General features: G+C 37.4%; 3 protein-coding genes and 1 long non-coding RNA gene across 5 annotated transcripts; 1 reads left to right on the top strand and 3 right to left on the bottom strand.

The window, feature by feature from the left end:
- Nucleotides 1-25372: 25372 nt before the first annotated feature.
- Nucleotides 25373-27842, bottom strand: LOC133788902 (uncharacterized). Of its 2 annotated transcripts, none has more exons than XR_009873407.1 (4): nucleotides 27533-27842; nucleotides 26417-26504; nucleotides 26135-26319; nucleotides 25373-26040 (listed from the first exon to the last, which is right to left on the bottom strand). It is a non-coding gene; the product is annotated as an uncharacterized LOC133788902 (long non-coding RNA). The 2 variants fall into 2 exon arrangements; XR_009873406.1 differs by having other exon boundaries at nucleotides 26149-26319; nucleotides 27533-27836.
- Nucleotides 27843-29864: 2022 nt separating this feature from the next.
- LOC133788901 (small RNA-binding protein 11, chloroplastic) lies at nucleotides 29865-49403 on the top strand. Its single transcript, XM_062226547.1, has 4 exons — nucleotides 29865-30220; nucleotides 48832-48900; nucleotides 48984-49090; nucleotides 49173-49403. The coding sequence occupies exons 1-4, from the start codon at nucleotides 30100-30102 to the stop codon at nucleotides 49293-49295; spliced, it is 420 nt and encodes a 139-aa protein (XP_062082531.1). The 5' UTR covers nucleotides 29865-30099; the 3' UTR covers nucleotides 49296-49403.
- Nucleotides 49404-57104: 7701 nt separating this feature from the next.
- Nucleotides 57105-58966, bottom strand: LOC133788900 (casparian strip membrane protein 3-like). The gene is made up of 3 exons (XM_062226546.1): nucleotides 58399-58966; nucleotides 58116-58239; nucleotides 57105-57457 (listed from the first exon to the last, which is right to left on the bottom strand). Exons 1-3 carry the CDS (start codon nucleotides 58701-58703, stop codon nucleotides 57224-57226), a joined length of 663 nt encoding a protein of 220 aa, XP_062082530.1. The 5' UTR covers nucleotides 58704-58966; the 3' UTR covers nucleotides 57105-57223.
- A 324-nt stretch (nucleotides 58967-59290) lies between these two features.
- LOC133788899 (mitochondrial fission protein ELM1) lies at nucleotides 59291-67796 on the bottom strand. Its single transcript, XM_062226545.1, has 10 exons — nucleotides 67380-67796; nucleotides 65568-65806; nucleotides 65183-65279; nucleotides 63982-64131; nucleotides 63712-63838; nucleotides 62340-62452; nucleotides 62188-62251; nucleotides 62003-62096; nucleotides 61754-61862; nucleotides 59291-59810 (listed from the first exon to the last, which is right to left on the bottom strand). Exons 1-10 carry the CDS (start codon nucleotides 67566-67568, stop codon nucleotides 59709-59711), a joined length of 1284 nt encoding a protein of 427 aa, XP_062082529.1. The 5' UTR covers nucleotides 67569-67796; the 3' UTR covers nucleotides 59291-59708.
- Between the last annotated feature and the right edge of the window lie 4293 nt (nucleotides 67797-72089).

Raw genomic sequence — 72089 nt, 5'->3', positions numbered from 1 at the left:
AGGGAGCGGATCCCCAAAGATAGACTCATTAATCATCTATTCAAGGAGCGGATCCTCAGAGATAGACACATTAGTCATTTATTCAGGGAGCGAATCCCCAGAGATAGACTCATTAGTCATCTATTCAAGGAGCGGATCCCCAGAGAAAGACTCATTAGTCATCTATTCAGGTAGCAGATCCCTAGATTTACTTGACAGTCATTTATACAGGGCGCAGGGCCCCATAATCATTTATTTGTAATTTGCATGCATGCATGAATAGGGTTATTACTGCTAGGCATGCTTATTATGATTTAGTGACATGTTATTATCTGTTTATGAGCATGTTGAGTTTTCTTGTTGAGCCTCGGCTCACGGGTGCTATGTGGTGTAGGTAAAGGCAAAAGACAGCTAAACCATCCTTGAGTTGGAGAGCTTAGGTGACGATGTGTACATATGCGGCTGCTCGACCACCACGGTCGAGGGTTTAAAGAGGAACTAGGGTTAAACCCTATTTTGCCGCTTAGGTCGGCTGGTTGTAAATCTTTTATTGTAATTAACCTTTAAAATATATTTTGGGATCCCAATGTATACAGTAAACGTTTTAGTGAAACCTTGTATCTTTAACCAAAATGTTTAACCCTAAACCGTTAATCACATTTAGTTACACAATTATGGCCAAATGACTCGATTAGCGAGTTTAGCACTGTTTAAAATGCACAACGTAATGGTCCCTAGGTAGTAGGGCGTTACAACTTGGTATCAGAGCTAGCCAAGGTTAAAGGTTCCTGTAGACAAGCTGGGCATGTACACTCATCACTAAAGACAAGCTTCACTCAGGGTATGGTAATTATTTATGTGGTTATGTGCTTAACTGCTTAAATAGAACGTAAATGCTTTATCTATATATTGTATTAGAGAGCATGAGATTCTGATAGAGCCTGACTCTTGATTATTATTATGATTATATGATTACCTGCTTAGTGAATATATAAATGTGTTATTTGCATGTTGGAGTTAGAGGCATGGTATGTATGTTGGAAGAGCATGGATTATGAATTGATGTATGAATGTTATGGGCTTGTGTTTTAGCACTGCAGTGGTTGTGAATGTAGTGTGGTATGATTGTTCCCCTGGGAAAGGCTTTTGAATATGTTCATCATGTCTAATGGGTCAAGATATTGACTGCGGATTCAATCAACAGGTTTGTATCCAAGGAAGATAATGAGACCTGGTGGTGGTTATACAGAGGCTGGGAATTACAGCCAGGGTTTGAGTTCTTCACCTGCCCCTAAGAATTTCCAGCAGGTGTTTACAAATGTGCAATTAAGATTGCAGAAATAAGAAGAAGAGATTAGGTGTTTGAAACAACAGCAGAATTTTTCAGGGAACACCTCTTCCTTTGCTATGCCAGGAGTGGCATCAATATTGGCTTAGCCTAGGGTTGAGAACAGGTGGGAATTTCTTTATGGGAGAACCCTCTAGTCTTTGAGGGAGGCCTAGATCTATTCAAAGCTGAGCAATGGATGGGCATGATCAGTTCTATTCTCGACAGTATGGAGGTGGTAGGTCACGATAGGGTGATATGTGCTACATTTGTATTGCGGGATGCTGCCCAGACATGGTGGGAAGTAGTATCCCAGACACGAGATACAGTTGTGATGGACTGGAAAGAATTTAGACAACTGTTTAATGAAAGATATTTCTGTGATGCAGTCAAGACTGCTAAAATGAATGAGTTTCTTAATTTGGTTCAAGGAAATACAACAGTAACCGAGTATGTTAACATATTCGATGGGTTGGCCAAGTTTTCTTTTGATATGGTACCCACGGATATAGCTCAAAAGGAAAGGTTTATCCAAGGATTGAATCCTGGAGTAGCTCAGGCCGTTAGAGTCGCCCCAGTGCATGAAATCTCTACCTATGCTCAGGTGGTAGGGAAGGCTCTTGTGGTTGAGAGCACAGGAAATGAGATTGAGAAGGAGAGTGACGAAGAGCGCGGAGCTCAGAGAATAATACCTCCATTTATTGGATCGAGCAAGGACAAGGATTGGAAAGTCTACCTAGAATGCACTCGGTGTAAGAGGCATCATCTGCGAAAATGTCGAGCAAGGGCATGTTTCTTTTGTGGAATGGTTGGGCACCATAAGAGGAATTGCCCACGGCGAAGGAAGGATGAGCCAAAGGGAGTGGAAAAATTGACTCCAACTCAAGTGTTCACTCTGATGCAATCAGAGTCGAAGGCTGAGACTTAGACTGAGGCTGGTTCCTTAGGGGTGGCAAGTCAGCTTTCTAGCTTTGATTTTTGTATTACTCTAACTGATTTTGGTGTTGTGTTGTTCTTTTCTTGTTGCATCTAGAGAGGCATAGACTTGGTATACAAGTTACATGGTTATGTTTTGATGAGAATGTGATACTCTATTGGTAATTTTAAAAGATGAGATGGATTATTGTGGAGAGAGGACTCATCAATTGATTTGATAGGGCCGGTTATGACTGACTTCGATATGATCCTGGATATGGATTTGTTAACCAAGTGTGGGGCAATGTTAGATTGCAAGGAAATGATAGTAACTCTTGGGTTTGAGAGTGGGAAACCCTTGTGGTAGTTGACACTATGCTGATGACATTTGTATTTAGAGCTGGAGACTTATTGCAAGAGGATGCATAGGACTTTTAGCTAGTGTGGTGGAAACCACTTAGGTCATTCCATTGTGACTAGGATAGACTTGATTAGTCTGTGAGTTTCTGAATGGGTTTCCACGGGATTTGTCAGGATTATCTTTAACTAAAGAAATAGAATGGTAATTGGATTGGTGCCAGAGACGGAACCAGGTTTAGGGCATTGTATTGAACGGCTTCAGCAGAGCTGTAAGAACTAAAGGCTCAGTTATTGAGGAAGATGGTATTCTCCAAGGTGGATCTTTGATCTGGTTAGTACCAGCTGAAGATCAGGGAGAAGGATATGCAGAAGACTGCTTTTTATACCTGATAAGGGCACTAGGAGTGCTGAGTTATGTTTTTGGATTTGATTAATGTCGAGTTGTTTTAATGGATTAGATGAACAGAGTATTCAAAGATTATTTGAATTGGATTTGTGGTCCTCTTGATCGACGGTATTGTGGTACACTCTCAGTCGGAGATTTGCCAAGGTCAAGGAATGCCTCAGAGGTCAGGAGTTTCCTTGGACGGGCATGATATTACATGTGCTTTGTTGAAGAGTTCTAAGTCTTCTTACATATCAGAACCAGTTTGTAGGTTATTATGACACCTCATTGTCAGGAAAAGGTGATTGCCCAAGCAACATGTTAGTTGAAGGGTGTGACCAGAACTAGAGTAAAGAACTGGTGGGCCAGGTGGCCAACATTATGTTTGAGTTACTCTTTTAGAGAGGATTAAAGGAAAACAGTTAAGTGAACCCATAGATGGGAAGAATTGAGGGTAATATCTTAGCTAGATTAGCTAAGGGTTATGCAGTGTCAGGTATAAATTTATTGTGGTATAGGGATCGGACTTGGGATCCGATGGACACTGGATTAAACGAGGGATTCTGGATGAATCTCATATTACCTCTTATTCTCTTCATCCAGGCATCATGAAAGATGTATTAGGATCTGAAAGTTTTATAGTGGTGGCCTGGGATGGAGAGGGATGTAACGAAATACATGACAAAGTTCTTAACCTGTTAACAGGTCAAAACAGAGTATCAGAAACCAGTAAGGCCATTACAGCCTTTGAGTATTCCATAGTGGAAGTAAGGAAACATTGCGATAGGTTTCGCAGTGGGGCTGCCTAGGATAGTGGGTTAGCATGATTTGGTTCGGGTCATTATGGACCAGTATACAAAGTCAGCTCACTTCTATCAGTAAGGACAAGTAACATAGTTGATCAGTATGCAGATCTCTATGTGAGAGAGATAGTACGCCTTCATGGAATTCGAGGTCTATCCTATTAGATGAGGATTATGTTATTACTTCCAAGTCTTGGGGAAGGTTACGGAAGGCGATGAGTATACAGTTGGATTTTAGTACTGTAACGCCCTGGTTACTCCAAGACCGTTACTGTGAGTTTTGAATCGTGCTTAACTCGCTATTCGAGTCATTTGGTTATAAACGTGCATCTAGGTGTCATTAATAGGCTAAGGTGAAAAACTTGATCAATAGGAAATGATATATTTTGTTTAAAACATAAAACTGTACATGGGCCCATAAAAGCATTTACAAGCTGTTTACAATACAAAATGGTCATTACAGTGTAAAAATTACAACTCGCCGACCTAAGCGGCAAAAATAGGGTTAACCCCTAGTTCCTCTGAGAAACACCTTGGCCGTGGTGGTCAAGCGGCCGCAAATGTACACATCGCCACCTAATCTCTCCACTCAAGGCTGGATGAGCTTTTCTTTCCCTTTACCTGCACCACATAGCACCCGTGAGCCAATGCTCAACAAGAAAACTTATTACTGCATGTATATAATATCAAATGATGATTATGATAATCATATTGAGCTTATAGCCCTAAACAGATGAGTGAATATCACTTCAAGATTCTAGTAACCATGTTGGGGCTTGTAGCCCTAATTAGATAATATCGAGATTCTGATAATCATGCTAGGGAGTGTAGCCCTAATCAGATGAGTAAGTCACTAACTTGAACCAGAGGAGTGACTGATGAGTAAGTCACTAACTTAAACCAAGTCACTAACTTAAACCAGATGAGTGACTGATGAGTGAGTCACTAACTTAAACCAGATGAGTGACTGATGAGTGAGTCACTAACTTGGGCTCCACACCCTTAGCCATGTAACGATGCAGCCACTTGGGCCTTCTGGCCCTGGCTCTAAGTAACTAACCATTAGACTAGACAAGCACTTTTGTTTTTCATCGAACTTAAGGTCGTTCAAGCATTTCATGCTCAGGACAATAATGCTTATGTCGATTAGATCTAATCTTTTTGGCTTGCTTTAAACACGCTAATACCGTTCTTGACTCATAAGCCAATACCATACGACCAGTGCTCAGTACTACCGCTGAACTTGACTAATGAGTCACAGCTTCACAGTTAATACCGACACCATTGCCGATTTTGACTAATGAGTCAGTGCCATTCACAAGTAAGCAAGTTTTGCTAAGCATTTGATATGCAATCAATGTCCATATGGGGTGCAGTTTTCTTAACTCTGGTTCGAGCGAGAAATAAGTTAAAAGAGCAACCCTCGAGAACAATCAAAGCTTTGATTCCTTAGCGGTCACCTAGTCATAACCAATATAACTCCCATCAATGAAAATCAACAATAAAAGGTTCTAAACCTCACTCCCGGGACCTCGAATCGTACCCAAACGGCTAGGAGATTCGATCCCGAGCCTTAGGAATTGAAACCCCGAGCCAAAAACCCTCAAAAGTGCTCAAAATAGGAATCAAGAAGAACAGGGTAGCGTTGCCCTCCTAGCACCATAGCGCTACAAGCAGGGAATTTTTCCCCTAGCTAGCGCTGTAGCACCCTCCTTTGGGCACCGTAGCGCTAGGACCAAGCTGAACTGCCCTGGTTTTTCCCTCCTTCGATTTCTCCACTTCCAACCTTAAAACAATGATTCCAAACTTCATTCAAACCCTCAAATGAACCCAAATATACACTCTACAAGTCCTAAGAATCATAACCCAAGCAACCTTTGCCAAAAACTCCCATCAATTCTCACTATCCAAATTAAAATCCCAATTGAAAACCAAAAGGAAAACAGAGCATAAACCTGAGTTTCAATTGTTAGAAACTTACTTCAAGCTCAGTATGGAACCCTCTTCAATGGTGGAACACAACCCTAGACCCTTAAGGTTCACTTCCCTAGCTTGATTCCTCAAATGAAGCTCAACAAATCCAAAGAGAAAAGATGAACGGGAGAAGAAGATGAAGACACTCTGTTTTTGCAAGTTTCTACAGCCTTCAAATGGTTAAATCTATCCTTAGGTCAAAAGACAATATTGCCCCTAGACTTAAATAAAACCCTTAACAACCACCAAGGGCAAAATCGTCATTTCCCACCTATCTCGTTAATCTTAATTAACACTCTCCAATTCCCGTTATTTCCAATATTCTCAAATGCTAATAAATCATATCCCATTACCCTTTAATTTCCAATAATGCACTAATCACCAAATTACCCCGAGACTCACTCCGAGCCCCGAAATTAACTCCGTTATGACCAAACCACTATCTTGCACTCACAGATTGTCTCATGCCGAATAGCTCGAACAAATCCACATTATAATGTGGTCTCATCAATAATTCACCAACATGCATGAAAATGCACAATTATGCCCTCAACGGGCCAAATTACCAAAATGCCCCTATCATGAAATGTGGACCCACATGCATGCATTTAACATCATATAATAATATAATTCACATAAACATGCATATAATCATTTAATGACATAATAAATCAATTACGACCCTCCCAACCTACTAATCCAACCATTAAACCTCATTAGGAATTTTGGGGCATTACAAGTACAGTTTATTATCCTCAGACTGATGGTAAATCAGAGAGAGAGAAAGTTATCCAGTTATTGGAGGGGCACCTTATAAGACGTTGTATGCTAGGAAATATTTATCGCCCATTAACTGGGATGAGATGTTATATCTAGATCTTGAGGTAGTTCAGGGGATCATTGAGGCTATTGAAAATGTAAGAGCTCGGATTCTTGCTTCTTAGAGTAAATGGAAAAGTTATGTTAATCTGAATTGCAAGAACATGGAATTCCAAGTGGAAGACTATATCTTCCTTGAATTATCACCATGGAAAGGGGTGAGGAAATAAGGGCAGGTTGAGCCCTAGATTAGTAGGATCGTTTGAAATCCTGGATAGGATCGGTCAGGTTGGCTATGGATTGGCTTTATCTTTGTCACTGTCAGCAATGTACAGTGTATTTCATATTTCCATGTTAAGGAAACATGTGTTAGATGAGACTTATGTGTTGAGTTATGAGAATCTGGAATTAGAGTTTAAGTTATCCTGTAAAGGGTAGCCTACTCAGATATGAGACAGAAAGAACAAGGTTCTGAGAGACAAAGTTATACCTTGGGTTAAGGTATTATAAAAAAAAAATAGTAGAGTCGAGGGAGCGACCTGGAAACTGGAATCAAATATGCGGAATTGATATTCCAAGCTACTCAAATAAAATTTCGAGGACAAAATTTCTGTAAGGAGGGGATAATTGTAACGATCCAAATTTCCTAATAAAGCTTAGGGCTTTGATTAGGGGGCCAGGTGGAATATTATGGAATTATGTGTATTATTATGTGAATATGTGAATAAAATCATAATATGACTTGATATGCATGTTTAGGTGTATTAAATATGCATGTGGACCCATTTCTATTTAATTGGGTAATTTTCATAATTTGGCCCGTTATTGGTATATTTGGCATATATCTGGTATGTGTGTGGTACTTCATTATTATTTGGTTATGCATGGGTTACTCAACACGAGATGATCCTAGGAGGCAAGCCAGTGGGAAAGTCACAATGGGATCCATACTTGACTTGGAGTGAGTCAAGGGGTATTTAGCACATTACCCATTACCAGGAGATCAGGTAATGAGAATAAATATTTGATGATAAATTGGGAGTTAGTGAGATCAGGGGGAAATTCTGGGAATTTTGACTATTTTACCCCGGGGGTGTTTTTTGGACCCCGAGCATTATGATTTGCTTGAGGTTACTTAAGCTTGAAGTAACCTATCATAATTATAAAAGAACGTTCAGAACGTTCTCTCCCCCTCTCGTTCCTTTTTCGACACCCGTTCGCATTTTCGAAGGAAACTCGAGTTTTAGGACTCAGATTCAAGCAAGGATTGAGGCATAGCGATTCTAGGAAAGATTAGAAGCTTATTAGCATGAGGATTTAGTTGGGAAACGACTTAATCAGAGATAATCCAAGTTTTAAGTTCTAAGTTTTTAAAGTTTTTAAGCTTTGATTGGATTTTATGTTTTGATGAGTTTTTGGATGGTTTGAGGCTTGGGTTTTATTGGTTTTTGGATAATTAGGATGTTTGGGAACTTTGATTTTGGGATTTGGATATGTTTTTGGAGGATTTTAAATGGGAAAAACCATAGAAACTGGTTGGTTTGGTGGTCAAGTTGCGACCTTGTTCTAGCAAGTCGCGACCGGGATGAACCAGGAGCCAAGGAGGCTCTGCCTGGGGGGGGGGGGGGAGCCGCGACCCAAAAGGGGCAAAGTTGTGGCCCACACCCTGAAGCCCAGGAAAATTCTCTCTAACTTGGGGCAAGTCGCGACTGGCTTGTGCATTTTTGCTCAGATTTGGTTTTTAACCATGGGAACTTAATTTTAAGGGCTTGGAATCGATCCTACTACCCAGTTGAGTAGGATTCGACGTCCCGGAGGCTAGGTTTGGGTCTGGAAGTATTTATTTACTCATTTTTTATGAGGTTTTATATTATGGTTGTGACTAGGTTATCGCTAGCGGCTTGGAAATAGGATCGTGCTTGAGGATCGTTTATTGGTAACCTGTGCTTGGACCAAAGGTAAGAAAACTACACCCAGTATGTGATGCATGCGATACATGTGATTATGGCATGACATGAATGTTGAATATGGAATTGATCAGAGCTTGAGTCTCTGTAATTATGCATGCTCATAATTATGCTAGTGATTGTTGAGTAAGCATGATGAATGCCCTATATTTGGATATTTGACATATGATATATGCCTGGTTGCATTGCTTACTTGTGAGTGGCACTGACAAATTCGTCAGAAACAACAATGGTGTTAGTATTGGTCGTGAAGTCTTGACTTATCAGTCATGAATGACAATAGTACTAAGCGTTGGTCGTATGGAATTGACCTATGAGTCAAGAGCGGCATTAGCGTATTGAACGCAGAGCCATATAATCAACATAAGCATTAAATGCTTGACCGACCCCAAGGTCGAAGGAAACTAAAGCGCTTGTCTGGTCTAAAGGCTAGTTACGTAGAGACAGGGCCAAAAGGCTCAGGTGACTGAAACGTCACATGGCTTAGGGTGCCGAGCCCCAGAGATAGACTTTGTTGACGGTAAGAACTTGTCAACGATTAAAGGTTTGAAAACTTAGATTTCGATACTTTAGAAAGCTTCGAATCAGATAGAAAGAACTTGAATCAACAGAAGAAAACTCAAGCAACAATGAAAACCAGGATCATATACTCCTTAAGTCTCTTTCATACACTCAGTTTTCCAACCCCTTAGCCTGAGGGGTTGGGGCCTATTTATAGGGGGGCTCTATTGGCCCTGGATACAAACAAGTCCCAGACGACAGGGACGTACACAGGTATTCTGATAGTGTAGTGGCTCAGGGCGTAGTGGTGTCTACCCTGATGGTGCCAGAGTCGTGGCCTAGGACATAGTACTGTCGGCTCTGGCGTATGGTCGGGGGTGTCCAAGTGGTACCACTACTCTTCGTACAGGTCCGTACCACCACTACTCCTCAGACGCAGATCACAGGGTCGTGCTTCTATTCTCTCCACAACCGTACGCCCCGTGTCAGTACGCGTGTCTTGTACCCGGTTGTCCTCATCAATCCCCATTTGGTACCCAATGTTGACTTGGCATTCTCATTAAGTGTCTCTAAGTACTCCTCATGCCAACGCCAAGGAGGCTTCAACCTATTGGTACCATGTGAAGCCAAGGCGCTAGGAGTCGAGGCTGGCCCATGCAGGTCACATGAAAGCGAGGCTGAAGACACGGGGTGGCGCAACACGGCAGCACCCTCGCATAGCGAGGCTGCCCCTCTTCCCCCCAGGTGCAGGCGTCGCAAGGCTCAGGGCACGGACGCCACAACAAAGCCTCACCCTCGCATAACGAGGGTACCTCGCGTAGCGAGGCTGACCTTCTTCTCCCGAGTGTAAGCGAGGCTCGATGCCTGATGGAACGGGGCGCACGCGGACGGCCAACCAGGAACCCTCGCATAGCGAGGGTGATGTTCGGATTGGCAAGCGGCCGAGGGCCCTCGCATAGCGAGGGTGGCCCTCTTAGCCCAACTCCCTCACCATCTTGCGACGTCCTTATCCCCTTGTGCGGACAATGAGTAGCTTTTAGGATGTCTCGTAGTATAGAGCTTCACTCGTGAATATAATTCACAAGGAAAAATTTCCACATTTACACTTCCCCCCGAGTCTATAAGTGCACTTTTAAGTGTGTTTGTAGACTCTCTCCATCTCTCTTGCTTGACATGCACGGCCAACCTTGGGGGACTTAACCTTGGAAATTTTCCCAACGTCGCTCGAAGAAGTACGAGGTGAGGCTTGGAGTTGTGTTTCTTTTTAGTGTCCAAAGAAACACAACAGCCACCTAACACTTGGAGGATCCATGAAAGTTCCTAAGATTGCATAAGGACCAATCATCCTCAATCGCGGATCCCAAGGTTACTCATACTCTTGATCTCCACCATTCATAGGGAGATAGATCCAATGGCTAGGGAGTGTTGATTTTTCCTATAAATACCCCAAGGCTTGAAACCACTTCTCCACACCAAGACTTGCCTAGCCTAGTGGCATGCTCTCCAACTTATTTTCAAGAGTTCAAGGGTTCTATCCTCCTCCAAAGCATTCTTGAGGTACCCTTTCTTTTATTTTCGTTATACATTTTCTTTTTTCTTCTTTTTTTTTTTATATATAAATTTTTTTTTGTTTCTTTTTCTTCTTTTTTTTAGCTTCGCGGTGACGCTGGCCATTCCCTTGCTCCTACGGTCTTGCCCCTACTCCTTCAGCTTCGTACTCCCACAGGTATGCCTCCTTAGTCATCTATTCAGGGAGCGGATCCCCAGAGATAAACTCATTAGTCATCTATTCAGGGAGTGGATCCCCAGAGATAGACTCATTAGTCATCTATTCAGGGAGCAAATCCCCAGAGATAGACTCATCAGTCATCTATTCAGGGAGCAGATCCCCAGATTGACTTGACACTCATTTATACATGGCGCGAGGCCTCATAATCATTTATTTGCAATTTTCCTGCATGCATGAATAGGGCTATTACTGCTAGGCATGCTTTTTATGATTTAGTGACATGTTATTATCTTTTTATGAGCATGTTGAGTTATCTTGCTAAGCCTCGACTCATGGGTGCTTTGTGGTGCAGGTAAAGGCAAAAGAAAGCTAGACCATCCTTTAGTTGGAGAGCTTAGGTGACGATGTGTACATATGCGGCTACTCGACCACCACGGCCGAGTGTTTAAAGAGGAACTAGGGTTAAACCTTATTTTGCAGCTTAGGTCGGCTGGTTGTAAATCTTTTATTGTAATTAACCTTTAAAATATATTTTGGGATCCCAATGTATATAGTAAATGTTTTAGTGAAACATTGTATCTTTAACCAAAAATTTTAACCCTAAACTGTTATTCACATTTAGTAACACGATTATGGCCAAATGACTTGATTAGCAAGTTTAGTACTTTTTAAAATGCACTACGTAACGGTCCCTGGGTAGTAGGGCATTACACTCAGATGGGTTGCGACTTCCGATAGTGAACATGCTGCTCCGTGGCTACGAAGATATTCTCTCAAGAGTCTACCAAGTTAGTATACTCAGAATACTGCGAGACATACTTCTCACCAGAGGCGGTTCCTTACTCGGCCAGTGCGTTTCCATTTCCCTTGGGCTTTTGGCCCTTGCCCCTGCATCTAATATCGTCAGGGGTTCGACTGAGTGCAGCTGACTAGGACAGGGCAACAACTCCAGCACTAAATGTAGGCTGGAAAGCACTGTATCCAGTGGGTGTCGCTCCATATCGTGTCGGGGCCACGATGAAACCAGGAGTTGGCACGACACTGAATCCTGTGAGCGGGATGCTCAAGCTGGGTTAGACTCCTCCCAAGCCTGGTTGGACAGGAGTGTAAGGTGACGAGTCCTTCGAAAGCTCCAATCTAGGCATCTTCGAAGCTGATATACTCTTGTGCCCGATGAATGAAGTCGTCGAGCCATCGGCGTCCCCTCCGCTGGAGGTCATCCCAAAGCGGGCACCCCGCGCAAATGCCGGCCTACAAGGCCATCAACTGCTGTCCATCATCAACCCTATTGGTTCTCGCCACCTCCTCCTTGAAGTGTTTGATGTATGCCTTGAGGGTCTCGAAGGGCCCTTGTTTAATGTTGGCCAACACATTGACCTCGAAGCTCACCTTCCGAGCTTCTATGAATTGCCTTCGGAAGGCAGATGACAGCTGATACCACAAGTGAATGGATCCTGGTCGGTGCTTCTTGAACCACTAATCTGCTGGTCCCGTTAGAGTGATCGGGAACACGTGACATTTAGCGTCATCGGAGACGCAGTGCACCAACACCAATTTGTTGAACTTAGAAAGGTGGTCGGTGGGATCCCAGCCGCCATCATAGGGCGAGATGGCTGACATCTTGAAGCCCTGCAGCAAGGGGGCTTCCACAATGTGGGGAGCACATGGCTCCACTTCTTCGTCTTCTAAGTCTGATTTGTGGCCTTGCCGTCTGGCCATTCTTATCATGATCTTCTTCAGACTCTCTAATTCCGCACGAAGAAGGTCTCGGTTGCTGCTCTGCACTGGGTTATCTCTACTTCGGGCATTAAGGTTGTCCTGCAGGTCAGATAGACCTTTGTTGGCGGGCTCACACCCATTGGCCTTATTGCACCTTCAGGCATTAAGGTTGTCTCATAGGTCAGCTTGACCTCGGAACGCGCTACTATCCTTGGGACGAGCCATCCCGGTTTCTCCGTCGGACTCAATATTCTCATCATTTACTGAGATACTGATGCCACGTTCTCGATTCTGAGAGAAGTTCCTTGGGCAGATCCCTGGACGGCTGTTCATACGGGGGAGCGAGGCCCCAAAGGGACACCACCTCCAAGCCTCACGTGGTCCGTATGAGCGCATCAGGGTGGAATGCCCCGAGCTCCACGGGCGCTAACACCTTGGCGGTGCCCTCGGGCCCTCGGGCCCCTGGGCCATTATCTTTGCCAGACTTCTTGGGAATCTGGTGTGCCTCGAGATCTTGACGAGCCTTCTTCTGCTTTGGAGCAGGATTATCATCAACTTTTCCTTTGCCACGATCCTGTGGTGGCACTGGGGTTCCAACTCCAGCTGGATGCTTGGTGGGCACTCCAACTGGCAGATTTTGCGCCTCTTCAACTGGGTGCTCGAAGCGCACACTGATTGTATTGACAGGTGGCACTCCAATAGGGTGCACAGGTGGCACACCAGTTGGGTGCCAAGCTGGTACATTACCATTGGGGTCCACTACTAGCCCTTGGGCTACAAGAGTGGCCTTCATGGCAAGTACCATCTCCTGTAGGGCGGCGATGTTACCCTCTTGGGCATCAATCTTTTGTTGCTGGGTGGCCACCTGTTCATGGAGCATCACCACCTCCGGTGTTTCCTCTGCATCCATGGGTTGAGGGTATTCTTCCTCATAATACTCCTAGTTGCCACCGTCATCGTCGCCATTGTACTCGGCGTCTTCGTCATTATCCTCCACCATTTCAGGCATGTCCTGAGGTGGTTGTCGAGTGGTTACCATGGCTGTGAATGTTCTGAATGCTTTCTTCAAGCTCTCAATGAAAGTACCAAAATGTTGGCTACCTTTTTCGCTATCAACCTACAGATGAGAGATTAAAGAAATGAACAACAAGAACACAACAATTTTTACGTGGTTCAGGCTTTAAAAGAACCCTAGTCCACGAGTTTCTGGTATTAAGGAGATTGAAAGCTTGCTAAGGCAATCTCCAATGTGGTTTTCTCAGGCAGCGTTTATATTGCTCTGAGTACAAGGTTCTCTTTCTCTAAAAATTCTAAACCATTTACAAAAAGACTCCTAGCCCTATTTATAGAGGCTGGGGTCATTAATGCTAATTATCTATAATTAATACATATTCTCCCCGTTATTGGGGGATTAATACAACTTTAATGCATTGGGCTGCATTAATTGGAGACCACTGCCCAAGCGATAAATGCGGGTTCCACTGCAGAAAGTTACCTACTTTATGGGGAACATGCCCCTGGCACTGTCAGGGCATGTCGCACGCATTTCCTTGTCAGGCGGCATAGTGGGAGTGCAACTTATCGAGTCGTACAATTGACAACACTGTGGACGAATTGCCAAAAAGGTTGTCAGATGATCTTCTGATGTTGCAAACTTGCACGGGCTGACACCTGTCCAATCTTCTAGGTCCCGAGGACAAGATCCTTGACCTGAAAGGCAACTGCTTGTAAAGAGTTCAAGGACTATTAACAAGTCCTCGGGGCATAGCCTCAAAGAGACCCCCATTGTAATGCCCTACCCTTAGGGTTCCGACGTCCTCGTCAGCCACACTTCTGGCTGGGTCAAGGCTCTGATACCAAGTTGTAACGCCCTAAACTCCAGAGACCGTTACGGTGTGCATTTTAAACAGTGCTAAATTCACTAATCGAGTCATTTGGCCATAATCGTGTAACTAAGTATGATTAGCGATTTAGGGTTAAAATTTTTGGTTAAGATATAACGTTTCACTAAAACGTTTACTGTATACATTAGGATCCCAAAAATATAATTTAAAGGATAATTACAACAAAATATTTACAACCAGCCGACCTAAGCGGCAAAATAAGGTTTAACCCTAGTTCCTCTTTCAACCCTTGGTCGTGGCGGTCGAGCAGCCGCATATGTACACATCGTCACCTATGCTCTCCAACTCAAGGATGATCTAGCTTTCTTTTGCCTTTACCTGCACCACATAGCACTCGTGAGTCGAAGCCCAGCAAGAAAACCCAATATGCTCATGAATAGTAATAACATGTCATCAAATCATAATGTGCATGCCTAACAATAATAGTCTTAATCACGAATGCAAATAAGTTCAAATAATGATGGTTGTGGGCCCTGCCCTCCTGTATGGATGATTAACAAGTCAATCCTAAACAGATGAGTGATTAACACTGGAGATTTTGATAACCATGCTGGAGCTTATAGCCCTGATCAAATGAGTGACTGAGGAGTAAGTCACTAACATGGGATCTGCACCCTTAGATGAGTGACTGATGAGAAAATCACTAACATGGGATCTGCACCCTTAGATGAGTGACTGGTGAGCAAGTCACTAACTTAAACCAAATGAGTGACTAAGGAGTCACTAGTGTGGGTTCCATACCCTTAGCCATGTGACGATGCAGTCACATGGGCCTTTTGGCCCTGGGTCTGAGTGACTAGCCATAGACTAGACAAGCGCTTATAGTTTTCATCGAACTTGAGGTCGGTTCGGCATTAATGCTCATGATGAGTCATTCAATGCAGATGTCGATTAGATCTAATCTTTTCGGCTCTGCGTTCATGATGCTTATGCCGCTCTTGACTCATATGTCAATAACATACGATCAGTGCTCAGTACTGCTGTCGAACTTGACTAGTAAGTCACAGCTTCACAATCAATTCTGACACCATTGCCGATTCTGACTAGTAAGTCAGTACCACGCACAAGTAAGCAATGCTACCAGGTACATATCATATGTCAAATATCCAAATGTAGGGCATTCAACATGCTTACCTAACAATTGCTAGCATAATTAGGATCATGCACAAACACAGAGACTCAAGCTCTAATATAATCTCATATTCAACATTCATGGCATGCCCTAATCACATGTTTCTCATGCATTAAATGCATCACATACTGGGTGCAGTTTTCTTACCTCTGGTTCGAGCGAGAAATACGTTAAGAATGACCCTTGAGAAAGATCGATCATTTAATTCCTTAGCAATCACCTAGTCATAACCAAATACAATCTCCAATTAATGAAATTAAAAATAAAAGGGTCTTAACCTAAACCTCACTCCCGGGACCCCAAATTGTACCCAAACGGTGAGTAGATTCAATCCCGAGCCTTAGGAATTGAAACCCTAAGCCAAAAACCCTTAAAAACACCCAAAACAGGAATCTGAAGAAATAGGGTAGTGCTGTAGCGCTACCCCCCTAGCGCCCCAGCGCTCTAGGCAGATTGGCAAACCCTCAGCTAGCGTTGTAGCGCCCCTTTGTGGGCGCTGTAGCGCTACAACCAGGCAGAAATGCCCTGGTTCTTCTCCCCTTTGACTCCACCATTTCCAACCTGAACCAAAAGCTCCCAAACTCCATTTCAACCCAAAAACCATCTACACATGACCTAGGCATCATAACCTAAGCAACCATTGCCAAAAACTCCCATTGAAACTCAACTTTCAAACCAAAAACCCAACTGAAACTCAATGAGAAAACAGAGCAAGAACTAAGGTTTTAATGGTCAGAAACTCACCTCAATCTCAGCTTAGCACCCTCTTTAATGGTGGAACACAACCCTAGATTAGCAAAGCTTGGTTCCTTGGCTTGGTTCCTCAAAAGAAGCTTCAAAATCCAAAGAGAAATGGAGAGGAAATGATGATCGGGAAAAGGCGAATAAGGAGACTATGTTTTCTATAGCCTTCTAAGCTTAATGGCTGGAATATATCATTTAGGGTCAAAAGACTAAAATGCCCCTAGGTCATTTAAAATCCTTTAAAGGCTTCCAAGGGTAAAATCATCATTTCCCGCCTATCTCGTTAATCATAATTAACACCCTCCAATTCCTGATATTCTCAACATTCTCAAATGCTAACAAATCATATCCCATTACTCTTTAATTCTCGAAAATGTTCTAATCACCAAATTACCCCGAGACTCACCGTGAGCCCCGAAACTAATCCCGTTATGATCAGACCGATAACTTGCATTCAAGGATCGTCTCATGCCGAATGGCTCGAACAAATCCACATATAACGTGGTATTATTCATAATTCACCCACATGCATGAAAATACACAATCATGCCCTCAACGGGCCAAATTACCAAAATGCTCTTATAATTAAAAATAGACTCATATGCATGCATTTATCATCATATTATAATATAATTCACATAAACATGCATATAATTATTTAATGGCATAATAAATTAATTATGGCCCTCCCGGCCTCCTAATCAAGGTCCTAAACCTTATTAGGGATTTTGGGGCATTACACTTTCCTTGCAATTTAGCATTGCCTCACACTTGGTTAACCAATCCATATCGAGGATCATACTGAGGTCAGTCATAACCAACCTTATCAAAACCACTGATGAGTCATTTTCATCATAACCTAACTCATCTCTTAAATCGCCAATATAGTATTGCATTCCCTTCATAACATAACCATGTGATCTGCATATCATCTTTATGCTTCTCTATATGCAACAAACAAAGAAACAACATGGCACCAAAACCAGTTAGCATAATACAAAAATCAAAACTAGAAAGTTGACCTGCCACCCCTAAGGAACTAGTCTCAGTCTCAGTCTCAGTCTCTGACTGCATCGGAATGAACACTCGAGCTGGAGTCGAGTTGTCCATCCCCTTTTGCTCATCCTTTCTTAACCTTGGGCAATCCTTCTTGAAATGCCTAACCATGTCACATAAGAAACATGTCTTTGCTCGGCATTCTCCCAGATGACGCCTCGTGCACCAAGCACATACTGGACAGGTCCTCCACTCCTTCTTCTTGCTTGGTCCAATAAATGGAGGCATCACTGCTTGAGCTCCATGCTCTCCAGCACTCTCCTACCTAATCTGATTTCATGTGCTCTCAACAGCAAGAGCCTTCCCTACCACCTGAGCGTAGGTAGATATTTCATGCCCTGGGGCAACTCTAATGCCCTAAGCTATTCCGAGATTCAATCTCTGAATAAACTTTTTCTTTCGAGCTGCATCTGTGGATACCATATCAAACGCGAACTCGACCAACCCATCAAATCTCTTAATATACTCGGTTGCTGTTGCATTGCCCTGAACCAGGTTCATAAACTCATTCATCTTAACAGTCTGGGCCGCATCACATTAATATCTTTCATTGAACAGCTGCCTAAATTCTTTTCAATCCATCATAGTTGTATCTCGCGTCTGGGATACTACTTCCCACCACGTTCGGGCATCATCCCGCAATACATATGTCGCACAGATCACCCTATTGTGACCTACAAGCCCCATGCTGTCAAGAATAGAACTGATCATGCCCATCCATTATTCAGCTCTGAATGGATCAAGGTCTCCCTTGAAGACTGGAGGGTAATACTCCTGGAATCTTCCACAGAGAAATTCCCATCTGTTCTCAACCCTAGGCTGAGCCAAAACTGGTGCCACTCCTGGCATGGCAAAGGAAGAGGTGCTCCCCGACAGGTTCCGCTGTTGCTTCAAACACCTGATCTCTTCCTCCTACCTCTACAATCTTAATTGCACATATGTAAGCACCTGCTGGAAATTATGAGGGGCAGATAAAGAACTCAACCCCTGGCTGAAACTCCCAGCCTTAGTATAACCACCATTAGGCCTCATTATCTGCCTTGGATACATACCTGCTAACCAAATCCGCAGTCAATAACTTGACCCATTAAACATGATGAGCATAAGAAGAGCATTCCCCACGGGATCAATCTTACCACACTACATTCACAAACCACTGTAGTGCTAAAAACTTGCCCATAACATTCATACATCAATCATAATCCATTCTCTTCCAACATACCTACCATGCCTCCAACTCCAACATGAAAATATCACATTTATATATATTCATGGAGCAGGTAATCATATAGTCAAGAGACTGGCTCTAACAAAATCTCATGCTCCCTAATACAATGTGCAGGTAAAGCATTTACATTCTATTTAAGCAGTTAAACACATAACTACAGAAATAGTTACCATTTCCTGAGTGAAGCTATCTTTAGTGACGAGTGTACATGCCCAGCTTGTCTTTAGGAATCCTTAACATTGGCTTGCTCTGATACCAAGTTGTAACGCCCCACGTCACTATTGTTGCTTCTTGGAATGACGACTGGCCCTACAAACCAACACGAGTCTTCCCAACGTGCTTTGAACTCACTCACACGCTTCCTGGGAAAACTTCACAGGAGGTCACCCATCATAAGATTGCTCCAGGTCAAGCACACTTAACTTTGGAGTTCTCAAGTGATGGGCTACCGAAAAGAAGATGCATCTTGTTGGCATAGGTAGTACCATCAATCCATTTAAGCTATCTTCAACTATGTAGTCCCATACCTACACAGTCTTAGAATCATCACACTTAACCTTCCCCAAGCAGTGTGGGATTGCACAGCTTTACCTGGTCTTTCCCCCTACAGATCACGGGACACTGACTGTCACACCCATGCCCTACCTTTATCCGAGGGATGTGGTCTCTAGTCGAGATATCTGTTATATTATTTCATATAATATAATATTAGATTAAATAATGTGACAAAATGTGATTTGTTACACAAATGTGATTTGTCACACCCTGTAACATATTATTGAGAGTCACAAAATTGGACACATGTGTGTGCCCAAATGTGACATATTTTGGAGTTACAAAATCAGTTACAAATTTGTAACTCCCAAATATTACCCAATAATGTGTATATTATATGTTACACATTTGAGATTAGATTTCATAAAGCTATAATGAAATATGGTTGTTGGAGACATGTTTTTAACTCCCAATAGGTGTTTGGAGGTTACAAAATTATGTGGGAAATGATTTGGTACGTTTTGGAACGATTTGGAAAATGACAATTTTTGTGTTGAAACTAGGCTGTGGCCGCGACCACTGTCTTTCCCTGGCTGCGGCTTGGGGGACAAAGGCCAGTGGCTGCGGCCACTGATGATCTTGGCCGCGGCCAGTGAGGCTGACAGCCTATGTGAATTTTCAATTTTTTCCAAATTGAACGGTTCTAACATCCCAAATAACTCCTAAATCTCAATTTTAATTCCATAAACATCTAATTAAACATTGGTAACAGCCATGTGGGTTGGTGGAATTTGAAATTCAAAGGGGTATCTCAAACTCTATAAATAGAAGCCTAATGCTCACTTGTAAGACACACCATTTTTCCATCCACAAATTCCATCCACAAAGCACTTGGTTGGAAAATACACCTTGAGGCTTGATTATTCCAAAAAACATTTCCAAAAATCTGTGAGAGATCCCTACGTGCTTGAGTTAGGGGGAAATAAGCTTTTGGACAAATGTTTTAAACCTTGTTCAAGTTGGTGATCCCCAACCCTCTTCACTTAGGTTGTGTAAGTGAGAGTTTACTTTTGTTTTGTTCTTGCATTTTTCTCTATTTCTATTCTTCTTATTTTCATTTTCTATTTACTTGTAACTTTTGTTTCAAACACCTTTCCTTTACTTGTAATCTTTTGTTTAGAGTTGTATCTTTCACCATTCTCTTCTTCTCTTTCTTCTTCTTCCTTTTCTTTGTTTGTTTGTATTTTCAATTATAGAGTTGTAACACTCTTTTTAATCAATCATCTTGTCCATTGTATTTTTTGCATAGAGTTGTAATATTATCTTACATTTTCCATTGAGGCAATCTATTTTACCTAACAATTAAAAGCTTATCCCTTTTTTGTTTCAATGGAAGGGGAGACTATCAAGATCATGAACCAAGACTTAGTGAGGTTGGATAAGTTTGATGGATCCAATTTCACTAGGTGGAAAGACAAGGTGAAATTCCTTTTGACAACACTCAAGACAGCCTACATCCTTGAGTCATCATTGGCACCTCTAGCCGAGCCATCAGACAAAGACACTCCTGATGAGATGGAGAAAAGAAGAAAGAGAGAAGAAGACAACCTTCTTTGTAGGGGTCATATCCTTAATGCCCTATCCGATAGGCTATATGACCTCTATACCAATACCAAATCCGCGAAGGAGATTTTGGATGCCTTGGAGAGTAAGTACAAGGCTGAGGAAGAAGGTACAAGAAAGTTCTTAATTTCTCAATATTTTGAATTTTCTTTCATTTATGGGAAAACTCTTTTACCTCAAATTCATGAGTTACAAGTGATTGTAAACAAGTTGAAAGTTTTCAAGATTGAGCTTCCTGAGGCCTTCCAAGTTGGTGCAATAGTGGCAAAATTACCACCAACTTGGAGGAGCTATAGGAAAAGAATCCTCCATAAGAATGAGGATTACACTTTGGAAGAGATCCAAAAACACATTAGAATTGAAGAGGAATCAAGAATAAGAGACAAGAGTGTAAATGAGTCTAAAGACGAGACTTCCAAGGCCAATGCGGTTTCACACAAACATCCAAAGGGCAACAACAACAACAACAAAAAGGGTAGTGGGAACCCTTTAGGTCCAAAGAAAGATCATGGACAATTCAAAGACGTGAGAGGTCATTGTTTTGTTTGTGGAAAACCCGGGCACTATGCTAGAGTATGTAGGTACCGAAAGGACCCACATGAGAATGAGGTAAATGCTATAGAAAAGGAAGAGAGATCCTAGCATGATTACCATGTTTATGTGCCTAGTTGGCAAAATTGTTATTTTGTAATAAAGCTTGTACTCTTGAAAGCTATCAATAAAATTAAAGTATTATTCTATGATAATTCTTTATTTTGCTATGAGACATTTGTGTGAGACATTAACAAAGTTTCAAAATGAACTTGTTAAAATAATAGGTAAGTGTGTAGACCTATTATTTCATAATGTGATTATTTGTTTGAGAAATTCTCACATTACACTTGTGTTCACATTTTATTTTGTGAAATATATAAAAGAAAGCAACCAAGTGAAAGTTACTTTCAAATAAGTGTGCCTTGCTTTAGTAAGTAAATGAATCAAGATAAACATTGAAGTTTTTTATCCTGATCTATTGAGTGTTTATCATGAAGCTTAAGGACTCATGATGAACTTTGAGAATCATAGGTCTAGATTTATCTTGGAGGAGAAATGACTTAATAGAAATGAAGAGATTTCTATTTTAAAGTGATATTTTATTGTCACTATGTGAGAAATGTGGGGGTGATGCTCCAAAGTTAATCAATTTATTGTTAATTAATTGATTAATTTGGTCATTCTATCAAATAGGTGATTTGGAATTCCACATTCTAAATCGCATTGGCTATATATGTATATAATGAACAAATCTAGACATGTTTGGTGTCTAAAGTCATTGTTTGTAATATTTTGATTCAAGAAGGCATCAATTTAAAACATAAAGGAGAATTTTAGAAACAAAGAGGTTTCTGGAATTAATATTCAAGGAAAATTTTTATCTTGGATATAAAACTATAAAATAATGGGGGTGTTGACTATGGTCAAAATCACTATTTTAAAGGGGTAACTATTTTAATCAAACTATGGCTAGCAACAAAGTTTGAATAAAGTAAAGAGAGTGTTTAAAGTATGCATACATGAGAAAATAAATGATTCAAATGGAATCATTTCTACATCTCAAGGGGTGGGACTTAGACTCCCTAAAGAGATTCACGGTTGATGGTAACCTACCTTAATACTAGTTTGACTAGTATTAGGTTCAATAGGTAATAACAAGTCAATCAAGTGAATAGTAGTAGTACTCAAATTTTGTCCCATCTGAGATATGAGTACTAGTGTGTTACCAAAATGAGGGTTAAAACCGAAATGTTTTTTAATAAAACTTAGTCTTGAGAAGACAAGTATTTTAGGGTAACAAAATATTGTAAGAGTTCTACCTATATAGAGCTAGGGGTGGTGCCGCCCCTCATGAGAATTGGGAGTCATTCTCAAGAAAAGTCTATGGATGGAATGTGCACATGGCCATTAACGGTGCAAAAGCGAGACATTGAGGTCTCAAGTGAACATAGCAAAGGTGTGTGGGTTAGCACCAGTTTGTTATCAAGGGATAGTGGTTCAATGCTTCGGCAACCAAAATTTCAACAAACTTTGTGATAATTACACTAAGGTAAAATTCAAGTCGAAAAACATTTTACTTTATGCACCAATGCAAATGTTTCTATAGAGAGTGATTATTTAATCAAGTGGGAGAATATTATATTTTAATATAATGTTTGATTGATTAAATAAGTGTTACAAAAAATGATTATTTAATCTAGTGGGAGAATGTAATATTATTTCATATAATATGATACACACAAATTTGATTTGTCACACTTTGTAACATATTATTGAGAGTCACAAAATTGGACACATGTGTGTGCCCAAATGTGACACATTTTGGAGTTACAAATTTGTAACTCCCAAATATTACCCAATAATGTGTTATTATATGTTACACATTTGAGATTGGATTTCATAAAGCTATAATGAAATATGGTTGTTGGAGACATGTTTTTAACTCCCAATAGGTGTTTGAAGGTTACAAAATTATGTGGGAAATGATTTGGGACGTTTTGGAACAATTTGGAAAATGACAATATTTGTGCTGAAACTAAGTATGGCTGCGGCCATTGTCTTTCCCTCGCCGCGGCCACTGTCTTTCCCTCGCCGCGGCCTGGGGGACAGAGGCCAGTGGCCGCGGCCACTAATGATCCTGGCTGTGGCTAGTGAGGCTGACAGCCTATGTGAATTTTCAGTTTTTTTAAAATTGAACGGTTCTAACATTCCAAATAACTCTCAAATCACCATTTTAATTCCATAAACATCCAATTAAACATTGGTAACAGCCATGGGGTTGGTGGAATTTGAAATTCAAAGGGGTATCTCAAACTCTATAAATAGAAGCCTAATGCTCACTTGTAAGACACACCATTTTTCCATCCACAAAGCACTTGGCTGGAAAATACACCTTGAGGCTTGATTATTCCAGAAAGCATTTCCAAAAATCTATGAGAAATCCCTTAGTGCTTGAGTTAGGGGGAAATAAGTTTTTGGACAAATGTTTCAAACCTTGTTCAAGTTGATGATCCCCAACCCTCTTCACTTAGGTTGTGTAAGTGAGAGTTTACTTTTGTTTTGTTCTTGCATTTTTCTCTATTTCTATTCTTCTTATTTTCATTTTCTATTTACTTATAACTTTTGTTTAGAGTTGTAATCTTCTTTTCTTTTGTTTCAAACACATTTCATTTACTTGTAATCTTTTGTTTAGATTTGTATCTTTCACCAGTTTCTTCTTCTCTTTCTTCTTATTCATTTTCTTTGTTTGTTTGTATTTTCAGTTATAGAGTTGTAACACTCTTTTTAATCAATCATCTTGTTCATTGTATTTTTTGCATAGAGTTGTAATATTATCTTACCTTTTCCATTGAGACAATCTATTTTACCTAACAATATCCATCCCCTGAGGACTAATCCTCGGGGCGTGGCCTCACTTGAAAAGGCACGCCTCTTCGACACATACCTTACCCGCACCAATTTGTCTATGAGGCAATCTATGTTGTTAATGCATATTATGGTATGGGTGTTGTCCGTGTTTTCACCAAAGGACACACGTCAATCTGAAACTCTATAAACTACTAAGCAACCCATAAAGCAACATGGTAATAAACTTACATAGAAACCAATTAAGCAACCATCGAAACAATATAGCAACACTATGTAGCAATATATAAAGCAACCCTATAAACTCCTAAGCAACCCATAAACAACATTGTAAGAAACACACACAACAATCTCTTAAGCAACACTTGAAACAATACAACAACTTTCTACAGCAACATAGAAAGCAACTCACACAACAACCAGTTAAGCAACCCTTGAAATAATACAACAACCTTCTATAGCAACCATTTCTAGAGACAAATAAAGCAACGATGTAAACTTCGAAGCAACCCATAAACAAAATAGTAAGAAAGCACACATCAACCTCTTAAGAAGTCATTCAAACAATACAACAACCCTCTATAGCAACATAGAAAACAACCTACACACTAACCAATTAAGCAACCCACACAACAACCAGTTAAGCAACCTTCGAAAGTCCTAAGCAACCCATAATTCTCATCAGAAATATATAAAGCAAACTATTAAGCATTCCTATAAACTCCTAAGAAACTCATAGACAACATGAAAACCATAAACCCACACAACAACCTATTAAGAAACCCTTGAAACTATATAGCAACATAAAAAGCAACCCTTAAGAAAATATAACAACCCATAAAGCAACCTGAAAACAACAAAACACCAAAATAGATAATAAATAACCAACCTAAGCAGCCTAATAATATATACCAAACAATAAACTCAAAACAATAAAACATAGGTACCTCAAGAACCATTTCTAAAGTGAAAGCAATTGAAAATGTACCTCAGGAGGAGATTTGCAAGGTTCTTCAATAGTTAATTGGCTCTTTTTGGTTCTTTTTGCTTTCCTAGCTTCATGTTTGCTATTATAAAGCCTTTTCTTCCCTCTTGCTTCACTAGACGAAGCAACTGGAGTTTTCATATTAGATTTAGAAGTTGGAATATTTGTTTGGGATGGAGGAAATGCAGACGAAAATCGTGTATGAACCATGAGTCCTGAAAGTTGCTACAACTTGATTTTAACCAATGTTTAAAATAGAATAATAAAACTCACTTGTGATAACTATTGACTACAAATTTTCTAACAAAGTAGTTTTTTAATAAAAAAAAAGAAGAATCAGAGGTCAGAAAGACCTCCTCTTAAAATCAATAAAAACCCTCACTTTTGGCGGAGGAATACCGTGGAAACAAAAATAAGACATATACAAAGCCTTAGAATAAGCCAGAATAAGAAAGATTGGGACCACAAATACATCCATTCCCTACAAAGATCCAAAAAGAAAACATCCTCAAATCCTTTCGACCTATATACCCAGGTAGCCACCCAGAATCTAATTTTATCCCAAAGGGAATCAACAGAGCAAGAGGACTCATCAAAGATCTTGCTATTTCTTTCCAACCAAATAACCTAGAAAGTTGCCAGCACAGTACTTTGCCAAAGACGAGCCATTCTCTTCTCTCCCTCTAGTTGACACAAGAACAGTTGCGAACATGAAGAAGGCATACACCAAGATATCCCGAACTCTTTTAATACTTTACTCCACAAAGCCGTGGAGAAAGAGCATTCTAGGAAAAGATGGGTAATTGATTCACCATTGTTTTTACAGCAAACACACCAATTTGGTGACAAATATTGAAAAAGAAAAAAGAGAATTGGTATAATAAGAAAAAGAGAATTCAAAGATGCAAAAGACCCAAGGAAGTTTAAAATACTTACTTCAATGATTGAGATATGAAGATTAATGACTGAGTAGTTTGGAGATTTTTCACCCTTTTTCTGGTTGGCAAATCCCATTGTTAAATTTCAATTGAAAGACAATTCACAAGAATAGAAATTAATGAGGAAAACAAGAGAGAATAGATGCATTTACCAAAAATGGCTTACAAGATCATAAGATGTGGGAAATAAGTTTCTGAGTAAAAACAACTTGGGACTAGCAGTGTTTTTCACTTGAAAGTGGAGAGTCCAGGAAGTCTGTCCCTCGAATAGTATAGTCTTGCTCTCCTAACCTGCCTATGACTCATTACTCTGATCTCTTTTATGTTTGGTGAGTACCTACAATTAAAGATACAAGCCAAATAAAAAGAAATTATGACAACTACTCGAAATTGTTATTTCCAATTGAGCAACAATGAATTTGAGACAAATTTACCACAGAAAGCAATGGTCCCTGTTTAAACTTGTCGTGAAATGTCATTGATATCGACTTCGGATTGTCCCCAGGTTCTCTGATAAACCCACTGCACCAAATTATAGTATTTAAGGTAAAACATCTATAAGGTTCCATTTTATAAGCAAAAGAAAATCAATTCAATCAATGCAGTAACCATTTTAACCAAAAGAAGATAAATAATATTAATAATAAAGCTTCTTGCAAAATACCACTCACCCATGCCTTCGAGTTAAACACGACCTTTATAAAAGGTTGACTAAATATTTATTTATATATATGGTGTGATATAGTAACAGAAACCTTTTCCACGATATAGTTTATGAATCATATCATATGCTTTAAAAATTGGTGTAAATTAACATTTCATTTTATTAGAATATTATCCTTGTACACAATATTATATGGTATATATGGTTTAGTCTTAGCTTTAGTCAATCAAGTCTTTTGTCAAATAAGCTTTTATTAACACCCAAAAACAAACCATACAGGAACATGACATTCGTATTTTTGGCTGCTAAAACATGCCTAATAAAAATGAATTTATGAAAAGTCATGAAATGTGTATAGATAATAAATCAAAAACAAGCTCTATGCCTATGCTTAACACAAAAATAAGTAGAAAACAGATACAACAAAGGTCAGTTACCTATCACTTACCTATTCCAAGTAAGAATTTCCCAAACCCACTCTCAATCACTGAGAATTAACCAAATGCAATGACAGGTAGAGATGAAAAGGGAGAGAGTGATATGAACCAGAGATTTAACATACCAAAACAAGCAGGTTTCTATTATAGAAGAAACATTCAGACCCAAACACCAATTTCGAGAGCTTGGTTCTCTCCCACTGAATACTCAAGGGATGAATTGGCTTTGAGAGGGTATAAGTTATGAAAAAAAATTAAAATACAAACAAAAGCAATAAAAATGAATGAAGGCAATAATCTCAGGCACAAAATGAAGCTCCAAATCCCTAAATTTCTTTTAAAAAATCAAGCTCAAAATCACACACACTATTTTCAATTTGCTCCTAATTTAAGACAATTAGATGAAAATTAAATAGACAAAAAAGATACATCAAGCTCAGAAAAATCACCTGAGGAGGAGACGAAGAACAGTGCAGCGTGTAGAACGGCCAGGGAAGAGCGAGCGACTGAAATGGCGACAGAACTCCAGCGGTGTTTTGACGGTGGTGAGTAACGAGTCGGGGAAGCACAAGAGAGAGGTGATTTTTGTCTCTGGTTTTCGTCTTTACATAGGGAGCTGGTTCTTTTCGTTTTTGGTGGTTGGAAAAGACATACAAACATGGCCAATAGAGGGAAGTCGTAAAGTTTGAAATAAATTTTAGAGTTAACAGTGAAATAAATAAATAATTGTGATAAAGATATCAAAATACAAATTGTGTTTTTTTTTGGTAAAAGTGTAAATGTTTTTATGTAATCAATCTCATATTTTTTGTAGAGTACCTCTTTTACCAATATATAAAGTAGATGTTTTTGCAAAATATTATTTGTGTACCATCTGTTTTCAATAATACTTATATAGTACTCTATATTTTAAAATCGTACATATTTGGTACCCTAAACTCAAATTTGATGGATAAAATTTTGTCAATATGATCAAACTGTCATCAGTTATATGTAATTATGTAATTAAATTTAAATTTATAACTTATATAATTGATAGCAGTTTGATTAAATTGACAAAATTTTATCTATTAAATATGAGTTTAGGGTACCAAATATGTACGATTTTAAAATACAGGGTACCATATGAGTATTATTGAAAACAGAGGGTATTAAAATGATACTTTACAAAAATATAGGGTACCAAATGAGTATATTCCCTATAAAGTATATAATTTTTCTACACAAATGACTCGTGTTTGATTAATATTTAAAATAAGAAAAATACCCATAATAAATATTGGGATTATAATAGTTTTTACTATTATAAAATATGGAATTTATTTTATATTATGTATGAATATAATGAAAAATATGAAAGTGTAAGTTAATTTGAGAGATTTATGAATTATAACAAATATTTAAAAATATTTTTTTTTACTAGTGTTTGATAGTTTTCTTAGAAATAAAATATGAGGACATTAACACTTTTTTACTGATCTTATACACAAATTAAGTTATTTTATTATTGGTTACTCTAAAAATCTTTCAAATAGATGGTCATAGTTTCTAGAAATAAAACTAAATGATAGTTCTAAAAAAAACTAAATGATAGTTTTGTAATCTTTTTTTTGTTACAAAAAATTTAGTGATTGTTCATTTCAAACAAACATTGAAGTTATAAATATTTTACTATTTTATTTTTTATTATAATAAAAACTATCATAAAAAAAAATTAATAAAAATATATTGATTCTTTTTTAATTAAAATGTAAAATAACATCAACGCTTTTAAATGAATAATTCATCCGTGTGTATATGAAAACTGTAGCATACCAAAAATTACCTTAGCGCAGAATTCTCCTATAACTTACGATTGTGTCTAGAATACTGAGGAGTAGAGCTGTAAATGTGGGCCGCCCGGCCTGGCCCGGCCCACATTTTTCGTGCCTCCGATAAATTCGGGCCGGGCCGGGCCAGCCCGTGTAAGAAAGTGGGCCGGGCCCGACCGGGCCAACCCGCATAAAAATATATAGGCCCAGCACGGCCCACACGGGCCACGTGCCGGGCCGAACCGGGCCCAGATCGTGCCAGCCCATATTTCTAAAGTGGGCCAGCCCATTTTTTAAAATGGGCTTTTTTTCGTGCCCAAAAATGGGGCTCAAGTCAGCCAAAATCTTGGCCTAATTTGAGCCTACTTTTTTTTACATGTTTTACTTTTTACATATATATATATATTTATATATATATATATGTATATTTACTTAATTAACACAATAAAAATTTCAAATTTAAAAATAAAAATAAAATAAACATTGCATCATTAAAAACTTTACCAAGAAAAAGCTTAAGAAATAAAATCTATAAAAATAGTATGATATTTTTACATACTATAAAAAAATGATGATATAATAATAATTTTTTTATTTATTTGAGTTTAATTCGGGCTTTTTGTGTGCCGTGCTTTCGGGCTTTTTATATTCGTGCTTACGTGTCGTGCTTTCGTGTCGTGCCTTCGGGCTTGTCGTGCCGTGCCGTGCCGTGCTAAGCCCGTGTCGTGCCCGTGCCTGGCCCGAGCCCATATTTTTTCGTGTCGTGCCTGACCCAAGCCCATATTTTTTCGTGCCGTGTCGTGCTCGTGTCTTCCGGGCTCGTGCCGATTTCGTGCCGTGCTCAAAAGCCCGGCCCGTATTTACAGCTCTACTGAGGAGTCTCATATCTTATAATTTCCCATTTATTTAAAAATTTATATTTAATAAGTTATTATATTTATTTTTATTGTTTTCATTTCTGTCATTTCTTTCCCGTTTTCATCCACAGTCAATGTGTTTGTGTAAGAGAGAGACCTCACCTAAGTGAGAGAGTGACTCTCTCTCATTTACAAAGGAAAATCTCTATCTCTCTCTCTCTCTCTCCTAAACACCGGGCAACTAGAGCTTCATCTCACCCTTTCCCTCTCCTCATCACAGCCGACAACCCTATCAAGGGTCTCGCAGCTACCATCACAAAGCTGAGCTTGTTTCTTTGTGTAGCTTTAATGGCGGCTTCGTTGTGGGGAGTGCCCCGCAGCTTTGTCAGATACACCAAAACTCTTCCAATTTCAAATCCTTACAGCCCCATTTTCTCCCGCGGATTTTCTTCCAAGCTCTTTGTCAAAGGTACCCTTAACAATTTAAATTCAATGTTAGGACACAACGAAAATCTGTTATTTTTGCGCTGCTGAGTTTTACAAAATTCAGTCTTTCTCTTCACATTTTTTATATTGAGGCAGGTTAATGTGTTTTTTTTTAGAAATATTTAATCTTTTCATTTTCCTGATAAACATTTTTAGAGCAACATTGGGTCTTAATAAAAGTTCTAAGCTTCTTCAACATTGATGTTGAAGCACGTCAACATTTGTATGTAATCTAAACTCGTATAGATTGTATTTGTGTTAATTGATGTCGTTGTTTGCTATGTCAGGTTATGTTTTTGTGTTTTGGATTTCCCTGTCTACTTTTAGGCTATAGAGTTTTTAACATTTGGCTTAGAGATTATGAATCTAAAAATTTACGGTATTGGGGTATCCTAATGTAAGTTTAGACGGCGGAATGAAAGTTTATACAGTAGTATATAAAGTATAATGTATGATGGATTGAGTGGAGTAATTCATGTTTTATAAATAGTACTTTGAATGTTATCGTATACTTTCCATTTCCATGTAGGACACTCTAATACTTAAGTTGAAGAAGTCAAAAATCAACACTCTTGAATTCACGGCCATGGCTGCAGGATCTATCTGAAAGATGATTCCTTAATTTGGCCAATTCGGTTGTTGACCGGACTATAAGTAACATAGGTTGCTATTATGACAAGAAATCATCTGAATTTCTGTAGAGAAAGTTGAGAGAAATGGCTCAGACCAAGTAAATTGGTTGAGCAATGAATCTGAAATTTATATATGAGAGAGTTACAAATTAAGGTGAGAGTTCACCAAATACAGAAGCAAGAAACAGTTACAACACATTTCACTAATTACAGTTAGGAAGAAGAACAGAATTAACTAAATCAACTAACTGAACTAAGTGGGATGACTAATGTCACGGGCAGATATTTTGACAGCGGAAATGCCCGTGCGGCACCTTGACTCCTCTGAGTCAAGGTCAGCCTTCCAACCATTCGAATAACAATAGGCACATTTTTCGCGCGATTGTGTGCCTCTGCACACTACTGTCTCTTGAACAACTTTCACCGAGTCATGCTCTCAAGCATCTATGAGTGCAACCATACATCAAGACTATCTAGCCAAGACACTCACACTATCTATAGGTTCTCACTGTGGCAAGGCAAATCCCAACACTGATGCTCACCCAGACATTCGCAAGCCAAGGTAGCATGTGTGGCCAAAAGCCAACACCAAGGTGACGTGCCAACACCTCTCATCATGCCACATTCGATACTTTTCGAATAGCTCACGTCACAGACCAAGGACTTCCATACATTCATGGTCCAATCCTCAAGGCACCATGCCTTCACGCATGTTGGCAGGCCCTTGAGACTAGCTGTTAGACTAGTAGCACACACTGGACCTCCGTCCTACTCAAGCATAGTGCACCCTCCAATATTTGTATGCTAACAAGTCTCACGAATGACTTCCCGTGCCATCTCGTGTCGAGACTCGTGGCCATGGCGCACCACGATGTCTCTCGAAGGTTCGGGCCACGTTCCATGCAAGCGGCATCCCGGCAAACCAAGGGAACCGTACCCCTAAACCTCTGGCAGCACACTTCGACGCACTACCGGGGTGGCCCGGTAATGTCCACGAGTACTCCTACTCATGGAGACATATGAGTCCCCTCGTGGTCCTCATATGCCCGCCCTACGAGTCCTCCCAACTAGTAATAGCTCACTTGACACACCTGCGCCAGGGGACGGTAGAGAGCTAACACCAGGTGCTCCCCCTACAAAGAGCCTTCTGAACTTTTAGCCTTCTACTAAGAACATATATGATTTTTGCTTGGGAGATATATTTGGCTCTCAGCTCGTCAATTCTCCGAATCTCCCAAATCCGATTGCACCATAGCATTCATTGACCTTTCAATATGGAACTTACCAAGTCCCGTCCATTTCCGGACAATATTGAAGATATTTACGAAAATGCCACTGCCGTACAAACTAGGCATCAGCATGCTCACCAGCCTGCACCCTCGCATGCGCATCTGACCAAGCACCATTCTAGCTTGTAACATGCCCTCAAGGCCGGCATGTTACACTCTCCCCCACTTCAATTGTCGATGCCCTCATCGACCATGACTCCTAAGCTCGCTCCATGCTTCTTCCGAATCTTGAGTCTGCACTAGTCCCTCTACCACTGTAGAATCATTGACTTGGTGATGATCTCCCACGTCCACTCTTGGACTCGATCCAAGACCCCATGCCACTGTCGCTATTCAGAATCCTCCCATGAAGTAGAGTCGCTGCACTCGAATACTCCTTGCACACATGAACTCCTTTGAGTCCATCACTACGTCCCTCCAGTCAACCAAGCAGCCCTTGCAACACTGACCCCAAAGCCAACACATCATTTGATTGTTGCTTTCCCGCCAATTTTCCAATACCTACTCTTATTGGCAAGGAGGAAATTAAAGTGCACTCCTCGGGGTGAGGTTCGCAAACCAACTGTTCCCAACAACACCTACCAAACATCCTTTCAGTGAAGGCGTGTCTCTCTTCAACGTGGCACTCGTGCCAACTGTAGCCTTTATGCAGTATCTAGTGCACCCTTGCACACAGACTTCGCGAAGTAGTCTCTCAGACTTTTGGCCCTCTGGCCTTACTGCATACCCATGGCTTGATGCGAAATGGCCACTCCGGACCATAAGCATAACTACTACTCTGAGCTTCTACAATGTGGTCAATGATCTGATATCATTCAAAACCACTGCACTGCCTTCTGGCTCGTGCTCATGCTGACTCTCAGCATCGTGCCTCAAGTTCTGCCCCCAAATCAACATTGCCTAACTCTAGACGGCCTGTTGAATCTTGACCAACTTGACTGCACTTTACCTCACCCTTGAGGTCTGAAGTTGTCCCAATCCGCTATCTCCCTTCGACATATGAATTAGTGGGCTCCCCCACTTCAACTTGGGAATAACTTCTCTTCTCGAGGTGTACCTCTCAAGGTATAGCTCGCAAGCTAACCACTTTCTCTCATGCGGTCCCTCATTCCATTTATCACTTTTGAAGATGATGTTGAACTAATGCCTCGGTCATTCTAACTCTTCGCCCCTCGACATTTCTATGTTGCCTTAGTACTTGAGTCCTACTGACTTTCACCTTAGGCAAATGTTGCACTGATGTTACCTTAGTACTTGAGTCCTGACGACTTTCACCCTAGGTAACTGGCTCTGTCTGTCTCTGAGTCTCCTTGACTTTACATTCTGAACAACTAACGATCTCCATGATAACTCATCTCGATGCTTTTGTAATGGAACATTGGTCTGCTATTTGGATGTTTGAACTGTGAAGGTCTCTCCCCCACTTCAACTGTTGGCGTCCTCGACAACTTGCCCACACGCAACAACGTCTCACCACCCCAACTCTTCATGCACACAACAAATATAGAAGTGCACCACGCAGGATGTGACTCTCGAGTCAACTACTTCGTGTAGCACCATTGTCGATTCCCCTATGCATGCTGTAACGCCCTACTTCCTTAGAGCTGTTACTAAGTGAGTTTTAAGACAAAACAGTGTGCAATGATCTCGCCAACCGAGGTTTTTTTTAAACAAAAGTGTGACTAATTAAAAGTTAAGGCTGTAATCTTAGAAAAATGCGTCGTTTCAATAAAACTTTTAGTATTAAACATTTGGGATCCCAAAATAAGGTTTGAAAACTATCTACATCTTAAAATAAGTTTACAATTGATCAGTTATAAAAATCATAGATTGTTACAGCCATTTTCGAATAAATCCCCAACCAAAGCAGTCGAGCAGGCCAAACATGTACGCGTCGCTTCACGCTCTCCGTACTCATGGTTGGTTGACTCAGTCATTGCCCTTACCTGCAACACAGAGCACCCGTGAGCCGAAGCCCAGCAAGAAAACTCATGCAGAACATAACATATGCATTTATACAATTTATCATAACAGATAATTCACATACATAAAAGTCAACCATTAGACTGAGCAAACACGGCCATGCCGCCCCTGAAACCTTACCAAAGCCCTGGGGTATCGGTCCTCACCGCAAGGATCTCACACATATCCTCTGGGTCCCGGCCCTGCCCTGACCATAAGCATCCCATGTGCTAAGTGTTACTTCCGGCCCCGCTGCCGTTCTCGGCCTTGCCGCCCTCGGCCATAGCCGTTCATTTCACTATAATCATATATATAGCATAAATCAAACAACATTCAAGCAAATATCAATTCATTTAAATCTGCACCCTAACATGTAATGCAATATAGGGTCGTGCCCTGCAATCATCTCATCATGCAACATGCAATATAGGGCCGTGCCCCGCAATCACACTATGGGCCCATGTCCCATCCTACGGGTGTTATAGTTTTCTTACCTGTATTCCGAGCTTTCCGATGCACCAAGGCCACAAGCACGGTCCTCAAGCACGAGCCTCTCCGAAATCCTAGTCACAACACACATAAAACACTCTTTAATACTAACCAACCCAAAACCACTTCCCGGGACCAATCCCGCACTCTCGGAACCTCTAATTCCCTAAAACGATACATTGGAACCATCCCCCGAGTCCCCGGGCAAACTCCTAAAAACCAGAATTTTTGCCTGCCAAAATGGCCTAGGGCCGCGGCACTCCCTTCAAGGGCCGCGGCGCCCAGCAGCCTGACCTCCTCCTGATGCAACCTCGCGCCGCGGCGCCCAAGAACAGGGCCGCGGCGCTCATACGCGAACCCAGATTTTCTAGGTTTTCTCTTGCGTTTTTCCCGAACTAAAACAATCCCAAATCATCCCAAACTCCAACCTAAGCCCCAAAACCATATCAAAACTCCAAATAGACCATACATCAACCCATAAACATCATAACCCAACTCAATAATACAATCACACCCAAAATCACCCATTTGATTTCAAATTTCAGAAACTCAAACCCAAAGGCCAAAAACACAACCCAAGCTTGAAAAACCTAAACCATGCTTCCAAAATCTTAAACCACAACAGAAAGGAAAACCCAAGGATGTTTAAAAATCTTACCTCAATCAAGAATTCAACATTGAGCCCTCTCCAAATCCAGCTTCAAGCCAAAACCTCTTGATTCTTCTCCTAAATTACCCAATTTTCAGCTCCTTTCTTCCTCTCCTTCTCTTCTAGATTTCTTCTCTTAATTTTAACAAAACCCTCAAATGGCTAAGCCTAAACCGAGTACCCCATATAACCCAGCTGCCATATATCAAATTCCCAGCCAAATGACCATTTTACCCCTCCTTGCCTATCATTTCCTAACTAAACCTCAAGGGCACTTAAGTCATTTTACTTCTATTTCATTTCTACCATTTCTTTCACCTAAACTTGTTACTCTCAACAGTAACTAACGGTTACCCAGGTTACTCAATCACCAATAACCATTACCCGCTAAACCTCAACTTAAACATAGAATTCCCAAGGTGCCCCTAGGCTCCTCCCGAGCCGGGTATAGAAATCCCGTTGTGACTCTTAAGTAAACTAGCTCTCTAGGACCGTCTCGGCACGTGCATCACAATAAAAACACCACACTCACGTGGTACAAATTACAGAATACAATTATCACATATATGCCCTCAGTGGGCTAAAATTACCAGTTTACCCCTATCATGCAAACGGGGTCTACATGCATATTTATTTCACCTAACATGCATACTAACCACGTAGTCATGCATCTCGAATGTTCAATTAGTCATATAACATGCTTTAAATCATAACCATGCATTTAACTCATAAAATCACACATAAATCCCATCATGCCCTCCTGGCACGCTAATCAAGGCCCTTAAGCCTTATTAGCGAATTTGGGTTGTTACACATGCACTGTCCGCATAGCTATCCAGATGCTCTATACTAGCATCTCGCCCCTCTGGGCAGCTTCTCTAGGCTTCTATCGTCACTAAGTGCCAATAGCAAGGCCCTCTGGCCCACATTTAAACTCAAGCACCATCTCGGCCTCCTTAAGCATTCTTCCAATACTAAGTTTCCTTGACGCAGCCCTACAACACTCAAGAAACTCTAGTACTATTTTGACCACTACGCGCGGTCTACTCGGCCTCGCTGGCCTTTGATGCATATATTCCACAACTTAGCATCTCCTACAATGCCTTAGTGTTGCTCACACTAGCTAACATCCCTGTGAGCCAACACGTCCCACTCCATTGTCTCGGCGCCTCCCCTCCGAGACAGAACAAGATAACATGCAAACACTTCCAAGTACGACTATCCTCTGACAATCGCAGCCACTGCCACCTTGGTCTCTATGTGATGCCCTTTGGCACACAAGTAGCAACTGAAGCATTCCATGCTCATCTTAAATTGATTCCTCAAAGCTGTCCACTTTTGATCACTATCGTGACTAACAAGCGTTTGACGGCCACTATTATGCTCCCACACTCTTGCGTACAAGTTCCCTTTTCAACAACAGCGCTCCGTGTGACTTACATTGTCACTCAGGCGAACCTGAACTAGTGGATCAAGCATACAACCTTGACCTCTCGATCAAACCTTGTCTCGTATCAATGAGTTCCAACTCTTTTGTAGCACCTCTCCACAATTGCACGTGTTTGTTGTCTTTCTAGCATCACTGAACTTTCTGATTCGAAGCAACCATAACTTGTCCCCTCTCTAGGATGTCCAGTATATCCACGAAGAAGAGCAACCAAGTCTCATCCCGTCTCAGCCTGCTGATCCTTTCTAGGTGACTAAACGGCTCAACGACATTTGTTCAAGTATCCAGACCTTCTGATCCTTTGTCATGGCTACATCCCCTCTAAGATGGGCCAACCAGATTCACCCCAACTTGAGGTGAACTTGACTCTGATACCAACTGTCACGGGCTGACATTTTGACAGCGGAAATGCCCGTGCGGCACCTTGACTCCTCTGAGCCAAGGTCAGTCTTCTAACCATTCGAATAACAATGGGTACATTTTTCGCGCGACTGTGTGCCTCTGCACACTACCGTCTCTCGAACAACTCTCACTGAGTCATGCTCTCAAGCATCTATGAGTGCAACCATACATCAAGGCTATCTAGCCAAGGCACTCACACTATCCATAGGTTCTCACTATGGCAAGACAAATCCCAACACCGATGCTCACCCAGACATTCGCAAGCCAAGGTAGCATGTGTGGCCAAGAGCCAACACCAAGGTGACGTGCCAACACCTCTCATCATGCCCCATTCGATACTTTTCGAATAGCTCGCGTCACAGACCAAGGACTTCCATACATCCATGGTCCAATCCTCAAGGCACCATGCCTTCACGCATGTTGGCAGGCCCTTGAGACTAGCTGCTAGACTAGTAGCACATACTGGACCTCCGTCCTATTCAAGCATAGTGCACCCTCCAATGCTTGTATGCTAACAAGTCCCACGAATGACTTCTCGTGCCATCTCGTGTCGAGACTCGTGGCCATGGCGCACCACGATGTCTCTCGAAGGTTCGGGCCACGTTCCGTGCAAGTGGCATCCCGGCAAGCCAAGGGAACTGTACCCCTAAACCTCTGGCAGCACACTTCGACGCACTACCAGGGTGGACCGGTAATGTGCACGAGTACTCCTACTCATGGAGACATATGAGTCCCCTCGTGGTCCTCATATGCCCGCCTTGCTAGTCCTCCCAACTAGTAGTAGCTCACTTGACACACCTGCGCCAGGGGGTGGTGGAGAGCTAACACCAGGTGCTCCCCCTACAAAGAGCCTTCTGAGCTTTTAGCCTTCTACTAAGAACATATATGATTTTTGCTTGGGAGACATATTTGGCTCTCAGCTCGCCAATTCTCCGAATCTCCCAAATCTGATTGCACCATAGCATTCATTGACTCTTCAATATGGAACCTACCAAGTCCCGTCCATTTCCAGGCAATATTGAAGATATTTACGAAAATGCCACTGCCGTACAAACTAGGCATCAGCATGCCCACCAGCCTGCACCCTCACGTGCGCATCTGACCAAGCACCATCCTAGCTTGTATGGTCAAGGCCGACATGTTACAACTAACACCCCCCTTCAAGCTGAATGGTCGAGGCAAGACAGTCAGTTTGCTACACATAAAAGAAAATCTGGCCACAAACAAGTGTTTGGTGAGGACATATGCAACCTGATCTTCCGAGGAGATGTACTGAATGAGAATCTCGTTCTGATTGACCATGTCCCTTATGAAATAGATGTCAATTTCTATATGTTTAGTTCGAGCTTGGAACATGGGATTCGAAGCAAGGTGAGCTGCAGATATGTTATCACACCAAATGACAGGTATAGACGGAATCAACAAGTACAACTTAGTGAAAAGATGCTTGTACCAAGTGAGTTCAGTAGCAACATTGGCAAGGGCCCGACACTCAGATTCAGTACTGCTACGAGACACCACTCGTTGCTTGGATGATGACCATGAGACAAGCCTATCTCCAAGAAAAAGACAGTAGCCACTGGTACTTCTTCTATCATCCGGATTGGAGGCCCAATCAACATCTATAAAAGCTGAAAGATGAAGAGAAGTGACAGAGGTAAGGGTGATACCATGAGATTGTGTTCCTCGGAGGTAACGTAAAATTCTCTTCACAGCTAACCAATGAGTTGTGGTTGGTGCATGCATAAATTGACAAGCCCGATTAACAACAGAGGCAATATCAGGCCTAGTCATCGCGACATATTGAAGTGAGCTAAGGACTCTTTTATATTCTGTAGGATCAATGAGATGAAGACCATCATTTTGAGACAAAGGCTTGCCTACTGTTCCTGGAGTTGGGGCAGGTTTCGAATCCAACATATCAGTAGACAATAGAATGTCATGAATGCACTTTTGTTAAAATAAATGTAGTTGACCAGGGGTGCTAGTAACTTCAATGCCAAGGAAGTAATGCAAGGGACCAAGATCACGAATAACAAATTGTTGTTGAAGCTTGCAAACATACTAAGTTATTTGACCTTGATCACTGCCTGTAATGATGATATCGTCAACGTAGAATAAGAGATAGATGACAAATAATGGTCTATGAAGAATAAGCAGAGAATTATCAGCTCTTGAACAAACAAACCTCCAATTGCGAAGTGCCTGACTTAGTTTGGAGAACCAAGCTCTCGGGGCCTGCTTAAGACCATATAACGCCTTTGAGAGTTTGCAAACATAAGATGGATGAATTGTGTCCACAAAGCTAAGGGGGTTGTGTCATTTATACATTTTCTATGATATCACCATTCAAGAAAGTGTTATGAACATTGATCTACCTAATATGCCAGCCTTTGGCAAGAGCTAAAGTTAAGACCACCCGAATAGTGCCTAGCTTGACCACTGGAGAAAACGAGTCGAAGTAATCGACACCTGTTGTTTGAGTAAAACCACGTGCAACTAGTTGGGCTTTATGCCAATCAAGGGTGCCATCTGGATTATACTTCACTTCAAACAACCATTTGCAATCTATGATATTTGTGTTAGGGGGCTGAGGAACAAGATGCTGTGTGGAGTTGTTGTGAAGTGCCTTAAGCTCACTTTCCTAGCAGATTTCCAATGTTGGTGAGATAAAGCTTGCTTATAGTTCTTTGGTGGTAAGTGAGGATCCACATCCTGTTTAGCAAGAAATGTCTTTGGCTTATGAATGTCACTTTTAGCTCTTGTCACCATAGGATGAGTGTTAGCAATGATTGTATCCTGCACAGTTACAATGTTAGAGTCACAAATATTGGGAAAATTTTGATATATTATTTCTATTCAGTGAATATATATTTGTACAAGTATATGATAGGTGTGAACCAAATCACAAATATACAGAAAATAAATTAGCAAATTATTAAGTTTCCTAGAATAAGAATAGCTATCAAATCTTTGAATATTTGACAGCCTTACAAGAATCATTCTAAGATAGGAATGTTCCTAAAAACAGTCTGATTTTCCCACACTCCCCCTCAAGCTAGTTTAAAAATATCCTCCATAGTCAGCTTGCTATTCAAAAAATCAAACTATTTTTTAAACAATACTTTTGTGAATACATCAGGTACTTGTTGTTCAGTAGGAATATAAGTCACACACTGAACCATCCTCTATTTTCTCCTTAATAAAATGCTTGTCCACTTCAACATGTTTTGTACGATGATGCAAACTGGATTGTGTGAAATTGAGATAGTAGCCTTGTTATCACAGTACAACTTCATAGGAGATGACTGTGATACCTTCAATTCTTCAAGTAGCCTTCTTATCCACAAGATCTCACAAATACCTTGAGCAACAGCTCTAAATTCTGCTTCAGCACTACTTCTAGCAACCGCACTCTGCTTTTTACTTCTCCATGTAACTAAGTTACCTCCAACAAAGGAACAATAGCGTGAGGTAGACCTTCTATCCACTACACTACCAGCCCAATCCGCATCTATATAAGTCTCAATTTGTAGATGGCCCCGTGGTTTGAACATGAGTCATTTCCCAGGTGTTCCCTTTTAGTATCTCAAAATTCTGTAAACGGCTTTGAAGTGTTTCGGTCCAGGTGAGCGCATGAACTGACTCACCATACTCACTGCAAATGCTATATCTGGACGCGTGTGAGATAGATAAATCAATCTTCCAACCAGCCTTTGATAGCACTCTTTGTCCTTTACATTCTCTACTTGAGCGGGTTGCAATTTTTCGTGTGGTTCAACCAGTGTTTCAGCAGGCTTACTTTCCAACAAACCAGTCTCATCCAGAAGATCAAGGACATATTTACGCTGATTTACAAAGATACCTTCTTTGGACCTAGCAAACTCCATTCCAAGAAAGTATTTTAATGCACCCAAGTTCTTGATTTCAAATTCTTCAACCAACTTCTTCTTTAGAGCTTCTAGTTCACAATGATCACTCCCTGTTAGCACAATATCATCTATGTAAACAATTAAGATAGCAACTTTACCTTTCTTTGAATGTTTAAAAAACATAGTATGATCAGCTTGACTTTGAGTGTATCTATTGTGTTTTATCACCTTTCCAAAACGCTCGAACCATGATCTTGGAGACTGTTTAAGTCCGTACAAGGACTTCTTTAGTTTGCACACTTTTCCCCCTTCAAACTCTTCTCAAAGCTAGGAGGAGAACTCATAAATACCTCTTCTTCCAGATCTCCATTAAGAAATGCATTTTTTACATCTAATTGATGTAACAGCCAATTAGAGTTCACTGCAAGGGAAAGAATCACTCCAATAGAGTTTATTTTTGCTACAGGAGCAAAAGTTTCTTGATAATCTATCTCATAGGTTTGAGTGAAGCTTTTTGCAACAAGCCTAGCTGTATATCTCTCAATACTCCCATTAGCTTTGGTTTTTACTGTAAAAATCCACTTGCAGCCTACAACTTTTTTCTTCGCAGGAAGCTCAACCATCTCCCAAGTATCATTCATTTTTAAGGCATTCATTTCTTCAAACACTACTAATTTCCAAGCTTATTCCTCTAGTGTTTCCTGTATGTTTCTAGGCACAACAAGGTCTGAAATATTTGTGGTAAATGCTCTATGAGTTTCAGACAGTTGGTTATATGAAATATATTTGGCAATAGGGTATTTAGTACAGGCTCGGGTCCCTTTTCTAATGGCAATAGGAAGGTGCAAATCTGAGTTAATGTTTCATGGTGCTATTTCTATATCAGGCTCGGATTCAGGATTAGTAACACTTGGAGGCAAAGGATGAATAGAATGAGAATTGTTACCAGGAGTATTCAGATGACCATCACTCAGGGCTTCAGATTGATCAGGTTCTGAGATGAGTTGCTGGTCTTTATTTCTTTCAATGACATTCTTTCTAGTATAAACCACAGGCTCAAGATTTTGACGATTTTTAATCAATCGTAGTATTTCTTTATCTAACAGACCAATTTCAGATTCAGTTTCAATAGTTTGAACATCTTTAAGAGAAGGAGAAGCATCCAATATAATATTCGGTAAAGGAACAAGTTCCAAAAAATTTGATTCTTCTAAATTCTCCCCCTGAATTAACTTTTTCTGAAAATATGGAGTAGTTTCCAGGAAAGAAACATCCATTGAAATATAAAAAAAATTTGTAAGAGGATTGAAACACTTATATCCTTTTTTATTAGGGAGATACCCAAGAAAAATACATTTTTCAGCTCTTGGTTCAAATTTAGACCTAGACCTTTTAGGAATGTGTACATAAGCAATACAATAAAAAAAAATTAAGGGTAATTCAGAATAAATCCGAGAACTAGGAAAACTTTTTTTGAAACAAGATAAAGGAGTTGTGTACTGTAAAACACTAGTAGGCATCCTGTTAATCAAATAAGAGGCAGTAAGTATAGCATCTCCCCACAAGTATTTAGACATATTCATGTAAAACATCATAGCCCTAGCAACTTCTAACAAATGTTTATTTTTGCGTTCAGCTAAGCCATTTTGTTCAGGGGTGTCAGGACATAAAGATTGATGTAATATGCCTTTTCCACTTAAAAAACTGCCCAGAATTTTATTAAAATATTCTGTACCATTATCAGATCTTAAAATGCTGATTTTAGTTCGAAATCGGGCTTCAATCATAGAATAAAAATCGGTAAATTTTTTTGCAACTTTAGATTTTTCTTTCATTAGGTAAACCCAACAAAGACGAGTATGGTCGTCAATAAACGTAACAAACCATTTTTTATCAAAAATTGTGGTGACCTTAGATGGTCCTCGAACATTACTATGAAAAAGGTAAAATGGTTTAGAAGGACAATAAGATTTTTGGATATAAGATTTACGTTGACTTTTGTCCAATAAACAACTATCACAACCAGGAAACAAACGTTTTAAATAAGAGAAACTAGGATGGCCCAATCTATAATGCCAAATCATTATTTGATCATAAACAGTAAAAGATCTGATACTACTAAGTCCTTGAGCAATTTTATTATTAGATAGAATATCCTAAAAATAGTAGAGATCATTACTCATCCTAGCACTGCCAATCGTCTTTCCCAAGCTCCGGTCTTGAAAAATACAATGAGATTCATAGAAATTAACACAACAATTAAAATCTCTGGATAATTTACTAACAGACAGGAGATTACTATGAAGTTGGGGAACATGGAGAACTAATTTAAGATTTATTCCCTCAGATATTTTAATTAAACATTTCCATGCAATTGGTGATAAACTACCATTAGTTATCCTAACTTTACTAGCACCTGAACAAGTTTATAGGATTTAAATATATGTGAGGAATTGGTCATATGGTCAGAGGCTCCTGAATCAATTATCCATGGAGTAGATGTTGAAAGAAAAGAATGGAGAGCATGTTTTTCATTACCTATATGTGCCACAGAAGCAACAGAAATACTAGAGGATTGCAGAGTGGATTTCAGTAATGTTTGAAGATGCTCCATTTGCTCTTTAGTAAAGGGGCTGGTTTCAGCTTCATTTGCTGTAGGTGCTCCATGTACACGCCCAGATTTGCTCTTCCAGTTTGTTGGTTTTCCATGAATCTGCCAGCAAGTCTCACGAGTATGGTGAGGTTTGTTACAAAAGTCGCACCACACCTGTGGTTTCTCATCAGATTTGTTCCAGGCAGGTTTAGAGCTTCCTCCCATATTGGAAACCAGGGTTGATCCCTCAACAATAGTTTCAGCAGCCTTCTTTCCCAACATAACGTTCCTTCGACTTTCTTCCCTTCTCACCTCAGCGAACACCTCACTAATAGGAGGCAGCGGTAATCTACCAATAATTCTCCCCCTTACCTCATCAAACTTGACATTAAGGGCAGCTAAGAACTTGTAGATCCAATTATTCTCAACAGTTTTCTTATGATGTCGTCCATCCTCAGTAGATTTTCATTCATAAGTATCAAAGAGATCAAGATCCTGCCATGTTCTTTTAAGAGAAGTGAAATATTTAGTAATAGTATCCTCACCTTGCTTCATGTCACTGAGTTTGAGATTCAACTCAAAAATCTGAGATTGATTCTCCAAGTCAGCATACTTCTTACTTACATTGTCCCATAGTTTCTTAGCAGTTGGGTCACACATGTAGTTGGAGCTGATGTCTTCTTCCATAGAGTTAACAAGCCAAGTCATCACCATAGAGTTCTCTACGTCCCGACAGCGTACGTCGGATCATCCTCTTTGGGAGTCTTCTTCTCTCCCGTTAGGTAGCCCATCTTCCCACGTCCTCGCATGTACAACCGGATTGACTGAGACCATCTCAAAAAATTATCACCATTAAGTCCAATGGTGGTGCTCTGAACTGGGTGAGATCCAGGGGTAATTTTAGAGGATTCAACAGTATTAGGAATGGCTGGAGTGGATTCTTGGGTAACATCTGACATGGTGGCTGAAGAAAATGAAGAAGGCAGAGAGAGAAATGGTAGGTTTGCTCTGACACCAAGTTACAAATATTGGGAAAAATTTGATACATTATTTCTATTCAATGAACATATATTTATACAAGTATATGATAGGTGTGAACCAAATCACAAATATACAGAAAATAAATTAGCAAATTAATAAGTTTCCTAGAATAAGAATAGCTGTCAAATCTTTGAATATTTTACAGCCTTACAAGAATCATTCTAAGTTAGGAATGTTCCTAAAAACAGTATGATTTTCCCACAGTTAGTCGCATCTTGATTTGTAATAGGTGGGGAAGGAGTAGGGGAGGGAGAAGGAGAGGGCGGAGTGGTCCGAGGAGAGATGTGTGGAGTTATGGAAGAAGAGGAAGAGGTGGGAGAGATGTTGGGTAGTGTGGTTGTGTGACTAACCAAGTAAGTAATAAGTAGAATTATAACTGGAGTAGAAGAGGGAAAATATGTGGGTTTAGAGGAACTTGTTAAGGAAAAACAAGGGAAGGAATTCTCATAAAAAATATCATGCCAAGTATATATTCGGCTGGAAGAAGTGTCCAGGCAGAGGTAGCCTTTGTCACTAGTGTTGTAGCCTAAAAAGATGCAAGGTGCAGACCTATATTGAAGTTTATCAACATTGTATGGTCTTAAACAAGGAAAACAAAGACAACCAAAGGTACACATGAGTGAGTAATCAGGAGTTTTGTTATATAAAACTTGAAAAGGAGACTTGGAATGTAAAATTTTAGTAGGGAGACAATTTATTATATACACAACTGCACGAAAAGCATAGAGCCAATAGTGCATTGGTAATGAAGCATGTGCTAACATTTCTAGGCCAGTCTTGACTGCATGTCGATGTTTTTGCTGGACTCTCCCATTTTGAGCGGATGTGTAAGGACAGGAAAATCAATGGTGTATGCCACAAGAGTTTAGGTAGGGAATAAATTATTTATATTCACCACCATTGTTGGATTGGACCTCCTTGACGGTGGTTTGAACTGATTTTCAACAAGCAACTTGAATGGTTTAAAAACAACAATAGCTTGATCTTTAGTAGGAATGGCATACAACCAAGAGAATCTAAAGAAATAATCCAAAAAGAGAATAAAATACCGTGAGCCATCTATGGCTGCTATAAGGGTTGGACCCCATAAATCGGTGTGTATTAAAGGAGAAGAGGCATGAGATTGGGACAGTGAAAAAGGAAGGCGATGACTCTTAGCAAGTTGACAAGAAGAGTAAACATGAGTTTTATTATATGAGAATGGTTTATTACTCTTTTGTAGAACTCAATTTACAATGTAAGGATGAACATGACCAAGCCGTGCATGCCAAATGGCAAAAGGTGTTTGTTGTACATTATGAAATTGAACTTTGGAATGAAATGCTTTGAGAACAATGGCTGGAGTGGTGTGATAGGCAGACTTGTGATTGGAACCAGTAGAAGCTTGTAGAGCTTTCACAGCTTGAAGTGTCTATAGTTCTTGATCAAGGGAGCCTTGATGCAAAAGCTTCTTCGTGATTAGGTCCTTGATTTTGTACAAGTTGGAGTAGAGTTTGACAAAGACATTGTTGTCAAGACAAAGTTTAGAAACAAAAAGTAGATTAGTAGAGAGTGGAGGAACATGATAAACATTTGTAAGATTGAAAGAATGATGATAAGCATTGATATGAGAGTGACCAATAGAGTTAATGGGGATAGAATTTCCATTACCAATTGTCACCGAGTCTATACCAGAGTACGAAGACTGAGAATCAAGATTATTGATAGTTGGAGTAAGGTGATGTGATGCACCCGAATCAAGAAGCCATGTATCATCAGCTATTGTGTTCGAATTAACCACCATTGCCGAAATTTGTGGTGATGGAGCTGAAGTGGAAGCATTTGGAGGAGGCAAATGAGGAGCAAACCTTCTATCACATTGAAAAGCAGTGCCGAAGACAGAGTTGGCATGTGGTTCTTGAACCATTGGGAAAGCTTTTCGCAGAAGGAGGTCCTCTTTGTGGACTATTGAAAAAAGAGTTGGAGTAGGTTCCATGATTCAGAGCAGTTCGATTCCAAGAATGATTCTTGGGAGGATTGTGGCGATAGGCAACATTGGCAGCAATGGTGGTGGATTCATCAACAGACATTTGTTGCTCCAATCTTGATTCATGAGCAAGAAGTAAACTAGTAACATGCTCAAAAGTGACTCCTTTGGACTTTGAAGTAATGGATACCACAAACGAATTATACTTGGCACTAAGACCGGCCAAGAGTTATAAAACTTGATCTCTATCAGAGATTTTCTCAGATGCAGCTGCAAGTTGATCTGTGAGGGTTTTGACTTTGAGGATGTAGTCAAGCATGGTGGAACCTCCTTTTTTGATAGTTTGTAATTGAAGCCTGAGTTGCATTATTCACGCGTTGGAGGTAGAGGAGTAGATCTGAGTCAGGGCAGACCAAGCCGCAACACATGGCCAACAATTTGAGACATGAGCACTGGTGTTAAAGAAGAGTAGAGCCAACTGAGAATAAGTCTGTCCTCCCTTTGCCAAACCAGAAAGTCAGGGTTGAGTTCTGTAGCGCCATTGAGGTGGAGCAACATCAGAACCATCAAGAAAGTTTTCTATGCCATTTACAAAAATGACATTCTCCAATTGAGTGTGCCATAGTAAGTAGTTAGTGCGATCGACCTTGACAGGAAGAAAGTGATTGAGAGCTTGAGAGAGTGCTAGAAATTGCAATTGCTGTTTTTTTTTTTTTTTTTGAAAAAGAGAGGAAGACCACATGTACATGAGTGGTCTACTCTCAAAGAAATTGCTGTTGTTGAACAGTGAGCAGAAAATGTGGAAGAAGTCGCCATTGTTGCAGGAGCTTGGGACTGAGCAGGAGGATTGGAGGAATCATCTGAGGTGGTAGTTGCCATTGGAGTGAAAGTGAAGAACTAAAGAAGCAAAAGAAAGTGAAATCTTGGATCTTGAAGGCTTGATACCATGTAAACAATAGAGAAAGTTGAGAGAAATGGCTCAGACCAAGTAAATTGGTTGAGCAATGAATCTGATATTTATATATGAGAGAGTTACAAATTAAGGTGAGAGTTCACCAAATACAGAAGCAAGAAACAGTTACAACACACTTAACTAATTACAGTTAGGAACAAGAACAGAATTCACTAAACCAACTAACTAAACTAAGTGTGATGACTAACAATTTCAACCTATTTAACAAATCTAATATAGAAAAGAAGAGCTTAGTATCGATTTTTTACAGCCATAATGACCAATCATTAAATAGCTGGAAATGGGAAAGCTTTAGAATTGTTTGTATTAGAAGATCTATATAGCCACTCGATACTTTATTTAATCGCATATACCACCTGCTTCCACTTCCATGTGATTGAAGATTCTATATTTCTCTCTTAATATAAGGCCCAAGGAATAGCAAAAACTATCCACATCTCATTCTGTCTTTTGTCGTCTCAAAAGTCCCCCATTCTTTACAAAATGAATTGGCAATGTGTTGGCCAAACCCAATTTAATTTGATGTATGAATTTTGCTCAAACATCCACCCAAGGAGCAATGGAAAAATAGATGATCACTAGACTCTAAGCACATTTTACATTAAACACACCAACTATGAAAAATCTGTAAAATGACTTGTGTCTGTAAATTTTCTTGAGTGTTCAACTTAATCAGGGCCCTTAACCACAAACATCTTCACTTTTAAAGGGGCCAAATATTTCCATATGAATGAATATGCATTAGACTGGTTTGATCCCCTCAATTGTGTTTAACTTCTTGAACATAAATTTACAAGAAAAAGCCTTCAACCCATCTAGCTTCCAAATCCTCCAGTCAACACGGTGGTTTGGCAGCATAACTTTCATCATCATCATCATCATCATATAGATTTCTCTTATAGGGTGTATGATTGGACTAAACTCTTATGGAGATTAACACCGCCGTTGACTAGTCCGGCTCTTTAGAATCAGGTTATGCACTTTGAACCTTTATCCAATTGATAGGGTGGATTGACAGCATCAATCTCATCATCATCTGTTTTTTGCTGTACTGAGATTGAGGTTGATATTTGAACCCCTTTGGGACTGTTATTTTAGATTTTGTGGATTTTCATCTAAAACTTCTTGGCAATAAATTATCCACTCTCTGCCGAGTTATTTAAGTGTCCTTGTGACCATATGTGTTTTACTTCGGTTGTTGTAATGGTATCAGCAAAATCTCTCCAAGTATGCTGCCTTTACTAAATGCTTACAAGTATAACCATTGGCTTTCTCACAGGCATATCTTTTTCTACAACAGAGGAGACATTGGCTAAAGTGTTTTCAACATTTGGCGAAGTAATTGAAAGTATGTCTTAATGTTGATAGCACAAAGGTTCAATATAACATGTCCATATTAATGATCCTCAAATGTTGGTGCTTCTTTTCCAGCTAATATTATAATGAATAAAACTCGAAACAGATCAAAAGGATATGGATACGTGACCTTTGCTGAAGAAGATGATGCTGAAAAGGCTTTGATTGGCACAAATGGGAAGGTACGTACGTAGTACTGAATTTTTCATCTCTATTAAAATTGTAAATTTTCAAACGACGATACAATTGCAAGCTTGATTGCAGATTATCGATGGACGAGCTGTTTACGTGGACAAGGTACGGCCCACCAAATTTTCTCGGAAGCCATGGCCAACACCAACAGCCAGAGAACCATCTCACCCAGAAGATAGCACTCCTGGCACATAACTAAGCTATAATTAGACAATTTTTATAATATCTATATAAATAATGGAAATTTTTGGATTTAAGGGTTTTTTATATTTTTAATGTTAACTTTAACGGAATATTCTTATATTTAACTTGCAAATGCTTAAACTTAAATAAAATAAAATAAATAATTAAAAAATTAAAATAAGATATTTTTGAAATATTTTACAATGATAATTTTTTTAAAATAATAAATAATTAAACAAATTAATATATGATATTTTTTAGATATTTTACAATGATAATTATTTAAAAATAATAAATAATTAAATAAATTAAAATATAATATTTGTGAGATATTTTATAATGATAATTATTTAAAAATAATAAAATTATTTTAAAAATTTAAATAAAATTTAATTAAACTTAAATTCACTTATTAGAATAATATCATATTAAATATATAATATAATCTATTGCCAATTAGTAACAAATTAATTTTAAAAAAAAACTAGCAAAAAACTTACATTTAAAATACATGTATAATATTTAATATTATATTAAATATATAATATATAATTGTTACTTTTAAATTCAAAAATTAGAATAAACATAAACTTAAACAAAAATAAATAAATTATTTAATTAAAATATGATATTTATTTGAAATGTATATGATATTAATATAAATTTAATAAAAATAATTAATAAATTTTATAAATAAAACTAAGCAAACGTGTATATTGTTGCTTGTATTTAGTATATTATAAAAATGGGAATAAAATACTTTATTTGTTTGTTGCTATAAATTGTTTAAAAAATACTATTTAAATATCATGCATCTATTCTATATTAAATTATATATTAATATAAATTCAAATTCAAATGTTATAAAATATCATTATTATATTAATATATAATATAAAATTAGATATTTAATAAATATATTAATATAAATTTAAATATTATAAAATTTGAGTATAATAAATATCTGCTAATTATATTAATATGAGTTCAAGATTATAAAATATCGTTATTATCATAATATTTAATACATGATTTCATATTTAATAATTATATTAATATTAATTCAATTATTATAAAATATCATTATAATAATATATAACACATAATCTTATATAATACATAAAAAGATGACATTTTTTTTATTTCATCTAACTTATATTAATATTTATATTTATATTGAATAACAATAAACATTATAAATATATTATATATATATCATGTATATATTAATAGTATAACTATATAATTACATAAGAAATCAGAATAACATTTATCTTCTATCAAGAATAAACAAATTTTGTCTTCAATCATTAAGGGGTAAACTAAATAATATCATGAATGTTTTGTAGCTTAAATATGATAGTTTGTGTTCTAAAAGGTTATCATATTATATATATTATTTTTTTTAAAAATCATAAACAATGTTTTGGTTTAATTTTTCTTTTAATATGTTTATGTCATTCTTTTTTATATAATATTGTTTATTTATTTAAAATTTATATGACAATCATAATAAAACTTAATAAAAATAATTAATAAATTTTACAAATAAAACTAAGCACACGTGTATTGCATGTTGCTTGCATCTAGTATGGTAAATATGTGATAAATTGGTTAAAAATTGTAAGTTTAAATTAATTTTGATAAATTTTTTTTTGAAAAAAATTATTTCAAATCTAAAGAGAATTTAAAATATATTTATTTTTTTAATCAAAAGTGTTGTTTTATTTCTATTTTTTTTTTTACAAAAGTTGACGGAAAGATACATTTTTAATGATTTATCATATAAAAAGGATTAAATGTACAGTTTCAAAAGTAATTTATTCTTTATAAAAATGCATCACTACACATTATTATAATTATTTTTATTTTAATTGTTATATTATTTCAAATAATATAATGTTAGATTAAATAATGTGACAAAATATGATTTGTCACACCTTGTAACATATTATTGAGAGTCATAAAATTGGACACATGTGTGTGTCCAAATGTGACATTTTGAAGTTACAAAATAAGTTACAAATTTGTAACTCTCAAATATTACCCAATAATGTGTAGATTATATCTATCATCCTCTATTTCTATTTACTTGTATTTTTCCAATAGAGTTGTAACACTTTTTATCTATCATCTTGTCTATTGTAACACTTTGCTTAGAGTTGTATTTTGGTTTCTCTATTCCCATTGAGTATAATATATATCTCTAACAATTAAAAGCTTACTTTACCCTTGTTTGTTTCAATGGAAGGAGAGACAATAAAAATCATGAACCAATACCTAGCAAGGTAGGATATGTTTGATGGATCCAATTTCACTAGGTGGCAAGACAAGATGAAATTTCTTTTGACAACACTTAAGATAGCCTACATCCTTGAGTCATCCTTGGCACCTCTAGTCGAGCCATCCGACAAAGACACTCCTGAGGTGGTGGAGAAAAGAAGAAAGTTAGAAGAGAACAACCTTCTTTGTAGGGGTCATATCCTTAATGCGCTATTCGATAGGTTATATGACATCTATACCAATACTAAATCTGCAAAGGAGATTTGGGATGCCTTGGAGAGCAAGTACAAGGTCGAGGAAGAAGGTACAAGAAAGTTCTTAATTTCTCAATATTTTGAATTTTCTTTCACTGATGGGAAAACTCTCTTATCTCAAATTCATGCGTTACAAGTGATTGTGAACAAGTTAAAAGTTCTCAAGATTGAGCTTCTCGAGGCCATTCAAGTTGGTGCAATAGTGGAAAAATTACCACATACTTTGAGGAGCTAAAGGAAAAGAATCCTTCATAAGAATGAGGATTACACTTTGGAAGAGAGCCAAAAACACATTGGATTTGAAGAGGAATCGAGAATTAGAGACAAGGGTGTGAATGAGTCTAAATATGATGTTGACTGATGATTTAGCCAACGACACGGAGTCACTAAAACGATAAAGATTTATAAGTTGAATGCAAGAACTAAACAACCTAAGGATTTATAGTGATTCGGCCCCAGATCTTGGTAATAACCTACTTCCACTTAGTGTTTTTATTGATGTATTATGAAACCTGCGATCAGCAAACCAGAGTTCACTGAGTTTCACAAGCTCCAAAAAATGATACAAAAGTCGTGTATAAAAAGCACTAGTTCTCTCTGAATACAAAATATTGCGCATGAAATAAATGAATCTCATGAGTCCTATTGATAGGCTCAAGGATGTACATATGAGTCAATGGGTCGTGTCTTCATTTTGTTACAAGCATACCTAGATAATAACAGAAATCACAATCTTTACATAAAAATATGGTCAAATATCTTAGAAATATCTTACTTATAACTATATTGTAACTCTGGCTTCGTTACTACAATCAGACCTGGTCGCATATGCCAGCACATCTTTTGTCATACTGTTCAGAATCTTTCTTGAATCCATCAAGCAGCTTCTATCTCTGGTCGCTGGTCAACCTGAATGTAATCACTAAATAGTCACGTGCCACCCACGTGCACATTGATTTTGCCACGTCAACAAGTAAGTATTTTTCAGGGTAAATAGATGATACTTCCAAGGCCAATGCGGTTTCACACAAGCATCCCAAGGGAAACAACAACAAAAAGGGTAGTGTGAACCCTTTAGGTCCAAATAAAGATCATGGACAATTCAAAGATGTGAGAGGTCATTGTTTTGTTTGTGAAAAATTCAGGCACTATGGTAGAGTATGTAGGTACCGAAATGACCCACATGAGAATGAGGTAAATGCTATAGAAAAGGAAGAAGAGATCCTAGCATAATTACCATGTTTATATGCCTTATTGAGAAATTGTTATTTTCATGTAATGACCTATAATAAAGCTTGTACTTTTGAAAGTTATCAATAAATTAAAGTAATATTCTATGATACTTCTTTATTTTGCTATGAGATATTTGTGTGAGATATTAACAAAGTTTCAAAATGAACTTGTTAAAATAATAGGTAAGAGAGTAGACCTATTATTCCATAATGTGATTATTTGTTTGAGAAATTTTCACATTACATTTGTGTTCACATTTTTTATTTTGTGAAATATATAAAAGAAAGAAACTAAGTGAAAGTTACTTTCAAAGAAGTGTGTCTTGGTTTAGCAAGTAAATAAATCAAGATAAACATTGATGTTTTTTATCTTGATCTAGTGAGAGTTTATCATGTGGCTTAAATGACTCATGATGAACTTTGTGAATTATAAGAGCACTCCCAATGGAGAAGGTAAAATGTCTTATTCTTTATAATATAGAGAAAACATAGTTAAATATTCTTCCAATAGGTAATGTAAAGTTATATTTTTTTACCTAAATGAATAGTATTTTTCTATCTGTAGTGAAACACTATTCATCAAGCTATAAATATTTTATTATTTTTTATAAACTTTTGTATATATATGAGTGTGATACTATTATATTTAATTATTTTATTTCTTAAAATGAATAAAATATATTTTTTAAAATATAATATTTAAATGATGTAGAGAAAAAATAGAGAAATTGGTGTATGATATAATGTAAAAGTTTCAGGTAAATTACAAAAATATATGTTTTGGTGGAGTATTTTGTAATACACTTTCTCTATAATATTTAGTTAAAACTCACAAAAACATCTCTCATAAGCTACTTTATACATATATTTATAATAACTATGCACAAACTTCAATTAATTCATATCTACATTTACATAACATTTACATATCATTTATATAATATTTTAATATTATTATTTTTCTTTATAAGCTTTCTCTCTCCCATTTAGTATATATTTATTATTTCTTTTTTCTTTTTCAATTATTTTATTTTACTTTAATTAATAAAATATATTTAAAGATATAATATTTAAATGATGTAGATAAATATATAGAGAAGTTGATGTATGATATAATGTAAAACTTAGAGATAAAATAGAAAAATATGTGTTTTGGGAATGTATTTTAAAGGATAGAGTATAGCATCTATTAGGAGTGCTCTAAGTCTAGATTTATCTTGGAAGATAAAAGACTTAATAGAAATAAAGAGATCTCTATTTAAAAGTGATATTTTCACTTTATGTGAGAAATGTGGGGGTGATACTCCAAAGTTAATCAATTTATTTTCATAATGGTTGATTAATTTGGTCATCCTATAAAATAGGTGATTTGAAATTTCACATTGTAAATTACTTTGGCTATATGTGTATAGAATGGTTAATTCTAGACATGTTTGGTGTCTAAAGTTATTGTTTTAATATTTTGATTCAAGAATGAATCAATTTAAAACATAAAGGAGAATTTTAGAAACAAAGAGGTTTGTAGAATTAATATTCAAGAAAAAGTTTATCTTGAATATTGAAATATAAAGTAGTGGAAATGTTGACTATGATCAAAATCACTATTTTAACGGCACAACTATTTTAATCAAACTATATCTAGCAACAAAGTTTGAATAAAATAATGAGAGTTTTTAAGTATGCATATATGAGAAAATAATTGACTCAAATGGAATCATTTCTACATCTCAAGGGGTGGGACTTAGACTTCCTAAAGAGATTCACGGTTGATGGTAACCTATATATCTTAATACTAGTAACCAAACTAGTATTGGGTTCAATAGGTAAAAACAAGTCAATCAAGTGAATAGTAGTAGTACTCGAATTTTGTCCCATCTGAGATATGAGTACTAGTGTGTTACCAAAATGAGGGTTAAAACTGAAAGATTTTTTAATATAACTCGGTCTTGAAAGACAAGTATTTTAGGGTAACAAAATACTGTAAATGTTCTACCTATATAGATCTAGGAGTGGTGCCGTCCCTCATGAGAATTGAGTTATTCTTAAGAAAAGTCTATGAATGGAATGTGCACATGGCCATTAACAGTGCAAAAGAGAGACATTGAGGTCTCAAGTGAACATAACAAATGTGTGTATTATCACCAGTTTATTATCAAGGAATAATGGTTCACTGCTTCGGCAACCAAAATTTCAACAAACTTTGTGATAATTACACTAAGGTAAAATTCAAGTTGAAAGACATTTTATTTTATGTATCAATGCAAAAGTTTCTATAAAGAGAGATTATTTAATCAAGTAGGGGAATATTATATTTTAATACAATGTTTGATTGATTAAATAAGTGTTACAAAATGTGATTATTTAATCTAAGTGAGGAAATGTTATATTATTTTAAATAACATAATGTTAGATTAAATAACGTGACAAAATGTGATTTGTCACACAAATGTGATTTGTCATACATTATTGAGAGTCACAAAATTGGACACATGTGTGCCCAAATGTGACATATTTTGGAGTTACAAAATCAATTACAAGTTTGTAACTCCCAAATATTACTCAATAATGTGTAGAGATTGTATGTTACACATTTGAGTTTGGATTTCACAAAGCCATTATGAAATATGGTTGTTGAAGACATATTTTTAACTCTCACTAGGTGGAAAGGGTTTGAGAAGTCTTTGAAAAACTGAAAAAATTTGGATGCTAAAAATTGCTTGTGGCCGTGGCCATTGTTTATCCCTGGTTGCGGCCTGGGGGACAGAGGCCAATGGCCGCAGTCACTGATACTCCTGGGCGCAGCCAATGAGACTGACAGCCAAACTACTTTTCAGTTTTTCCAATTTGAACGGTTCTAACATCCTAAGTAACTCTCAAATCTTCAATTTAATTCCATAAACATTCAATTAAACATTGGTAACAACCATGAGAGTTGGTGGAATTGGAAATGCAAAGGGTTTCTCAAATTCTATAAATAGGAGTCAAATGCTCATTTGTAAGATATATCATTTTCTATCTACAAAGCACTTGGCTGAAAAATACAACATAGAGGCTTGATAATTCCATATAGCTATTTCCTTGAGAGATCCCTTAGTGCTTAGAGAATAGAGAGAAATAAACTTTTGAACAAAGGTCTTGAACCTTGTTCAAGTTGGTGACCCCCACTACTCTACACTTTGGTTGTGCGAGTGTAAGATTTTATCTATTGTTCTTCTTATTATTTTGTTCTTTTACCTCTTTTACTTTTTGTTTCTATCTTATATATTTATCTGTATTGTTATGCTTTGAGTTGTATTATCAATATATCTATCATTCTCTATTTCTATTTACTTCTATTTTTACAATAGAGTTGTAACATTTTTTTATCTATTATCTTGTCTATTGTAACATTTTGCTTAGAGTTGTATTTTGGTTTCTCTATTCACATTGAGTATAATATATATCTCTAACATTATTAATTTATACAAATAGTTATATTAAAATATCAATACCAAATTACATTATTTATTTAGAAATTGTAAAATAAATTTATATAAAATACACATAATTTGAGTGTGTATATAGTATTACTCAAGCATGGTAACAATATCACTTTTTTTAATAAAAAAAAATTGTTAGTGATGTTTAACATTAATAATTATCAGTTTATATAAATAATTACATATGTTAAATAGTTTATGCTTTCAAATACTTTTTAATTAGTTTATTAAAAAAATTAATAATTTTAGTCTTATACAAGTACTTCTAAAAACAGAATCTTTATTTATAAAATAAGTTTGACAAAACATCCCACTTTAAAAATCACAGAGAGCTAATTTAAAAATGTTTTAAAAATGAGGGTTAAATTGATGATTATTTAGATTTAATATGTAATGTCTATATTAATTTTTTTTTCATTACTCAGTTTTAATAGGTAGAACTGCCTGCAGGACCATCTTATATCATTCCAAATTGTGCTGTAATGAAAAAGAGTGAATTTTAAATACATCACAATCTCTTCGTATCTATGTGGTGGTGATTATGAGAAAGTAAATAACATTTTGCAAGAAATATCAAAGAAAAAGGAGAAACAATAAGATGTTTTATTCACATAAGCCATTATTAGTCATATACATATAATGTACGTAGAAGTAGAAGTAGAAGTAGAAGGATAGTAATAATTAGGTAAAATCTAGTGAGTAGTAATAGAGGTGGTTCTTTTAAGTGCAACAGCAGAAATGGCAACGAGTGCAATGAGAATGACGGCTGCGACAAAAGAAGCAACGACGGCACCAGTGATTTGCTGGCAAAAGTCCGTAAACTGCTGACAAATGGCTAACCAGTTGGCATCCACACTCCCGTTATGAGCCAAGTACATGATTGCACTCGCTGCCCCCGCCGCACCTATGGTCACAGTAGTCATCACCTACACACACACCTCTATATTTATTTACATTCTATACCAACAGACCTATTATACTATTTATTTTAGATTCTATAACAATAGACCACTTACTATTTACATTATTATATCCCAAACCAAAAAATACACTATTTTTTCTTTTATATCAAATCCATCAGGAAAGAATTAGGGTGCTAGGATAGTATTATTATTATTCCAATTTAGCATAGTGCTAAATTTTTAAACTTCAATATGTATTTGTATCAACTGGTATTGATTCTTCATAAGATTAAAATAGCGTTATACATATTTCTATATAACTTATCCCAAATTATCCCAATTCTTTTAATAAGATTATATTATCTTACACTAAGAAGATTATTAATTCGGTTGTTGGCAATATTTTCATCAACTCCATAGCAAAATTATATGATAAAATTGATTAATTTTCATCTAATCCAAGCTTACTTTCTAAATATCAAGATCAACACATTATATTGTTGTAGATTAAAGAATCTTAATTTTAAGTTCATTGGGGCATTATAAGCTCAAAACAAAAGTAATGATTATGTAAAGCAGGCCACGAACATGGTTAAACCAAATCGGTTTGTGGATTGTACTTTGTGATAAGAGAAAAAATAAAAGAAAGTTAAAAAGGAAGACTTTAAATTTTTTGGTTTACCGTGTCTAAGATGAGGAGGAGGAGCCTTGGTCCTACTTTATAGGGTCGAACAATGCATATTATAGAAAAGGGCAATGAGAGGACAAGATATGCACCAGCGGCTGCATTTGCAATCACAAAAAACCTGCATATATGTATACATATATAGTATAAATACACAACACCATACATATATGCACTTGTGTAATTTTGTTAATTTTAAAGTACGTTCGATATTATATGCATTTTGTGTGTGCATGCATGCGTTAGCAGTGGTGTATGTGTAGATAATAAAATGCATTACGTTATAGTTGGAAGATCATTGTACTGAGCATGGAACTGCAGGAACTGCGTGAAGAAGGGTAGAATCTGTTCTGCCTGTGCGGCAGCAACAGAGGCAGCAAAGGCGGCTGCAGCCGCACACAGCCTTAGAACGAAATCGAATATAGCGACACCTTTTTTCCATCCTACTCTCCGGACTACTACGGTGACCTTTTTGGTGCTCACGACGGCTGGGGTGGGAGCAGGAGAGGCATCCTCTACTGCTTTTCCCTTGGACCTACTTTTTGGAACAAGGACAGCTTCATCAGTGTTTTGATTTGAGTCCATCCGGGCAAATCAAATATAGAGAAGTGGTATTCTATTATGGGATTGCCTGGGATATACTGAAAAGAGGAGAGGTTATATAGAGACTAGAGAAAAAGGATTCAGTAAATGGAAGCTCTATGGAGTTGTTGCAATTGCTAACTTGCTCCACTTTATGGATAGCAATTGGTCCAAAAGCAATATAGAACAACCAATTACGTAGGCTGTTTTTTCTATGTAGGTTGTGCGCTATAAACCAGTTTTAAATTCAACACCGGTCATTTATGATCTTACAATCACTATATTAATTTATCAGATTTGGTGCTAAACATTCAATGCTTGTCATCAACTATATTGAATACCATTTAATGAGCAATTGACTGTGTAATCTTTAAGTGCATATTTTGTATTACATAATCATAATACAAAGCGTAGTACCGTGTAATAGTATATTTCTCCACCTAATCAATTGGGCTGCTAACGTATGGAATCAGTTGTGGCAAGAAGTCTTCATGTAATAGCCGATGATAAGATTGAAGATACTAAAACAAGACAAAGAAATGGACTGGCTTATCTGGAGTGTACGTTTCATTTCAATACAGATGTTCAAATGAGAGAAATAAATCACATTTAAGGAAAGAATATATCTTGCCATTGCATCTTTGTACAATGTGAAGAAAAATACATGGTTTATATTACAAAAAATATTTATAGCACAAACATTGCAACAAACTCCTTAAAAGAATCTGTTAAGCAGCAAGAAAAAAGAACATGTTTGTCCCTCTTACTACTTTACAAGCCGCAATAAGAACAATCCTTTATTCCATACGTAGCAATACCCCAAAAGGGGAAATAAATTGGATTTCAAAGGAAAAAAAGAAAAACCCTTTGTAGCTTATCTTCCCTATATGCACTATGGAATATACCTAAAGATCAAAACCTTTTTTTTAATTATTATTTGTTATCTTTTTCTTTAGAAAACATGTTATAAGCCAACCACAGTTGAAAGAACTGTGACAATCGTGCCTTTTATGGCCGCAGTCTCCATCCACGCTCAGCAAGTGCTTCATGCACCTTTGAGGCTGCTTCTGCAGTGTCATTAAGGGGAGGATAGCTCCAGCTTTCCGATATCTAAAAATGGAAAAGAATAAATCAAAACAATGAGAAAATGACGTTCATCGGCAATATATCAATACCTCTCAGTTACAAATCAATAAAAGAAAATTAGCTAAGAAACTATATTATGTGACATGATAAGTAGTGAATAAGAGGAAAGCTAAAAAAGTTATGGCACTCCAAAACCTGAGCTCAGTAACATAGAAATACCTTTTAACCATTCATGTACATAGTGTGGTCCTACTTTGAAAAAAACACATGTGGTTTAAAGCTATACAAGTGTAGGTTATCCTGACCATTACTCAAACTAAATGCATAAAAATAAATTAGAAAGACTTGTCAATAAGAAAGTTAATAAGTTACAGGTAGCAAAAATTGAAGGAAGAAATCCAGTTTTCAACATTGATGGAATTCCTTAGCACTTGCAATTTGGGGCTTATTCCTAAGCCTGTCAATCTTTAAAATTATACTGCAAGTCGACAAGAGGTGATGAAGGGGAATTGAGGAAGTTAAAACTTGGGGTGACTTGATGAAAAGAACAGAGCTTTTAGTTGATTTTATTCTCATATAAGAAGCTGATGACATGGATCATAATGCAACAGTGTGCAGTGAGCATCCTGATATTTTAGTGCTTTGGGGGGTTAAAAACAAGATTGTGGATAAGACATTTATTGGAAGTCTTCGGAGGTCATGATCCAAATAATGGATTTTAGTGGGCCATCGATTGGTGCATTGGGAGGTATTTTAATGTTGGGAAGCAAGGTAGAAAACCTGGAAGGAGAACATTGGTGGAGGCTGTAAGGCAAACTGCTCAACAAGAAGCACGAGGATGTTGGATGAGATAGTTGGGCTGTGAAGCAAGAGACAATAGATGGTGTGTGAAGGGAGACTTATGTGGTCCATTATGTTCATGAGAAGTTCAACAAGCTCGGAAACACAAGCATGACAGTCTTCCCTCTTATTTTCTCCCTTCTATACCAAACATAGCCTCTTAAGTTTTTCGTCAAGAAAGTCTGGTTAGTCATTTATGACCACTGTCTTGTAATTTTTTACCCTAAAGTGGGGCCCTAGATTTGAAAATATGTGGATTGAGCATATGTTCATAAGTTCATGATAAAACTGAAAAGCGTGAAAGATCCCTTAAAAAGATGGAATACAAAATGTTTGGAGACTTGCATTTAAAAAAATGTATGCTCATGGCAGAATACAAGTGATTGATAACACGGAACATACCTTGAACTGGTCATCAAGTTTAAGGAAGGAAAGAGACTCCAAAAAGAACAAAAGCAGGAATTGATTTTTTTGGAGGAAAGAGCCCGTGGACAAATATCAAACTTCAACCAGGAAGGGGACACATTTCTAAGTTGTTTCAAAACTTGATGAGCACTAGAAATCCAAAAAAATTCACAAGAAATTCATGGGCTAGAATGATCTCCAATTACTGAACTTATGAATGGCTGGTAGCATTGAAGAAGCTAAACACTTGAAAGAATTTACAGCACTATAAACTTTCCCTATACATATCTCCTATATGGCGTGTTTTACACAGAAAGAGATCTAAGTCTAGCGTGATTATTTATCTCATCATTGTTCTATTGCTAGGGCCATTTGGTCAACACTTTACAGGAAGTTGTAGTTGATCAGAGAAGCCAGCTCATTTTCAGAATATTTTGAAGCAGGTGGTGGGTAATGGCTGTTGTAAGGGGGTCTGCCGAAGGAGGAATATATTGTGAAATGTGGCAGTTCTGGCATACAACTGTCATACCTTAATGGCATACACTTCTCCTTGGTACCAAACACATCTTAGAGAATTCAAGGACCATGCATGTGCAATAAAAAAAACATACACACAACTAATAAGTAATTACTGTAGAAATAGCAAAACTTTGGGGGAAATAAAGCTTATTGCGAAATGGCAAGTGACTTGACAGAGTCAGCTCAAATTGTACATTACTTACATCCTCAGAACCTGTAAATGGCCGAACCACACCTCGATTCATCAGAGACTTATGGAAATCAGAGAGTTTCCATCTACAATTCTCAGCACCCATAACGTAGACAGGTTTCCTGGGGAGCAATAGTTTTTTAGAGGGGAAAAAAATCCACAGATTGTATACAGAAGTAATTAAGCATGTGAAGACCACATCCTTAATTACTTATAATTATGTTCGAGTAAGTAACTACAGAGATAATGGTGTTAATCATACCCAGTGCTGCAAACCTCACTTATCAGACTAACAGAATCTGCCGTGACAACAAAAGCATCAGCCCAAGCCACATTTCCCATGTGAGGGTTTGGTTCTGAAAATCATTATAATGCATCCCATTAAAAACTCTCCTACTTCACTACTCTCCATGATAAGCATATACATTAGATATCAACTTTAGTTACCTTCACCATGCCAAATGTAAACTTTTGGATTATCACCAAGTTCCTTCAAAATAATATTAGATACCTGTTGATGACAGCATCAGCCAACACATGATACAATATAGCCACCACTTAGCGAAGAGAAATCTGCAGAAATGTTGTGCATGACATACCTTTTCAGGAGTCCTATCAGCAAAACATATTTTGATAGTTCCACAGCTTACAAGAACACTAAGCAAACTGGATGTCAACTGCTTTGCAAGGTCCGCACCAAAACGACAACAGCCTATTAAAAAAGTTGTGATAGATATCATACAAATGCAGTGGTAAAACAAATAAAAATTTCTGAATCAAATATTTCAGAACTGCTTATTTTTCGTAATATTTTCAGAAAACTGGAGGTCTTGACTCTTTTAAATTATTTATATATATATATATAAGTAAAAAATCTGGTAAGTCAAAATCATGCCTTTTTACCAGGATGTTCAACGCACTCCTGAGTTCCAAACATATGATTTTTTTTTTTTAAGTTTTATGTTGGTTTTCATGTCAATCACGACCCTAAATATTTACTTTTCCCAATTCTCACTGAAATACCTTTTTCCCTACTATGTTCTTGAATAACAGTCACATCACATCTCAAAGCTTTCAAACCAGGGCAGTCTGTGTACACACATATTAAACGCTTAAGCCTGATCATTTGTTGGTTTATTATTAGAACACAGAGACCATGCGAGAAGCTGTAACATAATGGTCCACTACTCAGCAATTGCCTTCTCATATTCTGAATTCAGATACGACTGAAATAAATTAGATTACTTAATTTCTCACTATAGCATTAAATACCAAATTCGTCTCACAAATGGGGATGATGACAATGAAGACATAGGCTTTTTAAGTTCTATCTTCATGTTTTAGTTTTTAAGTTCTACTCTTCTGCTACAAGTTAGATTTATATTTTTGAACTTTCGATGAGTTTAGCTTGTGGTTTTATGACCTGTTGTTAGTTTGTCTTTTTATGATATGACTCTTGGTTTCCTCTTTCTTTAAAATGTTTTATGAAAGTTTATGGAGTTTTTTGTTGCTAAAGTTGAGGCTTGCGCATCATTGAGCTAAAAAAACACCTCGGTTCTCGACTAAGCTTTATAAACCTTATGTATGTACATCTATTTCACCAAATAAAAAAAAAAGAATTTTATGAACTTGCAGACTCCAATGTGTTAATGGAACGAGTAGTATTACAAATTGTGGAAAATAAAAACCATACATAATCCACCGTGACAATTCTAAGTAGCTTGAGAATAAGTGAATCTAAGTAGTAGATGAAAATAAAATTTATTGAGACACAACAATCCATATCAAATGTAACAAGTATTTTAGACTTGATGCAGCAACACATTTTATTGAAGCCCGGAATTAAAGCTTAACAAAACATAATTACTCTAGCATTAAATATTATAACAAAAATCTGAACTATATTATTTATATTTTTCATAAGCAAAAGATATATCAAACACTAACCAATTCAGGGCGAAATGAAGGTACCTGTAGGCCCACCAACATAAACCACAAGTAAGGGCTTTGGCAGAGGTGCAAACTCATCATGCCATGTACTAGCTGCACTACGAAGAGCAGTGGAATCAATTTGATGTAAAGCTCCCACTGTGAGGACCTGTATTTAGAATGGGTAAGATCAATTACAAAACCAGGTAAAAAAATTAGAAAATACTATAGCACATTAGCACTTAAGAATAGATAGCAGGATAGAAAAATAAAGCATGAGCAGATTCCATTTTCGAGGCATGACCTACGCACCACATGCTTGCCAGGGGGTTCCTGAGGAGTAATCCACTTCCTAAGAAATCGAGGAACCTGCTCTTGTCCTTGAGGGGTCAAAGGATAATAGTCATGTTGAGGAGTGATAACTAAGTCAAACCGATTCAATTGTGTTCTGGGGTGTTGTATCTGCAAGAATATATACAATAAAAGAAAAAGAAAGTCATGATCCAAAATTTTGAAATATAATTAAGCCTACTACCTTGACATAGAAAATAGATGTTGTTCATACAGGCTTGGTTTTTAACGCATAAAGATTCAACATCCAAGTTTACCAAATTTTGAGGCAAATGACCCCAAAATGAGAAAATTTTCCAATGTTGACAGCTAACAGCATTACATTCAGTATACAAATAAAAAATGATAAATAGAAAAATCAGATTGCTACAAACCAAAAGGACTATTATACACTAGAATGATATAGTACTTCCCAAATACTCTTCTAAAGACAAAAACCTTTCACATTAATTGAGCAATTTTCAAGAAGACACAATTAAAACAAAATACAATGAGGGAGAAAAAGAAACCACTCAGTTCCCAAGACATACGACCTCCTAATTGAAAATTGAAAGACCCCAGTCTAAAGACTCTCTTACTCCTGTACTTAGTAATAGGATAAATATGTATTCTTACTTCTCACACAAACAAAAGAAAAGACACATGGAGTTCTCTAAGCATAGGTCCCTGAACCTAACTCTTAACTCTCCATCTGCAACATTAATGTCCTTTTGACAAGTTACGGAAAAAATATTAAGTATGAATGTTTTTGCATCTTGAGTTCTACCAACCAATCCCCAAGAGATAGCCCATAAGAACCAAGGTTCAGATTTCCATTAAAAAAAGAATAGATCTCGCCAAAGAAAGTTACAAGTGGAAACCTACAGGAGAAGGTTTGGAAGTGAATGAAGGTTTTAGTACAGTGGAGTTTATACAAGGAAAGGAAGTTGCAGGTAAAATCCTACATTAATTGTTAATCAGACCAAAAACTTCTTCATTAAAGATGTAGTAATGGGAAATTTGCTGCACTAGGCCTAAATTTTTTTCCTGAAAACCTATATTATTCATATGCCCATCCTGTGCCTGAACTATTTAGTAAAGTGGGAAAATAATAATGATTATAACAACAATAAACAAACCCAATAAAAAATGAAAAAAAAAAAAACAGGTTTCATCAACAAACCTGAATAACAAAAACATTTTCAGATGCTAAACGTTTTATGGAACTTGCAATAGCAATGGTATCCCTGCCAGAGGCAACCACCAATAATGGTCCATCCCTGTAAAAAGAATCATAAACAGTTACAAAAAAATGTATAGAAGATATTAAGTAATCAATGAAACTGGGTAGAAGTAGTAGAGCATAATCCTAATTTAATTATTTGCATTTTCTAATAAATTTGTGCAAGAAAATCTAATCTAATCCAACCCCAAAATGTTAAGTAAAAAAAAGTATAAGCCCCTCCTGAAAATTTGAAATTATAAATATCCCCCTCAACAAACAAAAAATTGGCCGCGCCCTGACTACATCATTAAAAAAAAATAGAGAACTCCTGAGAAAAATTTACTTTTCAGAAGTCTCACGAGCCATGTTTACAATTTGCTTCACATCAGCTTCCAAAATAGATGACAAGCCTACACTTCCACCATTTTCTGAAGGTAAGGTCATAACTCTATGGCCTTTAGACTTTAACATGAATTTTGAGTAACCATAGATCCGCTGTAAGATGTAATATAATTTTTTGTGAAGAGAGACTGGAAGCCAATGGAGCCACTCATTTACTCCTCCCCTTGGTCTTGTTACTCGCTGCATATGAAGTAGACTGAGAAATATTAGTAAATGAATGAATACACACGCATAGCATCTATCTTAAGTAGCATTTAAAGAAGTCTTTAATTTAAAATATATGGGCTCACAGGCTTGACAATGGTAAAATACAATTACACCTTGACTGTCTCCAGATATTTGACTGATTACAATGTAAATCCATGTGGAGATTCTTATGTAATTTTAATTGGATATCCAGTCTTTTCTAATTGGATTGGATTATAAGCACCCATTGCTAAGTTGCTTCATAATAAATTTAAAAAATCAATACAAAATCACTTATACTTTTTAATTTTATAAAATTATATTAAATTTAATATATAATATATTGATTGGATTGAATCAGTTTTAATTAGATTTTGAAAGTGTCATTTGCTAACCGATTCTATCCAACTTTTGACATCCAATCCAATTTAATTATAATTGGATAAGATCAGTTAGGCCGATTTGAATTGGATTACGAACACACCTAACCACAATGACGCCACTTGTTAGACAAACATCACCATTGTTAATACCACCATATAGAAAATAACAAGCAGGCACACATATATGAACAAATAAAATATCATCACATATTATAAACATAGTAGCTTACCTGATTTGAAAAAATATGGCTGACATACATAGATAGCATTAATGAATTTTATATGATGGATTAAGTATATAAATGTGAAGATCCATGTGAAATACATAGGTAAATAAATGAGGACATCCATTTGACATACATAGGTAAATCAATGTGGAGATTCTTGTGTAATTTTAAGAAATTAACTTAGAATGCTGATAAAAAGATTCTTAGCCTCAAAAATGGCTTTGGTTGATGTCAACAAAACTTGCCTCAACTCCATTTGCCAGGTAAAACCTAATAATTTAGTTTATTTGTGAAAATTTCAAAAATGCATTTTATTTTTGCACAAAGTATCATATATGGATATGGTGGGGAGAGTAAGGTGATTTTGTTATTATAGTAAGTGCTTTTCAATGTAAGATGATGCTTGTGATTGCAAATCTTGTGAACTACATCGGTGACACCGTGACAAAAAAAAAAGGCGACAAGATGAGAAATACCATCTCAATCACAAATAAAATTCTTTGCATTGTAACAGCTAAAAAAATAAAGTTTAGGCACCTCTAATCAATCTTTTTCATGGTATAGAACAAGTGGGTGATCAAATTAGTTGTTGGGTACATAGGCTTTACTCAATCACCAGCCATTTTACTCTAAAGTAAAACTTTTCAAATGTGATTTTGGATCATACTAATGAAGATGCTACTAAACTATAACGAAGCAAATTGCTAGCAACATACACCAATCTCTCAAATTTTACATTTTATTAAAAACTAATACATAGAATAAAACACGATATTAATTTGTTTATATAAATATATATATATATATATATTCTATGCGGCTACTCAACTTCCAATTTATAATAGCATCAAACAATCTTCCGAAATACGTGCGCAACAATTATAATTAGAGAAAAATTTGTAGAATCTTAGTCAAAATAATAAAGTTAAATTAGGTTATTTGTTCCCATGAACTTACGTATAAGACATGCTTATCGGCTAGGCCGAGGGCGCGAACCAAACCGATGCTCTGATTCTCAGAGGAAGGAAAGCCGTTTCCAATTACAACGGCGCGTCTAATGACGCCATAGACGCCACCTTCGAAGATGTCTGCAACGCCCATGCTCACTTTGGGACCGGGTGGCTCAGGCAGCCGTATCGGCTTCATTGATTCGTCAAAACCCGCTCAAAACCAAATGAATCACATCAGAGAGCAGAGATTGTGGAGGTGAAGAAACAAATGGGATTTTGGGTTTGAGAATCGTATTCAGTAATTAGAAATTGAATAAGATAGAGTAGAAGACGGACAAGGCTGGTCAGTTTCCAAGAATCGCCTAGAACTCCTGCTTGGCTGTAAAGAAAATCGCCCAGAAAAATAATATTTTTCCGCGAAATTCTACTTTCGTTTTTTATTGGCACTTCTTCTTCATAAGGAGTATGTTGTTGGGCCTTGGTAAGAAAGCAATGCAAGATACTCACGGGCTTCAAGGACAGACTAAAACAGGCCCTGGCCCATCTATTGGTTTTAAATGGCATACTATGGAATTTTTTTTTTCTTTATTTTTAAAAAATAAAAATATATTTGAAAACAAAAAATAATAAACTTGTTTGATAACTTTTATTTGTATTTTTTGTTTAACAATATGATGTGTTGATTTGAAGAAGAGAATAAAAAATAAGGAAAATTTGAAAACTGTCTAAAAAAATTTGAAAGTGAAAAAATTCTATTTTTAAAATTTTAATTAAAATTTAAAAAAATAATAAATAAAAATAGAGTTAGTAAACACATTTTATGTTTAATTGTCAAATTTTTAATTAATTAAATAAAAAATTATTTTTTTAAGTGTTATCAAACAACACCTATGTCTTTTAAAAATAGGAATTTTTAAAAAATATTTCTTTTACACCATGCGCAAAAATATAAAAATTATACTAAAATTAAAGTAAGAGAAACACAATTAGTAGCTCATTAAAATATAAAAATGCTACATTTTTTTCTCATAGTTATATATATTTTTTATTTTGAATGTAATTTTATTTTATTTTTTTCTTCAATTTTTAATTATTTTTCTTTTTTTTCCTTACTTATTTTTTCTATTAATTTTTTCCATCATTTTTTTCTTTCCATTCTTCTTCTTCTTTTTCTTCTCAATTTTATTCATTTAACTTTTTTTTTATTTGTATTGTTTTATTTTTTTTCATATTTTTTCAGTTTTCTTTCTTTTTTTTCCTTTTTTTTCCTTTTATTTTTTCTTCATTTTTTATTTATTATTTTATCATTCCATTTTTTTTCCTTTTTTCACACATATGAGCTTTTTTTTCTTCTTCCATTTTTTCCTTTTTTTTCTACTAACTTTTTCATTCATGTTTATTTTCTTTCCATTTTCCCATATTTTTTCTTCTTCTTCTTTTTATTTTTATTCATTCATCTGTTTTTTTTCCTTAATCATTTCTTTTGTTTTGTTTTTTTCTCATATTTTTTAGTTTTTCTTCCTTCTTTTTTCTTCATTTTTTGTACTTATTATTTTCTCATTTTATTTTTTTTCCTTTTTTCACACATTTTAACATTACATAATTATTTTACTTTACTATTTTTTTTATTGTAATTTTTTTTTATAGTTTTTTCCACTATTTATAAAAAAAATTCAAATCAATTATTTTAACATTTTCTTTTTACTGTAACCCTTATAGAAACACCAAAATTTGGAAAGAAAACTAATAAAAATATGAAAACGTGAATGGATAACCAGTTACCCTGATAAGAACATTCAAATCTAGAAAAAAAAATTATATGAAAAAGATGGGAGAGAAGGGAAAGGGGGTGGATCTGATCTTTTTTTCTATCTTCAAATATGTGGTAACTGGTTAGCTTCCTGTTCTTTGTGTGTATATTTCTGGGGGTAACTGGTTACCTTCACGTTCTTTGTGTATATTTCTGGGGATAACTGGTTACCTTCACGTTCTTTGTGTATATTTCTGGGTTCTTTAGATAACTGGTTACCTATGTTTCTAAAATCATAGTTACTTCTTCTTCCTTTTTTAATGAAGTGTTCTTCCTCTTTTTCCTTCAAATTTGATGTTTCTTTTCATATTTAATATGAGTAGCCCGTCACCCCTCTTATGGTAACTGGTTACCCCTCTTATGGCAGAAAGTTACTTCTCTAAGGATAACTGGTTACCCCTCTTGGTACATGTTATTTAACCTAGCTTTAGGATTTTTTTTTATATAACTGTCAAAGATCAATCAAGTAACTAGTTACCTTACCCAGGATTTGAAAAAAGAAACATACAATCTAAAAAAAAGGAAAAAATGTGTAACGACCCAAACTCATTAATACGGCTTAAGGGCCTTGATTAGCGTATCAGGATGGCATAGTGAGTTTATGTGTGATTTAAATGATTAAATGCATGATTATGTGATATGCATGATTATATGGATATGTGAAATGCATGTGTTATGAATATTAATATGCATGCAGGTCCTCTTTAGCTTATAAGGGCATATTTGTAATTTTGGCCCGTTGATGGCATAAACGTGACTATTTGTGGTAAATTGTTGAGACCACATTATTATGTGGATATATTTGCAGCTTATGGCTCGAGACGGTCCTAGTGAGCGGATTGGCGAAATAGTCACGGCAGGGATTTATACCCGGCTCGGGGGAGCCTGAGGGTATTTTCGGGTAATTAGAAAATATATCGAGGAATTATTAGACATTGGATAAATAATTGTTAATTAATTGGATGACGAGATTAAATGGTAAATATTAGGAACACTCGAGGAATTAGCGGCTATTGGGAGCAAATGACTATTATACCCCTAGATTGAGTAAAGGATTAGTTTTATTTGGGATGGCAAAATAGTCTTTTCATAAGTCTAAGGATATACTCAGCATTTTGTTAGAACAAAACAGAAAGATATGGAATAATCTAAGGAAAAAGAAAGAAGGAAAAAAGGCTCTTAGCTCTCTCTCCCATTTCTCACGATTCTTCTCTCTCTCTCTCTCTCTCTCTCTCCATTGAGGGAACTTGAAGCTAAGGAATAAAGGGGCCTAGGCTTGTTTTTGGGGCTGGTGAGCTGTGATGAATTGGAGGGGAAAATCAAGCTGGAATTGAAGCTGAAAACAAGAGAGAATTTGGGTGATCAAGCTAGAAATACTTAGAGAATTTGTGAAGAAATTTGGTGGCCACTTAAGGTAAGGATACTAGTTAGAACCTTTGAATTTTTGCTAAAACTATGTTGAGGATTAAGCTTGTTTAAAGTCTCTGGTTTTGTTAGTTAGTTTTTAGTTGAATTTGGGTGCTAGTGAGAGTGTGATTTACTGCTGAATTGGGGTGTTAATTCTTGTATTATTATTGGGAATTTTATGTTTAAACTATATGATCTGATCTTGCACTCGTAGCTGGGTTCGATTTTAATTGGGAGGCTTGTTGGGTTTCAGTGTTGAGGAAGATTGGCTGGAAAAGGTTGGAGAGAACCCAGATTTTATGGGTTTGAAAGGGCGCGCCGCGACCCAGTTTGGGGGGCGCCGCAGCGCGTGTGGCCCTTCAGGCCTGGGTTACTCTCTCACTTGGGGCAAGTCACGACTTGCTAAGCCAAGTCGCGACCCGCCTGGGAATTTTGGCCTTGTAAGTGTTTCAAGAATTGTTAGGGCTCGGGGGTTCGAACCTAGGTGCTCGGGACAATTTCTACTACCCGGTTTAGTAGAAATTGAGGTCCCGGAGGCTGGTTTGTGTCTCTTAGGTATTTTATTTCGCTTGGAAGTTAATGAATAGCAATGGCCCTTGTGACTAGGTTCATTGCCAAGGCTCGGAGCTAAGGACCGTGCTTGGAACCATTTCGCATTCTCCGCTCGGAATTAAAGGTAAGAAAACTACACCCGTTTATGTGGCTATGTTGGGACTAGGGTTCCCTATATTTGAATATGATGTTGTATGATTATGATATGCCATATGAGCATGAAATAAATGGCCTAAGAGAGCTGGAACTGATATTTGCTCACAGGACGCGGCTCAGCCACTGAGAGCTGAGGTTAGCTAAATAATCACTGAGCTCGGCCTAAGCAAGCCAGAGTCAGTGGGTTAAATAGAGGGTGCGGCCTAAGGGTGTTGACCCTGAGTATTGTATGATAAGTATGATATGTTTATTGTTGTTAAGCTGATGTTTATGGCTTGTTGAATACTGAGATGAATGGCTTGTGATTCGTTGATTTACATCACTGATTACGTGTCTGTTATAACATGCTGAATACCTGGTTAATTGCCTGATGGATCATTTGATTGTCTGTATTGTTTATGCTATGCTTTATGGTTTTCTTGATGGGCCTTGGATCATGGGTGCTAAGTGGTGCAGGTAAAGGCAAGGATAAGGTGGACCAATCCTGAGTTGGAGAGCTCTTGGGGCAGGATGTACATAGTCAGTTGCTCGACTGCCACGGCCGTGGGATAGCACATGGACAGGAAAGCCTAAAATGCTTATTTTGCCATTAGAGTGTCTTGTGAATGTATATGACTTTTGAAATTTTGTAATTGTCCTTTAAACGCTGTTTTTGGGATCCCATGTACCAAACGTTTATCTAAATGGAAATTTATCTATTTATGACCAAAATCTTTTGACCCTAACTCGATTATGGTTTTAGGATCACATTTTCAACTAAACGACTTGATTAGCAAGTTTTGCACATTTATA

Source organism: Humulus lupulus, chromosome 7 (genome assembly GCF_963169125.1).
Source record: "Humulus lupulus chromosome 7, drHumLupu1.1, whole genome shotgun sequence".
NCBI lineage: Eukaryota > Viridiplantae > Streptophyta > Magnoliopsida > Rosales > Cannabaceae > Humulus > Humulus lupulus.
The sequence above is the reverse complement of the archived record's forward strand: the minus strand, read 5'-3'. Positions and strand labels throughout refer to the sequence as shown.

Excerpts from the sequence above, each read along its gene's own strand:
- LOC133788900 (XM_062226546.1), bottom strand. The coding sequence starts at position 58,703 with ATGGACTCAAATCAAAACACTGATGAAGCTGTCCTTGTTCCAAAAAGT. Across the intron at positions 58,240-58,398 it reads AATGATCTTCCAACTATAAC|GTTTTTTGTGATTGCAAATG; the intron begins GTAATGCATTTT and ends ACATATATGCAG. Across the intron at positions 57,458-58,115 it reads TCCTCCTCATCTTAGACACG|GTGATGACTACTGTGACCAT; the intron begins GTAAACCAAAAA and ends GTGTGTGTGTAG.
- LOC133788899 (XM_062226545.1), bottom strand. The coding sequence starts at position 67,568 with ATGAAGCCGATACGGCTGCCTGAGCCACCCGGTCCCAAAGTGAGCATG. Across the intron at positions 65,280-65,567 it reads GCTCGTGAGACTTCTGAAAA|GGATGGACCATTATTGGTGG; the intron begins GTAAATTTTTCT and ends TTCTTTTTACAG. Across the intron at positions 63,839-63,981 it reads AACCCCCTGGCAAGCATGTG|GTCCTCACAGTGGGAGCTTT; the intron begins GTGCGTAGGTCA and ends TTCTAAATACAG.
- LOC133788901 (XM_062226547.1), top strand. The coding sequence starts at position 30,100 with ATGGCGGCTTCGTTGTGGGGAGTGCCCCGCAGCTTTGTCAGATACACC. Across the intron at positions 48,901-48,983 it reads ATTTGGCGAAGTAATTGAAA|CTAATATTATAATGAATAAA; the intron begins GTATGTCTTAAT and ends CTTCTTTTCCAG. Across the intron at positions 49,091-49,172 it reads TGATTGGCACAAATGGGAAG|ATTATCGATGGACGAGCTGT; the intron begins GTACGTACGTAG and ends GCTTGATTGCAG.